Source organism: Bufo gargarizans, unplaced genomic scaffold (assembly GCF_014858855.1).
Source record: "Bufo gargarizans isolate SCDJY-AF-19 unplaced genomic scaffold, ASM1485885v1 fragScaff_scaffold_693_pilon, whole genome shotgun sequence".
NCBI lineage: Eukaryota > Metazoa > Chordata > Amphibia > Anura > Bufonidae > Bufo > Bufo gargarizans.
The window spans coordinates 72,165-144,253 of NW_025334167.1; the positions used below are offsets into that span (position 1 = coordinate 72,165).

Sequence of the window (72,089 nt, forward strand, 5' to 3'; positions counted from 1 at the left end):
CAGCAGGAGGAGCCGGACCGAGGTGAATTCCCAATGTGAAGGATCGGGAGACTGCGCTCCCCCCAGACCGGCCCGGGTCACTTCATGCAGCTCGTACCCCCCCCCCCCATATTTACTACACGTCACTAGTTTTTTGTTAATGAAATCTTTAATTAAAAAACAAAACAAATAAATAAATCCTGAACAGAAGCGTAAAAAGCGTCTGGGGAATAAAAGTTCATCCGAAAACCGGCAGCTTCATTCAGAGCGCGGCTCCGGCACATTATATCACGAGGAGTGTCCGTTATAAGACTTCCTGACGGGGGAGGGGAGGAGACAATGACTTGGTAAGTTTAATAAATCCTTTCTAATTCTTGGATTTGCAGGATTTTCAGGATTCTTCCCCTCGAGCACCGGGGCCACAGGTTGTACGACCCAGGAGGGCCCGCGGGACAAACACAGCCCTCCTGGTAAATTCCTGCGCGGTCCGGGCGACATCGGCGCCGCATGGATTTCTCAGCACAAAATCTCATCTAGAAAAACTCCTCGTTATTTTAGGGGAACATTAAAAATACAAACACCAGAAAGATCTATAAAACGCGACTTTACAAATGTACAAAGGACTACAGATCGTTGCATATAAATAGACATTTGGTGCGGCCGACGAGGCCATAAAAAAATCCCTGAATTACTAAGAACCTGAGACAGCGAGACGTACAGCAGAGACCCCCGAGACTGCTCCCAAGAGGGGCACAAATACTGTGGTCAACACGGGGACCAAGCAGCCCCCCAAATCTACACGCCATTATAATGACCCAAAACATGGAACCCAAATAACAGACGCCTCGTATCCGCCCGTCAACCTCACTGTCAATTTAGGACAATGTCGAGAACAAACATCTAAACACGAGGAAATACACAATTCATGGTGAGGCAGCAGAGGACACACCCGTGCAGCACAGAGAGGCAGCCTACTGTACAGCAGAGGACACACCCGTGCAGCACAGAGAGGCAGCCTACTGTACAGCAGAGGACACACCCGTGCAGCACAGAGAGGCATCCTACTGTACAGCAGAGGACACACCCGTGCAGCACAGAGAGGCATCCTACTGTACAGCAGAGGACACACCCGTGCAGCACAGAGAGGCAGCCTACTGTACAGCAGAGGACACACCCGTGCAGCACAGAGAGGCAGCCTACTGTACGGCAGAGGACTCACCCGTGCAGCACAGAGAGGCAGCCTACTGTACGGCAGAGGACACACCCGTGCAGCACAGAGAGGCAGCCTACTGTACGGCAGAGGACGCACCCGTGCAGCACAGAGAGGCAGCCTACTGTACGGCAGAGGACACACCCGTGCAGCACAGAGAGGCAGCCTACTGTACAGCAGAGGACGCACCCGTGCAGCACAGAGAGGCATCCTACTGTACAGCAGAGGACACACCCGTGCAGCACAGAGAGGCATCCTACTGTACAGCAGAGGACACACCCGTGCAGCACAGAGCGGCAGCCTACTGTACAGCAGAGGACACACCCGTGCAGCACAGAGAGGCAGCCTACTGTACGGCAGAGGACGCACCCGTGCAGCACAGAGAGGCAGCCTACTGTACAGCAGAGGACGCACCCGTGCAGCACAGAGAGGCAGCCTACTGTACCGCAGAGGACGCACCCATGCAGCAGAGACAGGCAGCCTACTGTACAGCAGAGGACACACCCATGCAGCAGAGAAAGGCAGCCTACTGTACGGCAGAGGACGCACCCGTGCAGCAGAGAAAGGCAGCCTACTGTACGGCAGAGGACGCACCCGTGCAGCAGAGAAGGGCAGCCTACTTTACGGCAGAGGACGCACCCGTGCAGCACAGAGAGGCAGCCTACTGTACGGCAGAGGAGGCACCCGTGCAGCACAGAGAGGCAGCCTACTGTACGGCAGAGGACACACCCGTGCAGCACAGAGAGGCAGCCTACTGTACAGCAGAGGACACACCCGTGCAGCACAGAGAGGCAGCCTACTGTACAGCAGAGGATGCACCCGTGCAGCAGAGAAAGGCAGTCTACTGTACAGCAGAGGACACACCCGTGCAGCACAGAGAGGCAGTCTACTGTACAGCAGAGGACACACCCATACAGCACAGGCAGTATACTGTACAGCAGAGGACACACCCGTGCAGCACAGAGAGGCAGCCTACTGTACAGCAGAGGACACACCCGTGCAGCACAGAGAGGCAGCCTACTGTACAGCAGTTGATTCTGACGCCCACATGTCCTGATCTTTATTATTTGATCGATGAGCAAAAGAAAAAAAAAAAAAATAAACACGCATAAATCCGCCGCACATTGTGGCTCCGCCCACAGAGAACATGGCGGCTCCTGACAGTTATTGCTTTTTTTTGTGAATGAAGCAGACATGTGATAACCAGCGCCGCCCCCACCTCATTACCCACAATGCACCACGAGGCGCCAGAACGCCCCAATAGCACCAGGCATGTAAGAGGTACCGGACTTTGGATATGGCATGAAACCCACGGATAACACCAGTCGCCCCAATCCACCCGTGTGCGGACCTCCCATATCCTTATCAAGGGGCCCGTCCAGGATCAATGAAGCTCAAGCGCCACATAGTGTGTAATGGTGAAGGATGTTAACAGATTGCAGTCAGTGAATGGAAACCTCTGCCTCATGACAAAACTTCAGTTTCATTAACCCTTTCCCATGATGGGACCTCTGACATCATATGGCGGTCTACAATCCCAGCTCTTGTAGCTCGCCGCCAGATCTATTCATATCTGATGGGATCATCCACAGGAAAACACAAACTGAGGAAATCGTATACTCCAGTCACACCGAAAGCTGTTATACAGCCTAGGAGTAACTAATGCACTGCAGCTCTAGTAGTGACTAGAGAACAAGACCCGCTGAAGATGAAGTAAAGCAAAGGATTTCATGTAAATGAGTATGAAAAGTATAAAAATAAAAAGGGGATGGGGGGCTTAAAACAGGGATGCATGGAGATCAGCGGCGAACAGCGTGGACGATCAGCGGGCGGTGGAGAACAGAAGGGGACGATCAGCGGGCGGGCGACGATCAGCGGGCGGGGGAGAACAGAAGGGGACGATCAGCGGGCGGGGGAGAACATAAGGGGACGAACAGCGGGCGGGGGACGATCAGCAGGCGGGGGACGATCAGCAGGCGGGGGACGATCAGCAGGCGGGGGACGATCAGCAGGCGGGGGAGAACAGAAGGGGACGATCAGCGGGCGGGGGACGATCAGCAGGCGGGGACGATCAGCAGGCGGGGGACGATCAGCAGGCGGGGGACGATCAGCAGGCGGGGGACGATCAGCAGGCGGGGGACGATCAGCAGGCGGGGGACGATCAGCAGGCGGGGGAGAACAGAAGGGGACGATCAGCGGGCGGGGGACGATCAGCGGGCGGTGAAGAACAGAAGGGGACGACCAGCGGGCGGGGGACGATCAGCGGGCGGGGGAGAACATAAGGGGACGACCAGCGGGCGGGGGACGATCAGCGGGCGGGGGACGATCAGCGGGCGGTGGAGAACAGAAGGGGACGATCAGCGGGCGGGCGACGATCAGCGGGCGGGGGAGAACATAAGGGGACGATCAGCAGGCGGGGGAGAACATAAGGGGACGACCAGCGGGCGGGGGAGAACATAAGGGGACGACCAGCGGGCGGATGAGAACATAAGGGGACGACCAGCGGGCGGGGGAGAACAGAAGGGGACGATCAGCGGGCGGGGGACAACAGAAGGGGACGACCAGCGGGCGGGGGACAACATAAGGGGACGATCAGCGGGCGGGGGAGAACATAAAGGGACGATCAGCGGGCGGGGGAGAACATAAAGGGACGATCAGCGGGCGGGGGAGAACATAAAGGGACGATCAGCGGGCGGGGGAGAACATAAAGGGACGATCAGCGGGCGGGGAGAACATAAGGGGACGATCAGCGGGCGGGGGACGATCAGCGTGCGGTGAAGAACAGAAGGGGACGATCAGCGGGCGCTGGAGAACAGAAGGGGACGATCAGCGGGCGGTGGAGAACAGAAGGGGACGATCAGCGGGCGTGGAGAACATAAGGGGACGACCAGCGGGCGGGGGAGAACAGAAGGCGACGACCAGCGGGCGGGGGAGAACAGAAGGGGACGACCAGCGGGCGGTGGAGAACAGAAGGGGACAACCAGCGGGCGGTGGAGAACAGAAGGGGACGACCAGCGGGCGGTGGAGAACAGAAGGGGACGACCAGCGGGCGGGGGAGAACAGAAGGGGACGACCAGCGGGCGGGGGAGAACAGAAGGGGACGACCAGCGGGCGGGGGACAACATAAGGGGACGACCAGCGGGCGGGGGACGATCAGCGGGCGGGGGAGAACATAAGGGGACGATCAGCGGGCGGGGGAGAACATAAAGGGGACGACCAGCGGGCGGGGGACGATCAGCGGGCGGGGGAGAACATAAAGGGGACGACCAGCGGGCGGGAAAGAACATAAGGGGACGACCAGCGGGCGGGGGAGAACAGAAGGGGACGACCAGCGGGCGGGGGAGAACAGAAGGGGACGAGCAGCGGGCGGGGGAGAACAGAAGGGGACGATCAGCGGGCGGGGGAGAACAGAAGGGGACGACCAGCGGGCGGGGGACGATCAGCGGGCAGGGGAGAACATCAGGGGAGAACATAAGGGGACGACCAGCGGGCGGGAAAGAACATAAGGGGACGACCAGCGGGCGGGAAAGAACATAAGGGGACGATCAGCGGGCGGGAAAGAACATAAGGGGACGACCAGCCGGCGGGGGAGAACATAAGGGGACGACCAGCGGGCGGGGGAGAACATAAGGGGACGACCAGCGGGCGGGGGACTTTTTGCTTCATATTTGAGGGCCCAACTACAAATATCTGAACGGACGCAGATTCACAGGAAGTGTCAGATAAAAGCACCAAGGGTCATAATAAATAATTCAGGAGTGTAAACCTATGGGTGGGGGGGGTCCCCCAACAAATGCGCGGGTAGGGGCTTACCTGTTGCTATGGTTATTTACGTATTCCCCCCAGACATGATAATGGCACGGAGTCCCGCCTGGCAGACGTAAACACCCGCCACCATCATTATAATTGGTCCTGTGTGGCCTCTGGCTGGGATCAATGGGAAGATAAGACCCCGGTGATCCTGGGACGAGGACGTCACCAGTGTAAAATGGAGGAGCACCAAAAAGTTACGATAAATACCACCCAACGCAACTTTGACAAACCTCACGTGACGAGCAGCCCCAGAGTGCAAAACGCAGAGACCCCCCCGCCCGCCCCTCCATGTGCCACCCCTATTATACCCTCCCTTACACATCTACAGTGGCTTTACCCCCCCCACCTAAAATGCTGCCCCCTGGACCCGTGTCCCGGTCTTTACAGCCACAAACAACGCGTCAGAGGTAGTTTGAAGCTACGGATCTTCCAGTATCCACCAGGCTGAGAGGGCGAAAACGTACGTACAAAGGCACAGGAACAAGAGCGGCGAAAACCAAGCCCCGGCGCTAATACATTTGGCATTGGAAATTCTATACATTGATGCCCCGCCCCCTCCAAAAAAATAAAAATAAAAACTGTAAACATCGAGGAGCTGCCATCCGGGTGGAGTCTTGTGCAAAACATAGGAATCTCTGTCCTTTAAGCTTAAAGTCACAAAACATATAAAATCTCTATAAAAGGTGCTGAACGCTATAATACACAAACGCTGCCGCCAGGAGAAAACTGGAGCCGCATGGAGTCCGCGGGGTGCAGGACGCTGCTCCCCAAATCTGTAGTGTTGGGTTTGTGAAGACCTCATGAATAAGGCTGGCCCTCCAAATGATACAGGGCGTGAATACTTTGACAACAGCATTAAAAAAATAAAATAAAAAAAGCACCAAGTAAAACAGCCTGCCAAAAGTCCTACACGGAATCCGTTTCTGGTCGCACCCCTGCAGTGGGGGTCCGGGGCGAGTGGGCCGCCATCAGCCGTTCCAGCCCATCAGGTGGCTGACCCTGGCCTTCTCCGTCATCTTCCTCACACGTCCTGACCTGGAGGTGCCGAGGTTTAAGGGGTCGTCGATCAGCAGGAGGCCTTCGGGCTCGTTGTCGGAGTCGTCGTCGTTGTACAGCACCGTCCTCCGGCCCTGGTTTCGGGTGTTGATCCGCGGCTTTTTCCGCTCTTGCTCGATGAAGTCGCTGTCGTCTCCTGCGTCGTCCTCACTGCGGTCCTCGCTCAGGTCCTCGTCTGACAAGTCGGCGTGCTTTAGAGCCGGACTGTGGGGAGGGTCCTTTTTGGAGGCTCCCCTCCCCCTGCCCCGACCTTTGCCTTTCTTGGTATCAGCACCTCTTAAGTGGTAACCCTTTGGTCGGCCCCGCCCCCTTCCACGCCCACGGCCCCTCCCCTTTCCTTTTGATTTGTGGTCAGTGGCAGGGCTACCTCGCTTCCTCTTCAGCTTTGTCCGTGATACTTTGGTGTAATCGTGGTCCCCGTCCACATAGTCCTGGTCAGATTTGGTGGAGGAGTCGGAGCTGCCCTCTGACTCGGACCCGCTCTTTGAACTGAGGCTTGACTGGGAGTGGCCACTTGTGGACGGGGATGGGGGCCGTTTACTGGTTTTCTCCTCCTCCTCCTCCACTTTCTCCTCGTCTTCTCCCTGGCCTTCATCTTCGGAGGAGCTCAGCAGCTTTCTCCTGGGTTTTGGGGCGTCATCGCCCTCGCCGTTTGTCAGGGGTCCATTAGTCAGTTCAGCTTTAAAGAAACAAAAACATCCGTGAGTGCGTCTGTGACATCAGAGGGGATCTGACCCCTGGGACCCCCGGGGAAGAGAAGAAGGGGCCCAAGGTGTCAGATACAAGAAAATCCCTGGATGAATCCTCTGGGGGGCACGGCCCCCGCTATGTACCTTTCACCGGGGAGGATGGGGCCTTGGAGCCGCCCGCTGCCTCCTCCTCCTCCTCCTCAGCGTCGCTCTTGTTCTGGGGGTTCGGTCTGGAAGACGTCGGCTGCTCCTCCATCTCCTCCGCTGAGACACGGCCGGGCTCCAGAGCGGAATCAGACACTAGGACACAAATCAGCACTGATGTGAACATACTGGCCGAGGCCTGGCACCCACCGGGCTCCGCATTTGTCATACCCAAGGAGAAGGGGCCGCCTGACGCTGATCACCTGGGAAATCAATCTACACGAGATGTGTAAACAGATCACCACATATACACAGGGGAGAGAGCACAGACTAGCGTGTGATAGGGCACGAGTGTATGACCAGCATGCCGCTACACGTCTAGGTATTAGGCGGCTTTCACACTGCCGTTTCTGGATCCGCCTGCGAGATCCGTTCAGGGCTCAGCGGCCCAAAACGGATCAGTTCAGCCCCAATGCATTCGGAATGGATAAGGATGCGCTCAGAATGCATCCGTTTGGCTCTATTCCGCTCCGCTTGCAGCGTTCTGGTGTCCGTCTGACGAAACTGAGCCAAACGGATCCGTCCCAACACACAATGTTACTCAATGGGGACGGATCCGTTTTTCACCGACACAATATCGTGCAATTGAAAACGGATTTGTCCCCCATTGACTTTCAATGTAAGTCAGGACGGATCCGTTTTGACTTACACTTTTTTTTTTTTTTTAATATAGTGCAAACGGATCCGTTCTGATACAAGCGTTTGCATTATCGGTGCGGATCCTTCTGTGCACATACACTGAACGCAGGTGTGAAAGTAGCCTTACCTGTATGGCATGTAATAGTGTGCTATATCTGTATTACCGGAGTGTAGTGTGCGCCATCTATACATACAGAACCTACAGGCGTGTGCAGGCATTAGGCCGCGTTCACACTTCCGTTATCTCCATCAGTGATTGGGCGCCACAACCAGTAGTGAAGCCTCCAGAGAGGAGCTGGGATGGAAGATCTGAACTCGGCCTTACCTGTGTGTATGACACGAGTATGTGGCGGTATTAACTGCATGTTACACGGATGCTATATTCATGCCCACGTGACCGCTCGGCTACGTGCACCCATGTACAACACGCTGACGCTGTTACATGTACACACATACGGATCATTAATGGGGTCTTACTTTCAAAGGTTGAGGAGGAGGAGGATGAGGACGAGGACGAGGAGGAGCTGCTCCGTAGACGTGGGAGGGGGGCGCTCTGCAGGACCCTCTGTGGAATCTTCCGTGGTTTCCCTTTCAGACTAGAAAACAAATAAATCTCAATCACAGAAAGGACGCAGCGAGGGGCTATCAGACAGTGAAGGAGGCGCTCGTACCTCGCGGCTCTGCTAGAGGCAGAAGAGCTGCTGCTGCTGCTGCTGCGGATCCTCTTCCTGTAGCGCTGCCTCCTCCGCTGCTGCAGCTGCATGGCGAGCTTGTAGTCAGAGATGATGTCCTTGATGTAGGTTTCACACAGAGCAGATAATCGAAGAGTCATGCTGTATATCTGCAGAGGGGGAACCGGCGGGAGTTAGGAAAGATGGCCGCTGCGGACAGTCACGTGGACGCCTGGTGAGGGGTCAAAGGGCAGCAGATACCAACAGCCCTCCCCACATCAATCCATATGTTCCATCGTGTACTCGACCGTCACACGGCGCCCCGCGCGCGGCTATGTCACACGGCGCCCCGCGCGCGGCTATGTCACACGGCGCCCCGCGCGCGGCTATGTCACACGGCGCCCCGCGCGCGGCTATGTCACACGGCGCCCCGCGCGCGGCTATGTCACACGGCGCCCCGCGCGCGGCTATGTCACACGGCGCCCCGCGCGCGGCTATGTCACACGGCGCCCCGCGCGCGGCTATGTCACACGGCGCCCCGCGCGCGGCTATGTCACACGGCGCCCCGCGCGCGGCTATGTCACACGGCGCCCCGCGCGCGGCTGTGTCACACGGCGCCCCGCGCGCGGCTGTGTCACACGGCGCCCCGCGCGCGGCTATGTCACACGGCGCCCCGTGCGCGGCTATGTCACACGGCGGCATACGTTGCAGATTCTGGATCTCACCCTGGATTTCTTGTTCGGGGTGTAAGCTTTGGAATTACTAAATATGAGCCGGACGTCCTGCCCGAATTCCAGTGGGTCGCTGTAGTCTCCCGCCTCCAGTTTGCCTTTGACCGTGCTGAAATCCATGGGATTTTCAATGATGTTTTGATAATCCTGAAACCACGAGGAGAAAATAAGTTACTGAACGCGGAGCGAAGGAGCCCCCGGCAGATACGACTCCGGCCGATCCCCCGACTCCCAGCTCTGACACAGCCGACACTTACAGGATATGAGACGCTGTTAACCGGCTGCCGGAAGGGCTCGGAGTCCTCTCGCTCGTAGATCAGGTCCAACAGTTCCTTGCAGTGGTCCTTCCAGGAATCTGGATTGGATCTCAGCAGATCCCTCTTAGTGCGGCGAGTGATCTAGTGGGAGACGCCATAATCAATACAGAGGCCGGTCTGACGATGGCGACTATTGTATGATGAGACATGTACTGACCAGAGGTTTACTCACTGCTCGCCCGGCGGAGGTCCCTGGAGCGTCCGATTCCATATCAGCCACTGCACTCTCCTGGACAAGATGTAGAGTGTGAGCTCACGTGTCCAAAGCTCAGAAACGTCAATGCTAAAAGCTTATGTCTCACCTCGGCCTCCTCCTCCTCATCGCTGACCTCCTCACACTTCACCTGGTTGTAAATCTCCAAGATGTCTGTGCAGATGTCATCTCTAGACAGGGAAGAGAAAGGTTGAGGGAGCGGCCGATCACGGGGCAGACGCTGCGGCGAGGCGAATGCGCAGCGCGCGTACCTGATGTATCGCAGCAGAACGTCCGTCACAATCTTGGCGGCCTTCACGATGGGAGAGTTTGGCTCGTTGAAGGTTCTGGCATTGTGTTCAATGTAACGCACTTCCCACATCAGCGCGGAGATTCTCCTGCGAGACGGAGGCAGAAACAGCGCAACGTGAGAAACCCTGCGACGCTCCACTGCTGGGTGATGACCAACGTGGCCGGGAGCTGCCACCCAACTGCCCCAAACTGCAGAATGAGCTGGTCTTAGGTTCATTCCTAGTCATCCCCATTTCCAGGATCACTGTTTGCTGTCAGTGAATGGGAACAAACTCATCTGCATTATAACAATACTACTACTCTGACCCCAAACCTGCCAGAACACCAGGTTTGTTACAATGTATCAGTGCAGGGAAGAGTGATCAACCTGGAGACACAGACAAGGTGAGATTGGTGCTGTCTACACTACAACAAACCCTCAGCAGCGAGAGGACCCCCCCCCCCCCCACCGTTTAACATTTCTGAATGTACATAAGTTACACAGGCTGGAAAAAACATCTCCATCATACTGTTGTTCACTGACAGCAAGCAGAGCTCTTGAAGATGGTGAGGAAATAGAGTGTATATATTCACCTGTAGAAGCGGCTCTCCAGCCTCTTCCTCACCGAGCTCAGGTCGGTTGGATAGGCCACCACAGTGCAGTACAGAGGATAGGCGCCGAGATCCACCGGAGCGCTGAACGGGCTGGCGAACTCTGACAACACAAATCATCATTAGCGCCACTGCAGGCGTCACGTGGCCGGCGGTCCTACACACAGAACATTACACGAGGACACGCACCGAGCGCGAGCAGCTGGTCTACCCCCGGGATCACCCGCTCACACACTTCATCTCTGCTCTTCACGCCCCACTCTCCTTCCTGGGGTTTATACTGGAGAGCGGTCAGCTCCTCCGCAGTGACGGGAACACCCGCGCCGACCTCGTCCGGGAGGGAAACTGCTGAGATAAGCAGATGTGATGTCAGAGAGACCTCCAACCAGCACCATACATATTATACAGACTACAACAACCATCAAGCACAGCAACTATAGACTACAACAACCATCAAGCACAGCAACTAGACTACAACAACCATCAAGCACAGCAACTATAGACTACAACAACCATCAAGCACAGCAACTATAGACTACAACAACCATCAAGCACAGCAACTAGACTACAACAACCATCAAGCACTGCAACTAGACTACAACAACCATCAAGCACAGCAACTATAGACTACAACAACCATCAAGCACTGGCGCACGACAGAGCACTTCAACTATTAACATACTGTGAGCATAGTCATGTACACCCCTCTGCTCGCCCCCCTACAGTCACGTACACCCCTCTCCTCGCCCCCCACCCCTACAGTCACGTACGCCCCTCTGCTCGCCCCCCACCCCTACAGTCACGTACGCCCCTCTGCTCGCCCCCCACCCCTACAGTCACGTACGCCCCTCTGCTCGCCCCCCTACAGTCATGTACGCCCCTCTGCTCGCCCCCCACCCCTACAGTCATGTACGCCCCTCTGCTCGCCCCCCACCCCTACAGTCATGTACACCCCTCTGCTCGCCCCCCTACAGTCATGTACACCCCTCTGCTCGCCCCCCACCCCTACAGTCATGTACACCCCTCTGCTCGCCCCCCCCTACAATCATGTACACCCCTCTGCTCGCCCCCCCTACAGTCATGTACACCCCTCTGCTCGCCCCCCTACAGTCATGTACACCCCTCTGCTCGCCCCCCACCCTACAGTCATGTACGCCCCTCTGCTCGCCCCCCACCCCTACAGTCATGTACGCCCCTCTGCTCGCCCCCCACCCCTACAGTCATGTACGCCCCTCTGCTCGCCCCCCACCCCTACAGTCATGTACGCCCCTCTGCTCGCCCCCCACCCTACGGTCATGTACGCCCCTCTGCTCGCCCCCCACCCCTACGGTCATGTACGCCCCTCTGCTCGCCCCCCACCCCTACGGTCATGTACGCCCCTCTGCTCGCCCCCACCCCTACGGTCCTGTACGCCCCTCTGCTCGCCCCCCACCCCTACGGTCATGTACGCCCCTCTGCTCGCCCCCCACCCCTACAGTCATGTACGCCCCTCTGCTCGCCCCCACACCCCTACAGTCATGTACGCCCCTCTGCTCGCCCCCCACCCCTACAGTCATGTACGCCCCTCTGCTCGCCCCCCACCCCTACAGTCATGTACGCCCCTCTGCTCGCCCCCCACCCCTACAGTCATGTACGCCCCTCTGCTCGCCCCCCACCCCTACGGTCATGTACGCCCCTCTGCTCGCCCCCCACCCCTACGGTCATGTACGCCCCTCTGCTCGCCCCCCACCCCTACGGTCATGTACGCCCCTCTGCTCGCCCCCCACCCCTACGGTCATGTACGCCCCTCTGCTCGCCCCCCACCCCTACGGTCATGTACGCCCCTCTGCTCGCCCCCCACCCCTACGGTCATGTACGCCCCTCTGCTCGCCCCCCACCCCTACGGTCATGTACGCCCCTCTGCTCGCCCCCCACCCCTACAGTCATGTACGCCCCTCTGCTCGCCCCCCACCCCTACAGTCATGTACGCCCCTCTGCTCGCCCCCCCCATCCCTACAATCATGTACACCCCTCTGCTCGCCCCCCCATCCCTACAATCATGTACGCCCCTCTGCTCGCCCCCCCATCCCTACAATCATGTACACCCCTCTGCTCGCCCCCCTACAGTCATGTACACCCCTCTGCTCGCCCCCCACCCCTACAATCATGTACGCCCCTCTGCTCGCCCCCCCATCCCTACAATCATGTACGCCCCTCTGCTCGCCCCCCTACAGTCACGTACACCCCTCTGCTCGCCCCCCACCCCTACAGTCACGTACACCCTCTGCTCGCCCCCCACCCCTACAATCATCTACACCCCTCTGCTCGCCCCCCCATCCCTACAATCATCTACACCCCTCTGCTCGCCCCCCCATCCCTACAATCACGTACGCCCCTCTGCTCGCCCCCCATCCCTACAATCACGTACGCCCCTCTGCTCGCCCCCCATCCCTACAATCACGTACGCCCCTCTGCTCGCCCCCATCCCTACAATCACGTACGCCGCTCTGCTCGCCCCCCATCCCTACAATCACGTACGCCCCTCTGCTCGCCCCCCATCCCTACAATCACGTACGCCCCTCTGCTCGCCCCCCATCCCTACAATCACGTACACCCCTCTGCTCGCCCCCCACCCCTACAGTCATGTACACCCCTCTGCTCGCCCCCCACCCCTACAATCATGTACGCCCCTCTGCTCGCCCCCCATCCCTACAGTCATGTACACCCCTCTGCTCGCCCCCCATCCCTACAATCACGTACGCCCCTCTGCTCGCCCCCCATCCCTACAATCACGTACACCCCTCTGCTCGCCCCCCACCCCTACAGTCATGTACACCCCTCTGCTCGCCCCCCACCCCTACAGTCATGTACACCCCTCTGCTCGCCCCCCACCCCTACAGTCATGTACACCCCCCATTCCTTGCTTATTGTATACTCCACATACTTTCTTCTGGGATCGGCTCCATGTCCCATGGGCTCATGTTTTCCCGTTCATTGTTGTCCCAGCTGGAAACAGAAGATGGCGACACTATAATCCCTGCACGGCTGGAGGTCCGCATTCAGAGCCTGCGGCTGCACTTACTGGACGCTGTAGCACTGGAACAGACTGTCGGGGTACTCCATCCGGAGGGGCTGCTGACTCTCCACAGTCCCAAACCACCAGGCGTCGTCGATGATGCTGCGGAAGCGATCTCCTGCAGAGCGAAGAACATCAGCACATGAACCCACAGACAGTGACGGGAAAGCATCGCCACCAAGACGCCGCATCACCCACCGATCTGCCAGTTCCGCTCCTTCGCTTCCTTATAGAACTGATGGAGGACGAGAAAGTCAATCACATCCGGCATATCGTGATACCTGGAGGAGACAGCAACGTCATATAATAGTCACGTAGCCACTGTATACCCCCCCCCGACCATTATATAGCCACTGTATACCACCCCGACCATTATATAGCCACTGTATACCACCCCCGACCATTATATAGCCACTGTATACCACCCCCAACCATTATATAGCCACTGTATACCACCCCCCCGACCATTATATAGCCACTGTATACCACCCCCGACCATTATATAGCCACTGTATACCACCCCCCCCGACCATTATATAGCCACTGTATACCACCCCCCGACCATTACATAGCCACTGTATACACCCCGACCATTACATAGCCACTGTATACCACCCCCCGACCATTATATAGCCACTGTATACCACCCCCCGACCATTACATAGCCACTGTATACCACCCCCCGACCATTACATAGCCACTGTATACCACCCCCCGACCATTACATAGCCACTGTATACCACCCCCCGACATTACATAGCCACTGTATACCACCCCCCGACCATTACATAGCCACTGTATACCACCCCCCGACCATTATATAGCCACTGTATACCACCCCCCGACCATTACATAGCCACTGTATACCACCCCCGACCATTACATAGCCACTGTATACCACCCCCCGACCATTACATAGCCACTGTATACCACCCCCCGACCATTACATAGCCACTGTATACCACCCCCCGACCATTACATAGCCACTGTATACCACCCCCCGACCATTATATAGCCACTGTATACCACCCCCCCCGACCATTACATAGCCACTGTATACAACCCCCGACCATTACATAGCCACCGTATACCACCCCCCCGACCATTATATAGCCACTGTATACCACCCCCCCGACCATTACATAGCCACTGTATACAACCCCCGACCATTACATAGCCACCGTATACCACCCCCCCGACCATTATATAGCCACTGTATACCACCCCCCCCGACCATTATATAGCCACTGTATACCACCCCCCCCGACCATTATATAGCCACTGTATACCACCACCCCGACAATTATATAGCCACTGTATACCTCCCCCGACCATTATATAGCCACTGTATACCACCCCCGACCATTACATAGCCACTGTATACCACCCCCGACCATTACATAGCCACTGTATACCACCCCCGACCATTATATAGCCACTGTATACCACCCCCGACCATTATATAGCCACTGTATACCACCCCGACCATTATATAGCCACTGTATACCACCCCGACAATTATATAGCCACCGTATACCACCCCCCGACCATTATATAGCCACCGTATACCACCCCCCGACCATTATATAGCCACCGTATACCACCCCCCGACCATTACATAGCCACCGTATACCACCCCGACCATTACATAGCCACTGTATACCACCCCCCGACCATTATATAGCCACTGTATACCACCCCCCGACCATTATATAGCCACTGTATACCACCCCCCGACCATTATATAGCCACTGTATACCACCCCCCGACCATTACATAGCCACTGTATACCACCCCCCGACCATTACATAGCCACTGTATACCACCCCCCGACCATTACATAGCCACTGTATACCACCCCCCGACCATTACATAGCCACTGTATACCACCCCCGACCATTATATAGCCACTGTATACCACCCCCCCGACCATTACATAGCCACTGTATACAACCCCCGACCATTATATAGCCACCGTATACCACCCCCCCGACCATTATATAGCCACTGTATACCACCCCCCCCGACCATTATATAGCCACTGTATACCACCACCCCGACAATTATATAGCCACTGTATACCACCCCCGACCATTACATAGCCACTGTATACCACACCCCGACCATTACATAGCCACTGTATACCACCCCCGACCATTATATAGCCACTGTATACCACCCCGACAATTATATAGCCACTGTATACCACCCCGACAATTATATAGCCACCGTATACCACCCCCCGACCATTATATAGCCACTGTATACCACCCCCGACCATTATATAGCCACTGTATACCACCCCCCGACCATTATATAGCCACTGTATACCACCCCCCGACCATTATATAGCCACTGTATACCACCCCCCGACCATTATATAGCCACTGTATAACCACCCCCGACCATTATATAGCCACTGTATACCACCCCCCGACCATTATATAGCCACCGTATACCACCCTCCCCGACCATTATATAGCCACCGTATACCACCTCCCCGACCATTATATAGCCACCGTATACCACCTCCCCGACCATTATATAGCCACCGTATACCACCTCCCCGACCATTATATAGCCACCGTATACCACCCCCGAGAAGAATATACCACCCCCCGAGAAGAATATACCACCCCCCAACCATTATATAGCCACTGTATACCATCCGCCGAGCATTATATAGCCATAATACACCATTTATCCCTCCACCCGAGCATTAAAGGGGTTTCCACACAAAGAACACTAATCTCCTCTCCATAAGACAGACATATGATCACTGAATGACGGGGGCCCCAACCGCTGGGGCCCCCGTGATCATATGAACAGAGGTCCTGGAGTCTCCAGTGTGTGTGACCATCACTCTCCGTTCTGGACACTGCTCGTTTAGCAGGAGCGCACGACATTATACTGATAGGTAATGCTGGAAACGCTCGTCAGAAACAGCCCTAAGGGAACAGAGCTGTAGGGTAAAGCATGGGGGAGTGCCACAGCTGCAGCTTGAGCCTCTGATGAGACAGGAGGGAGATTTTACACACCCTCAGACTTCAATAGACCATGCAGATAAGCTGGAGCCAGGGGCGAAGCAATACGGGGTGCAGAGGGAGGTAGGGGGCCCCAAAGACCCTTGTACCAGACACGATGACACCACTATTACAGCTATGTGCTTCCCTGCCCCTGGCCTCAAGGCACTGAGGGAGGGGGGTCCCCCAAGCTGAACTCTTGCACCAGGGCCCATGAGCCTTTGGCTATGCCCCTGGCTGGAGCCATTGAGCACTGCTGCTTCCTAATGAAGCAGAGCTGCAGTGTAAAGCATAAATAAGCAGAATGTACCAGTCTGATCCAGTCCTGTCCACACAGACGTTAGGTTCCACCATAAGCACCTAATATCTAGGGTCAGCTTTCCTGGCTCGGCTGCCCGATCCACTCTGCTATATCAGGGTCTCCTCCCCGCTGCGCCCCTGCACTGCGTCTACCGTGGCACCTATGTAGACTGATATAGCGGTATACTACTACTCTACACAATCACTGACCCCAGGAGCTGACAATCCAATCTCAGGACCCAGTGAATGTGGGAATCACGTCACTTACTTGACTGAGAACGACTCTCCGCTCAGCTGGCCGGACGTGGCGTCGAGGAAGGCGAGCTTCAGGCAGCAGAGGGTGGGGGGCCCCACCTCGTATTTAATGCCCACAACTTTCAACAACTCCTGTTCCTGAGAAGAAAAGGGGAGACGTGTTTATGGGGGACAGGCGCGGGCGGTGGTGGGGGAGGGGCAGTGACTACTCAGACATGCGAGAAGCTGGTGTAGTATATGGCGCAGCGATGGCGGTGCCGGGATCCCGTCAGGAAACCTTTAACCAAATCTGGAACAAGAGCGCCACCTGCTGGTCATAAAACACCGGGGGGGCGGAGGAGCCGCAGGATTGAAGGGGAATTCCAGATCTTAACTGAGCAGGATCTCTGCTTGCCGTCAGTGAACACATAAACATTCATCCCAGACACTGATCTAATGCATCCGGTCTGGGCAACACTCTGAACTGCCCGACTGCAGACATGTTACCTGCACTGGCACACTGTAACAACATCACAGTGGAGGGGTCCACGCTCAGGACCCCCAGAGCAGAACCCACTGTGTCCACGTATTACACTGACTGACGATCATCTCAATGGCCGCCATATGAATATCAAACTTCTACTGCTTCAACAGGGGCGAGCTGGCTGCACTACAAGGCTCAGCATGCCCCAGGAGGTGGAGAACAGTCTCGCCTACACCAACCAATCAGAGCGCAGCACACAGAGGTTGTGGCCCTCGGGGGTCACCCAGACCTTACCCTCAGCTCCGTCTTGTTCCACGGCTGTTTCTGCATGTTGACGCTGTAGATTTTCGCCTTCTTCACGGCGCGCACGTACGCTTCGTGTCCCTGCTTGAAATAGATGACCTGCGGGGAAGAGAGCAGCAGCCGCTGAGAGACGCATCATCACAGGAGGCGCGAGAGAACGGAAACGCCCCTGTACATGGAAAAGCTGGGTGACAACATGGCTGCCATAACCAGATGCACAGAAGTCACCCAGCTTTCCTGGAGTCCTGACCAGGCAGGTTACATGGTAGGACCGGAGCGGAGCCGACACCCGCATCCATACAATTCAGCTCAAACCTCCTGCTGGGAACACAGCCCTTTTCCAGCCACTCCCAGCAGGCTGCTGCAGACTGTAAGGGCATTCTGGGACTTTTAGTCCACCAAAGCAGAATCCTGAGCCAGACACTTAAAGGGGTCCTCTCACTTCAGTAAGTGGCATTTATCATGTAGAGAAAGTTACTACAAGGCGCTTCCTAATGTATTGTCATTATCCATGTTGCCTCCTTTGCTGGCTGGATTCATTTTTCTATCACATTATACACGGCTCGTTTCCATGGTTACAACCACCCTGCAATCCATCAGTGGTGGTCGTGCTTGCACACTATAGGAAAGCACTCCGGCCTCTCTGGTGGCCAGAACTGGACACAAGTCCGCGTGCGCAGCAGCACCCGTCTCGTCCACCTCGGATCTGCGCTGCAGCAGTGGTTGTAACCATGTATAACATGATGGAAAATTGGATCCAGCCAGCAAAGGAAGCAACATGGAGAATCCCAATACATTACGAAGGGCCTCGTAGTAACTTTCTCTACATGATAAATGCCATTTGCTGACATCAGACAACCCCTTTAAGGACGTCCAGTAACATCTAGTGTGGACAGATCCCATCTCCAGCCCTTGTGTATATGAGGACTATGGGACGGTCACTGCACCAGATCCCTCATCAATGGCAGCCGCATGGAGCGGACTGGACCAGGATCTCAGGCACTGCTAGGTGTAGAGCCAGTCATCTGTAACATAAGCCCCCAAATACCTCGTCTCCCATCTGAGGGACGAAAGGGGAGCGGCGTGGGATGGTGTCCAGGATCCACTGGGGCGGAATCCACTCCTCACTGGGATCGCCCTCCAACTCGTTCTGCTTCTATGGAGAGTCAAAAAAAAAAAAAAAAAAAAAAAAAAAAAAGCAATGAAGGAAATGATCGACAGCCTTTGGGGAGAGCCAAATTTTACTAGCCAATAGGGACTACAACCCTCACTATGCACATCTGCCCTCGGGAGCCTGGGAAAGCTGGGTGACCAGCACCGTGTCCGCTCCAGTGTCACCCAGATTTCCCAGCAGCAGACGACTGCTGAACCTCCTTCAGGACCCAGCCCGGCGAGTACCCAACTGTGAGAGCCCGTCTCCGCGTCTGCTTGCGTTTCCGCTGCCGCTCCTCCTCCTTGGCGGGATTCTCGTCCTCAGAGCTGCTGTACATCTTCCGTGTCGTCTGCCGCGTTTGTCTTTTCGGGGGCTGGAGGTTAATTCCAGCATCCGCCGTCCAGTCTGAATAGTCGCTGGAGGTGTCACTACAAGAGAGGAGGACGATGAAGACAACTCCCAGTGGGCGACGTCCTGCCCTTCCCCGCTATCCACACCAGGCTGACCCTGAAAACGACTCAGCCACAACGTCAGCATCCACACGACTGGGAAAGCTGGGTGCTAAGGCCCAGAGTGACACCCCGTCCTCCATAGGCCACAGCACCGGGCAGACGTGATCTGCAGGAGACTGGGAAAGCTGGGTGCTAACGCCCAGAGTGACACCCCGTCCTCCATAGGCCACAGCACCGGGCAGACGTGATCTGCAGGAGACTGGGAAAGCTGGGTGCTAACGCCCAGAGTGACACACCCCGTCCTCCATAGGCCACAGCACGGGGCAGACGTGATCTGCAGGAGACTGGGAAAGCTGGGTGCTAACGCCCAGAGTGACACACCCCGTCCTCCATAGGCCACAGCACCAGGCAGACGTGATCTGCAGGAGACTGGGAAAGCTGGGTGCTAACGCCCAGAGTGACACCCCGTCCTCCATAGGCCACAGCACTGGGCAGACGTGATCTGCAGGAGACTGGGAAAGCTGGGTGCTAACGCCCAGAGTGACACACCCCATCCTCCATAGGCCACAGCACTGGGCAGACGTGATCTGCAGGAGACTGGGAAAGCTGGGTGCTAACGCCCAGAGTGACACACCCCGTCCTCCATAGGCCACAGCACGGGGCAGACGTGATCTGCAGGAGACTGGGAAAGCTGGGTGCTAACGCCCAGAGTGACACACCCCGTCCTCCATAGGCCACAGCACGAGGCAGACGTGATCTGCAGGAGACTGGGAAAGCTGGGTGCTAAGGCCCAGAGTGACACCCCGTCCTCCATAGGCCACAGCACCAGGCAGACGTGATCTGCAGGAGACTGGGAAAGCTGGGTGCTAAGGCCCAGAGTGACACACCCCGTCCTCCATAGGCCACAGCACTGGGCAGACGTGATCTGCAGGAGACTGGGAAAGCTGGGTGCTAAGGCCCAGAGTGACACCCCATCCTCCATAGGCCACAGCACGGGGCAGACGTGATCTGCAGGAGACTGGGAAAGCTGGGTGCTAAGGCCCAGAGTGACACCCCGTCCTCCATAGGCCACAGCACCGGGCAGACGTGATCTGCAGGGGACTGGGAAAGCTGGGTGCTAACGCCCAGAGTGACACCCCGTCCTCCATAGGCCACAGCACGGGGCAGACGTGATCTGCAGGAGACTGGGAAAGCTGGGTGCTAAGGCCCAGAGTGACACACCCCGTCCTCCATAGGCCACAGCACGGGGCAGACGTGATCTGCAGGAGACTGGGAAAGCTGGGTGCTAAGGCCCAGAGTGACACCCCGTCCTCCATAAGCCACAGCACCGGGCAGACGTGATCTGCAGGAGACTGGGAAAGCTGGGTGCTAAGGCCCAGAGTGACACCCCGTCCTCCATAGGCCACAGCACCGGGCAGACTTGATCTGCAGGAGACTCGGAAAGCTGGGTGCTAACGCCCAGAGTGACACCCCGTCCTCCATAGGCCACAGCACCGGGCAGACGTGATCTGCAGGAGACTGGGAAAGCTGGGTGCTAAGGCCCAGAGTGACACCCCGTCCTCCATAGGCCACAGCACGGGGCAGACGTGATCTGCAGGAGACTGGGAAAGCTGGGTGCTAAGGCCCAGAGTGACACCCCGTCCTCCATAGGCCACAGCACCGGGCAGACGTGATCTGCAGGAGACTGGGAAAGCTGGGTGCTAAGGCCCAGAGTGACACCCCGTCCTCCATAGGCCACAGCACCGGGCAGACTTGATCTGCAGGAGACTGGGAAAGCTGGGTGCTAAGGCCCAGAGTGACACCCCGTCCTCCATAGGCCACAGCACCGGGCAGACGTGATCTGCAGGAGACTGGGAAAGCTGGGTGCTAAGGCCCAGAGTGACACCCCGTCCTCCATAGGCCACAGCACCGGGCAGACGTGATCTGCAGGAGACTGGGAAAGCTGGGTGCTAACGCCCAGAGTGACACCCCCGTCCTCCATAGGCCACAGCACCGGGCAGACGTTATCTGCAGGAGACTGGGAAAGCTGGGTGCTAACGCCCAGAGTGACACCCCGTCCTCCATAGGCCACAGCACCGGGCAGACGTGATCTGCAGGAGACTGGGAAAGCTGGGTGCTAAGGCCCAGAGTGACACACCCCGTCCTCCATAGGCCACAGCACCGGGCAGACGTGATCTGCAGGAGACTGGGAAAGCTGGGTGCTAACGCCCAGAGTGACACCCCGTCCTCCATAGGCCACAGCACTGGGCAGACGTTATCTGCAGGAGACTGGGAAAGCTGGGTGCTAACGCCCAGAGTGACACCCCGTCCTCCATAGGCCACAGCACCGGGCAGACGTGATCTGCAGGAGACTGGGAAAGCTGGGTGCTAACGCCCAGAGTGACACCCCGTCCTCCATAGGCCACAGCACCGGGCAGACGTGATCTGCAGGAGACTGGGAAAGCTGGGTGCTAACGCCCAGAGTGACACCCCGTCCTCCATAGGCCACAGCACCAGGCAGACGTGATCTGCAGGAGACTGGGAAAGCTGGGTGACAGCTGCAACATGTACTTAGGTGGCAATGTCAGGACGGGCACTTAATGGGGGTTATTTTAGGGGTCAACACTCTGGGGGTTACTCCAGTACAACACCCGTTACCAAAATATTGCTAAAGTTTTCACACCATCAGAAATATTCCCAGAATATTCCCATGACAAAAATCCAATGCTCAGGACAATCAGTAGAGGAGGGAATCCCCCCCCATCATCTCACACGGGGCGTCACTGATGGGAGTACCTGGAGGAGCTCTCGGTTTGCCATGGAGCAGCCACTTCACCATCGGACGCATCGCTGGACGGACGCGACTCCTCATCCTGCAAGTACAGACAAAACAACAGATCCGTGAGAAGGCGACGGCGTCTGTCAGCGACATGAGAAGTCCGGCAACAATCTAATGCACTGCCTCTCAATTCATTACAGCCTACAAGATCTCTGCTTGCTGCCAGAGAATGGAAACATTTGACAGTTGATGCACTGTGAAAGTAGCGTGGAATTTTAAAGGGGTTTTCCAAAATTTTTCTACTGATGGTCATCAGTATCTGATCGGTGGAGGGCCGCAGCCTTCTCATAGCTTTTCCGGGCCCAGTGACGACACGTTTATAGGCCACGTAGCCTAGTAGCAGCTCAACCCCATTAAAGTGAACGTTGCCGAGTGCGATACCAAGCACGGCCACTATACAATGTACGGCGCTGTGCTTGGCGAGCAGGGAAAAGGCTGCGGCACTCACAGGAGTACCAATGCCTTCTCAAACAGCTGATCAGCAGAGGTCCCGAGTGTCGGACCCCCACCGATCAGATACCGATGACCTAGGATAGGTCATCAACAGTAAAATGTCGGAAAACCTTTTTAACTTCTGAAGTTATCAGTGAATGAACTGTACAGCAAAAGGAAGCCGAGCGACTCATTGTACAGTGAGGACACAAATATACATGGCAGTGGACGCTGGCCCTTTAACCGCGCAGCATTCCCTCCATATCCAGTAGAGCAGATACCTCCGGAGAGCTATGAGAATCTTCCCCATTGGTTGTAGCAGCGCTGGTCTGAGAATCGTGCTCCATGTTGGATCGGGTCTGGTAAGTGTGCGGGCGCTTCTTCTGGACTCTCCGCAGTGGACGCCCACTACACACCTGATGTTCACTCTGAACGGAAGAGCACAGGAGACATGGTGAGCCAGACGCCCCCAATACCAGCAGATCCTAACCCCCTATCACCAGTACCTACCCTCTGTGCTGGGTGCAACGGCTTCCTCCTCTTCTCTGTGCTGTACAGATGTACCTCCATGTCACCCTTAGCAGATCGGCATTCCTCCAGCACCCTGCAATAAAGGAAACAGCAAACTAACCCCTGTGCACCACATACATCACTAATCCTGTATTATACTCCAGAGCTGCACTCACTATTCTGCTGCTGCAGTCACTGTGTACATACATTACTTATCCTGTACTGATCCTGAGTTACATCCTGTATTATACTCCAGAGCTGCACTCACTATTCTGCTGGTGCAGTCACTGTGTACATACATTACTTATCCTGTACTGATCCTGAGTTACATCCTGTATTATACTCCAGAGCTGCACTCACTATTCTGCTGGTGCAGTCACTGTGTACATATATTACTTATCCTGTACTGATCCTGAGTTACATCCTGTATTATACTCCAGAGCTGCACTCACTATTCTGCTGGTGCAGTCACTGTGTACATACATTACTTATCCTGTACTGATCCTGAGTTACATCCTGTATTATACCCCAGAGCTGCACTCACTATTCTGCTGGCGCAGTCACTGTGTACATACATTACTTATCCTGTACTGATCCTGAGTTACATCCTGTATTATACTCCAGAGCTGCACTCACTATTCTGCTGGTGCAGTCACTGTGTACATACATTACTTATCCTGTACTGATCCTGAGTTACATCCTGTATTATACTCCAGAGCTGCACTCACTATTCTGCTGGTGCAGTCACTGTGTACATACATTACTTATCCTGTACTGATCCTGAGCTACATCCTGTATTATACTCCAGAGCTGCACTCACTATTCTGCTGGTGCAGTCACTGTGTACATACATTACTTATCCTGTACTGATCCTGAGCTACATCCTGTATTATACTCCAGAGCTGCACTCACTATTCTGCTGGTGCAGTCACTGTGTACATACATTACTTATCCTGTACTGATCCTGAGTTACATCCTGTATTATACTCCAGAGCTGCACTCACTATTCTGCTGGTGCAGTCACTGTGTACATACATTACTTATCCTGTACTGATCCTGAGTTACATCCTGTATTATACTCCAGAGCTGCACTCACTATTCTGCTGGTGCAGTCACTGTGTACATACATTACTTATCCTGTACTGATCCTGAGTTACATCCTGTATTATACTCCAGAGCTGCACTCACTATTCTGCTGGTGCAGTCACTGTGCACATACATTACTTATCCTGTACTGATCCTGAGTTACATCCTGTATTACACTCCAGAGCTGCACTCACTATTCTGCTGGTGCAGTCACTGTGTACATACATTACTTATCCTGTACTGATCCTGAGTTACATCCTGTATTATACTCCAGAGCTGCACTCACTATTCTGCTGGTGCAGTCACTGTGTACATACATTACTTATCCTGTACTGATCCTGAGTTACATCCTGCATTATACTCCAGAGCTGCACTCACTATTCTGCTGGTGCAGTCACTGTGTTCATACATTACTTATCCTGTACTGATCCTGAGTTACATCCTGTATTATACTCCAGAGCTGCACTCACTATTCTGCTGGTGCAGTCACTGTGTACATACATTACTTATCCTGTACTGATCCTGAGCTACATCCTGTATTATACTCCAGAGCTGCACTCACTATTCTGCTGGTGCAGTCACTGTGTACATACATTACTTATCCTGTACTGATCCTGAGCTACATCCTGTATTATACTCCAGAGCTGCACTCACTATTCTGCTGGTGCAGTCACTGTGTACATACATTACTTATCCTGTACTGATCCTGAGTTACATCCTGTATTATACTCCAGAGCTGCACTCACTATTCTGCTGGTGCAGTCACTGTGTACATACATTACTTATCCTGTACTGATCCTGAGTTACATCCTGTATTATACTCCAGAGCTGCACTCACTATTCTGCTGGTGCAGTCACTGTGTACATACATTACTTATCCTGTACTGATCCTGAGTTACATCCTGTATTATACTCCAGAGCTGCACTCACTATTCTGCTGGTGCAGTCACTGTGTACATACATTACTTATCCTGTACTGATCCTGAGTTACATCATGCATTATGCTCCAGAGCTGCACTCACTATTCTGCTGGTAGTATTGCACACGCTAATCACCTGCTGACACCAGGATGCAGCTCATTCACCACCACCCTCCTCCTCCACGCGATAAGATCTCGCTCAGTCGCCATCTGGCTTCTCGGGGCATTGTCGTGCATTTGGCGGACTCCTTCGATCTGACCGCTCCGTCGCAGGCCAACATTAGGTGGAGATGACAGATCTTGACTCTGACTCCTGACAACTGGAAAAAAAACAAAAAAACAAGATGGTGAATTTGGGAGGTTGTGACACTGTGAATGCAACCAGCGGAAATAGGGTGAGAACCAAGTGTCAGTAAGGAGGCCACTAACAGGATGATGGGAGTGCTAGTCCAGCACTTCATGTGTCTCCTCACCATACTACATGATGACGTCACCATTGTGACAGGTGCACAGATCAGGGACTGGTCGTAGTGATGGGGGTAACTCCGGCAGGGCGGACAGGACACAGAGGTTGGACTCGGCCACATTTGGCGCAGGCGCTGGGAAGGCTCCTGCACATATTCCATCGAATCCACAGGCCGCTTAATGAAGAGATATCCCCCCTCGCCCTCCATGCACACAGACCGGCGGGGCCGGGTGCCGATACATAGGAGCGGGGGACTAAAAGGTCGCCACGCTGCCAACAGTGTATTACTACTGTGCCACAGGCTCAAACTAATAGAATGCCTGTCACTTTAAGAGTGATATAATGGACGACTATAGCCTGCATAACAGCACTGCCAACCACAACACCCCCGCCCCCCCCCCCCCCCCCCCCCCAAAAAAAATACTAAATAAAAACACATTAGCCCCGCAGTACGATGGAAGGGGAATCCACATCCAACATACGTCAGAGGAGTTATGTGCCAGGTCCACGTCACCCGTCTCTATGGAGCTTATTGGGGGGGGGTCTCTGTGTTGCTGCTTATGGGAGACGCTGAGGTGCGGGGCAGGGGCTCTATATGTGATCAGAGGGGGCAGCAGGACACTCACATCCACTGCTGACGGACAGCGCGAGGTCCCTGGGCGGGTCGTCCTCGGTCGGCCTATGGTCCTGCGACCTCTGCAGCTCTCGGATCAGACCGTCCAGGACGCTTTCCTCATGGTCGGCCGTCTGCTGCCCGATGACCTGCTCCACCACATCTCCGTTACCTGTGCAGGGAGACCGATCAGTATGTACATCCGCCTGCACCCCGAGAGGGGGGGCCTCCAGAATCACATGCAGTGGTCACACAGGTATCATCACATCATACGTGAGCAGCTCGCACACAAACCTCCATACTCAGGAGTCGCAATGAGGATCTGCCACAGTACTAAGCAAACCTCAGTGTGAACCCCAGAAGAGCGCAGCACCGTGTGAAAGGCTCAGGAATCACATGCAGTGGTCACACAGGTATCATCACATCATACGTGAGCAGCTCGCACACAAACCTCCATACTCAGGAGTCGCAATGAGGATCTGCCACAGAACTAAGCAAACCTCAGTGTGAACCCCAGAAGAGCGCAGCACCGTGTGAAAGGCTCAGGAATCACATGCAGTGGTCACACAGGTATCATCACATCATACGTGAGCAGCTCGCACACAAACCTCCATACTCAGGAGTCGCAATGAGGATCTGCCACAGAACTAAGCAAACCTCAGTGTGAACCCCAGAAGAGCGCAGCACCGTATGAAAGGCTCAGGAATCACATGCAGTGGTCACACAGGTATCATCACATCATACGTGAGCAGCTCGCTCACAAACTCCATACTCAGGAGTCGCAATGAGGATCTGCCACAGAACTAAGTGAACCCCAGAAGAGCGCAGCACCGTGTGAAAGGCTCAGGAATCACATGCAGTGGTCACACAGGTATCATCACATCATACGTGAGCAGCTCGCACACAAACCTCCATACTCAGGAGTCGCAATGAGGATCTGCCACAGAACTAAGTGAACCCCAGAAGAGCGCAGCACCGTGTGAAAGGCTCAGGAATCACATGCAGTGGTCACACAGGTATCACCACATCATATGTGAGCAGCTCGCACACAAACCTCCATACTCAGGAGTCGCAATGAGGATCTGCCACAGTACTAAGCAAACCTCAGTGTGAACCCCAGAAGAGCGCAGCACCGTGTGAAAGGCTCAGGAATCACATGCAGTGGTCACACAGGTATCATCACATCATACGTGAGCAGCTCGCACACAAACCTCCATACTCAGGAGTCGCAATGAGGATCTGCCACAGTACTAAGCAAACCTCAGTGTGAACCCCAGAAGAGCGCAGCACCGTGTGAAAGGCCCAGGCGAGCACAGACCATGAGGATGGTTACCATTGGATATGTATCCGAGCTGCGGGATCAGCTGCTCGTCTTTGCAGTTCTCCCTCCCTGGGACAAGGCGCTGGAAGCGCGTCGGGTGCGGATTTCCATCAACATCCACCAGAAAGGGCGGAGGCATGATGTGCGGGGCCTGCTGCGTCTGCTCATCCAGGACGTAGTTATTAGAGTCTCGAATCAGCGGCCGGAAGTCCGTGTGGAAGAACATCTGTTCAGGGATCTGCTCCAGACACAGACACCACAGTCAGCCGGGGGCACGAGAAGGGCGCCCCCCGACCACCTGCCGGGTCACCCCTCACTTACCTTCTCATAAGCTTTACTGCACCCAAAACCGAACAGCAGGAGGTGCCCGTGGGAGTCCGTGCAGGCGAAGTGCTGCCCGTCAGGCGAGAACTTGCAGTCAAACACGGCGCCATGTCCCTGACCTTCAATCTGAAACAGCAGAAACTGCAGGGATGAGGACAGTACACTGCCCTATTCACTGACAGTAAGCAGAGTGTGAGCAAACGCAAGTCAGTCACTGCCGCTCCCGCGGATTCTCACCATGTTAAAGTAATTCCGGATCTTAGTTCCTTTTTCCAGATCCCAGACAAAAATATTCCCATCGTGTCCGGCGGAGAGCAGGATCCGGGAGTCGAAGGGGTGCGCCTCCAGAACGAAGACCTCGTCATCGTGACCCTGCAGAGAGCAGCGACGACACCATTTACAAGACCTCTGCTGATTCCAGCTGAGGGCTTGTCACAGTGTTTCAGTACAGATCTGTGCTCCCCGTGTAGCTTACAGTGTGTGAGCAGGACTAGGCCACTGAAAGACGACAGTTACGCTTCTATTCACCGACAGCAAGCAAAGATCTTTAAAAAGGATATTCCGGTGATATTAAGTTATCCCAACCCACAGGATACAGGACAACTATTAGATCAGCGAGGGTCCTACCGCTCACGAGAACGGGGGCCCTGTACCGCTTTGAGCACCCTGAAGTGAATGGAGTGGCCAGTCAGTATGCGCGCAGCTGCTCCATTGAGTTCTATAGGCGTTGTGGAGACAGCGCGCAGTGTTGGACCCCCACCGATGTAACAGTTCTCCCCTCTGGGGCCCCGGCTCGCTACCCGCGCTCACCGATAAGATGTGGAGGAGCTGACCGCTGTGGGAATGCCACACTTTCAGCAGGAAGTTGTTGACGGCAGTGATGACGGTGGTGTCGGAGCGGTCCCAGGCCACCATGGTCACCTTCAGCTTGGTCCCTTTGTCCTCGGTGCTGGACACGTTGCTCCTGTGAAAGTACAGACTGATGACCTGAGGTCTCCACATCATCTGCAGGCTCTCGAGCAGCGGCGCCACTTACCCACTCATCCTGGTGCTCATGTCCAGCACAACCATCCTCCATTCCTGCTGCTGATACTGCCAGAGCCGCGCCGTGCCATCCCTGCTGCCGCTGACGAAGCTCAGGCTGCCGGAGAAGGGAGACCGGGTCATACGCGCTGAGCGGCGAAGAACATACACCCCCCCCCACATGTCAGACCGCTGTGATGTCACAGACGCCATCTACGCCGAGGATTTACATCAGACCGCTGTGATGTCACAGACGCCGTCTACTCCGAGGATTTACATCAGACCGCTGTGATGTCACAGACGCAGTCTACGCCGAGGATTTACATCAGACCGCTGTGATGTCACAGACGCCGTCTACACCGAGGAGTTACCTGAGACCGCTATGATGTCACAGACGCCGTCTACGCCGAGGATTTACATCAGATCGCTGTGATGTCACAGACGCCGTCTACGCCGAGGATTTACATCAGACCGCTGTGATGTCACAGACTCCGTCTACGCCAAGGATTTACATCAGACCGCTATGATGTCACAGACGCAGTCTACACCGAGGAGTTACATGAGACCGCTGTGATGTCACAGACGCCGTCTACGCCGAGGATTTACATCAGATCGCTGTGATGTCACAGACGCCGTCTACGCCGAGGATTTACATCAGACCGCTGTGATGTCACAGACGCCGTCTACGCCAAGGATTTACATCAGACCGCTGTGATGTCACAGACGCCGTCTACGCCGAGGATTTACATCAGACCGCTGTGATGTCACAGACGCCGTCTACGCCAAGGATTTACATCAGACCGCTGTGATGTCACAGACGCCGTCTACGCCAAGGATTTACATCAGACCGCTGTGATGTCACAGACGCCGTCTACGCCAAGGATTTACACCATGGAGCTCACGGATACGTGGCAGACACTTTCTATACTGAGGAGTTACACCATGGAGCTCACGGATACGTGGCAGACACTTTCTATACTGAGGAGTTACACCATGGAGCTCACGGATACGCCGCAGACACTTTCTATACTGAGGAGTTACACCATGGAGCTCACGGATACGTGGCAGACACTTTCTATACTGAGGAGTTACACCATGGAGCTCACGGATACGCCGCAGACACTTTCTATACTGAGGAGTTACACCATGGAGCTCACGGATACGTCGCAGACTCTTTCTATACTGCGGAGTTACACCATGGAGCTCACGGATACGTGGCAGACTCTTTCTATACTGAGGAGTTACACCATGGAGCTCACGGATACGCCGCAGACACTTTCTATACTGCGGAGTTACACCATGGAGCTCACGGATACGTCGCAGACTCTTTCTATACTGCGGAGTTACACCATGGAGCTCACGGATACGTGGCAGACACTTTCTATACTGAGGAGTTACACCATGGAGCTCACGGATACGTCGCAGACTCTTTCTATACTGCGGAGTTACACCATGGAGCTCACGGATACGTGGCAGACTCTTTCTATACTGAGGAGTTACACCATGGAGCTCACGGATACGCCGCAGACACTTTCTATACTGCGGAGTTACACCATGGAGCTCACGGATACGTCGCAGACTCTTTCTATACTGCGGAGTTACACCATGGAGCTCACGGATACGTGGCAGACACTTTCTATACTGAGGAGTTACACCATGGAGCTCACGGATACGTGGCAGACACTTTCTATACTGCGGAGTTACACCATGGAGCCCACGGATACGTGGCAGACACTTTCTATACTGAGGAGTTACACCATGGAGCTCACGGATACGTCGCAGACACTCACCGGTCTCCATTATTGCAGAACTGAACGGCAACCACCTTATCCTGAAACAAAGCAGAGGAGCGGTCAGGATGTGGACATATAGCTGAGGGCGCCCTCTGCCGCCTCAGCAGTTGCTGCCTAGCATCAGATGGCAGAGAAATACTTAAAAGTTAGCAAAGCTGCTGTCCCTCCACCATGCTTTACACTTCAGTATAGAATGGTAATTACTGGAAGTAGAGAAGGCTAAAAACTCTAGTGAGAAAGGGGAGATAATGAAGTAGATGTGGCACATACACTGACGGGAGGGGGCGCCAAGCAGAGAAGATTTAGGCGAACACTGATCTTACCACATGCGCCTCCAGCTCTGCGATCTTCTCCGGTTCTCCGGAGCCCAGGAAATACACTCTTATAACGTGATCCGTGCTGCCCGTAGCTATGAACATCCCACCTGGAGAGAAAAAAAAAAGAGGAGACGCTGAGCGGGTGACGCACCCAGGGGGTCATGAGCGGGCGCAGACAACCACTTATTTGAAGTGACTGGAGAGATGCATGATGGGAAGTACCTGAGCTGAAGGAAGAGCAGGAGATCTGGACGCCCGGCCTGGATCGCTCCATGAACTTCAGGGGCTGATCGCTGCTGAGACAGAATGATCCATTACACTTCTATCATGTGACGCGGGTCAGAGGTGGCACACAGGAGCAGTGCCTGGCAGCGGACAATGCCCTGGGCTGGGGGTCCGGGGAGATTTCTGCTGCTGCAGAGGTGGCACACAGGAGCAGTGCCTGGCAGCGGACAGTGCCCCAGCTGTGGCTCCAGGGAGATGTCTGCTGCTGCAGAGGTGGCACACAGGGGCAGTGCACTGCAGCGGACAATGTACTGGGCTGGGGCTCCATGGAGATTTCTGCTGCTGCAGAGGTGGCACACAGGGGCAGTGCACTGCAGCAGACAATGCCCTGGGCTGGGGGTCCGGGGAGATTTCTGCTGCTGCAGAGGTGGCACACAGGGGCAGTGCCCGGCAGTGGACAATGCCCCAGCTGTGGCTCCAGGGAGATTTCTGCTGCTGCAGAGGTGGCACACAGGAGCAGTGCCTGGCAGCGGACAATGCCCCGGCTGTGGCTCCAGGGAGATTTCGACTGCTGCAGAGGTGGCACACAGGAGCAGTGCCTGGCAGCGGACAATGCCCCGGCTGTGGCTCCAGGGAGATTTCGACTGCTGCAGAGGTGGCACACAGGGGCAGTGCACGGCAGCGGACAATGCCCCGGCTGTGGCTCCAGGGAGATTTCGACTGCTGCAGAGGTGGCACACAGGGGCAGTGCACGGCAGCGGACAATGTACTGGGCTGGGGCTCCAGGGAGATTTCTGCTGCTGCAGAGGTGGCACACAGGGGCAGTGCCCGGCAGCGGACAATGTACTGGGCTGGGGCTCCAGGGAGATTTCTGCTGCTGCAGAGGTGGCACACAGGGGCAGTGCCCGGCAGCGGACAATGTACTGGGCTGGGGCTCCAGGGAGATTTCTGCTGCTGCAGAGGTGGCACACAGGGGCAGTGCACGGCAGCGGACAATGTACTGGGCTGGGGCTCCAGGGAGATTTCTGCTGCTGCAGAGGTGGCACACAGGGGCAGTGCACTGCAGCGGACAATGTACTGGGCTGGGGCTCCAGGGAGATTTCTGCTGCTGCAGAGGTGGCACACAGGAGCAGTGCCTGGCAGCGGACAATGCCCCGGCTGTGGCTCCAGGGAGATTTCGACTGCTGCAGAGGTGGCACACAGGGGCAGTGCACGGCAGCGGACAATGCCCCGGCTGTGGCTCCAGGGAGATTTCGACTGCTGCAGAGGTGGCACACAGGGGCAGTGCACGGCAGCGGACAATGTACTGGGCTGGGGCTCCAGGGAGATTTCTGCTGCTGCAGAGGTGGCACACAGGGGCAGTGCCCGGCAGCGGACAATGTACTGGGCTGGGGCTCCAGGGAGATTTCTGCTGCTGCAGAGGTGGCACACAGGGGCAGTGCACTGCAGCGGACAATGTACTGGGCTGGGGCTCCATGGACATTTCTGCTGCTGCAGAGGTGGCACACAGGGGCAGTGCCCGGCAGCGGACAATGTCCCGGCTGTTGCTCCAGGGAGATTTCTGCTGCTGCAGAGGTGGCACACAGGGGCAGTGCACGGCAGCGGACAATGTCCCGGCTGTTGCTCCAGGGAGATTTCTGCTGCTGCAGAGGTGGCACACAGGAGCAGTGCCTGGCAGCGGACAATGCCCCAGCTGTGGCTCCAGGGAGATTTCTGCTGCTGCAGAGGTGGCACACAGGGGCAGTGCACAGCAGCGGACAATGTACTGGGCTGGGGCACCAGGGAGATTTCTGCTGCTGCAGAGGTGGCACACAGGGGCAGTGCACGGCAGCGGACAATGCCCCGGCTGGGGCTCCGGGGAGATTTCTGCTGCTGCAGAGGTGGCACACAGGGGCAGTGCCCAGCAGCAGACAATGCCCCGGCTGGGGCTCCAGGGAGATTTCTGCTGCTGCAGAGGTGGCACACAGGGGCAGTGCCCGGCAGCGGACAATGTCCCGGCTGTTGCTCCAGGGAGATTTCTGCTGCTGCAGAGGTGGCACACAGGGGCAGTGCACGGCAGCGGACAATGCCCCGGCTGGGGGTCCGGGGAGATTTCTGCTGCTGCAGAGGTGGCACACAGGAGCAGTGCCCGGCAGCGGACAATGTCCCGGCTGTGGCTCCATGGAGATTTCGACTGCTGCAGAGGTGGCACACAGGAGCAGTGCCTGGCAGCGGACAATGCCCCGGCTGGGGCTCCAGGGAGATTTCTGCTGCTGCAGAGGTGGCACACAGGGGCAGTGCACAGCAGCGGACAATGTACTGGGCTGGGGCACCAGGGAGATTTCTGCTGCTGCAGAGGTGGCACACAGGGGCAGTGCACGGCAGCGGACAATGCCCCGGCTGGGGCTCCGGGGAGATTTCTGCTGCTGCAGAGGTGGCACACAGGGGCAGTGCCCAGCAGCCGACAATGCCCCGGCTGGGGCTCCAGGGAGATTTCTGCTGCTGCAGAGGTGGCACACAGGGGCAGTGCCCGGCAGCGGACAATGTCCCGGCTGTTGCTCCAGGGAGATTTCTGCTGCTGCAGAGGTGGCACACAGGGGCAGTGCACGGCAGCGGACAATGCCCCGGCTGGGGGTCCGGGGAGATTTCTGCTGCTGCAGAGGTGGCACACAGGAGCAGTGCCCGGCAGCGGACAATGTCCCGGCTGTGGCTCCATGGAGATTTCGACTGCTGCAGAGGTGGCACACAGGAGCAGTGCCTGGCAGCGGACAATGCCCCGGCTGGGGCTCCAGGGAGATTTCTGCTGCTGCAGAGGTGGCACACAGGGGCAGTGCCCAGCAGCAGACAATGCCCCGGCTGGGGCTCCAGGGAGATTTCTGCTGCTGCAGAGGTGGCACACAGGGGCAGTGCCCAGCAGCAGACAATGCCCCGGCTGGGGCTCCAGGGAGATTTCTGCTGCTGCAGAGGTGGCACACAGGGGCAGTGCACGGCAGCGGACAATGTACTGGGCTGGGGCACCAGGGAGATTTCTGCTGCTGCAGAGGTGGCACACAGGGGCAGTGCACGGCAGCGGACAATGCCCCGGCTGGGGCTCCAGGGAGATTTCTGCTGCTGCAGAGGTGGCACACAGGGGCAGTGCACGGCAGCGGACAATGTCCCGGCTGTGGCTCCATGGAGATTTCTGCTGCTGCAGAGGTGGCACACAGGGGCAGTGCACGGCAGCGGACAATGTCCCGGCTGGGGCTCCAGGGAGATTTCTGCTGCTGCAGAGGTGGCACACAGGGGCAGTGCACGGCAGCGGACAATGTCCTGGCTGTGGCTCCATGGAGATTTCTGCTGCTGCAGAGGTGGCACACAGGGGCAGTGCACGGCAGCGGACAATGTCCTGGCTGTGGCTCCATGGAGATTTCTGCTGCTGCAGAGGTGGCACACAGGGGCCGTGCACGGCAGCGGACAATGCCCCGGCTGGGGCTCCGGGGAGATTTCTGCTGCTGCAGAGGTGGCACACAGGGGCAGTGCACGGCAGCGGACAATGCCCCGGCTGTGGCTCCAGCGAGATTTCTGCTGCTGCAGAGGTGGCACACAGGGGCAGTGCACGGCAGCGGACAATGCCCCGGCTGTGGCTCCAGGGAGATTTCGACTGCTGCAGAGGTGGCACACAGGGGCAGTGCACGGCAGCGGACAATGCCCCGGCTGTGGCTCCAGGGAGATTTCGACTGCTGCAGAGGTGGCACACAGGGGCAGTGCCCAGCAGCGGACAATGTCCCGGCTGGGGCTCCATGGAGATTTCTGCTGCTGCAGAGGTGGCACACAGGGGCAGTGCCCAGCAGCAGACAATGCCCCGGCTGGGGCTCCGGGGGAGATTTCTGCTGCACTAGCTCCAACAAGGTTAAAAGGTTTTCCCAGGATGGCAACTGATAACATAATAGGTGATAAAGTTCTGCTTGCTGGGACCCCCACTATCACCAGAACGGGGTCCCATGACCTGTTTGAATGGAGGCAGCAGTTAACCATGTGTGCCGCCACCTCATACAAACTATAGGCTGCATTCTACTACCCGTCAGCACCATGGGGCAGCAATGTGCAGGCATGACCGCAGCGCCACTCAGGTGGGCGTCCCGGCCCCCTGTGATAGGCGGTCATCACTAAAGCTGGGCTGCTGTGTAATTTCCTTTGGGGTTTCATTTTCATGATCTCTGCTTGCTATCAGTAAATGCTTCAAAGTTTATATCCCCGCTGACTAAATACTTCTCAAAGCTGAGGGTTCGTTTCCTTTGTATCCAGTCGACCTCCCCGAGGACCGACACAGTCATGCACAGTAACAGGACAGAGATCCTTGCTGCACCGACACATTGCAGCAAGCCCCCAGCGCGAGCAGGACTGGGTGGGGGTGCAGTTTGAGTCTATGGCTGCAAGATCCCACTCACTGACAGCAAGCACAGATGTTATAAAAGGTGAAGAATTGGGAAGGGGTATCAATTGGTTTTGTAATCTCTGGTACAATCACACTTGACATCGCACCAAGCTGCAGAGCGTCGCCCCGGTATGTACACCTTCCCCAGGCCCACTAGTGGACGGTAACGACGAGCCGCCATCTTACCTGAACGTCATGGAGTCCACGTTCCACTGCCAGAAGCAGATGGTCCCGTCAGCTCCCGTGGATGTGAGGTGTCGGGTTTTACCTTTAGTTGACGGACAAAACTGAAAAGAAACCCTAAGAATTAGAAATCCTGCGATCGGGAGATCGTCTCCGCAGCGGAAGGCGAAGTAAAGCAAGAAAAGCGGGCGGAGGCGCCGCTGTGCGCAGGGGGCGGGATGTTAATTTATACGGTGTATAAAGAGACACTCTGCTCATTCTGCCTGGAAGCCCCTGAGATGAAGGGAGATCTGGGGCACAATCGCTCCCTAATCCCAGGGAGTCCCAACAGGAAGTGACTGCGGCCGCTAATCCGCAAGTGTTCAGCCCGGGCGTGGAGACTTTCACAATAGCATCGGTGAGCCCATTAACAGTCACATAGGATGTAATGTCTCTGGAGGTTATATCAGCGCTGGAGCGTTATAAGAGGAGCGGCTGATATCAGTCACAGATGATGTAATGTCTCTGGAGGTTATATCAGTGCTGGAGCGTTATAAGAGGAGCGGCTGATATCAGTCACATATGATGTAATGTCTCTGGAGGTTATATCAGCACTGGAGCGTTATAAGGGGAGCGGCTGATATCAGTCACATATGATGTAATGTCTCTGGAGGTTATATCAGCGCTGGAGCGTTATAAGAGGAGCGGCTGATATCAATCAGAGCTGGAGCGTTATAAGAGGAGCGGCTGATATCAGTCACATGTGATGTAATGTCTCTGGAGGTTATATCAGAGCTGGAGCGTTATAAGAGGAGCGGCTGATATCAGTCACATGTGATGTAATGTCTCTGGAGGTCATATCAGTGCTGGGGCGTTATAAGAGGAGCGGCTGATATCAGTCACATATGATGTAATGTCTCTGGAGGTTATATCAGCGCTGGAGCGTTATAAGAGGAGCGGCTGATATCAGTCACATATGATGTAATGTCTGGAGGTTATATCAGCACTGGAGCGTTATAAGAGGAGCGGCTGATATCAGTCACATATGATGTAATGTCTCTGGAGGTTATATCAGCGCTGGAGCGTTATAAGAGGAGCGGCTGATATCAGTCACATATGATGTAATGTCTGGAGGTTATATCAGCACTGGAGCGTTATAAGAGGAGCGGCTGATATCAGTCACATATGATGTAATGTCTCTGGAGGTTATATCAGCGCTGGAGCGTTATAAGAGGAGCGGCTGATCTCGTTATAAGATGTAATCCCTGAGATTTGACGTGTTACCTGTATGGAAGTAATGGATGCCGTGTGACCCTGCAGCACGGCCACCGGGGCGCATGTCCGTAGACACCAGACCCGCACCACCTTGTCGCAGCTGCCAGCCGCTATCAGGGTGTTCTCATAGTTGACGGCCATGTCGGAGATCTCGGCGGAGTGACCACGCAGTGTGGAGAGGAGTCGCCCATCGTCCGTGGCCCAGATCTTCACTAAACAGTCATCAGAGCCCTGAAAGACAGAGGACAATGCAGAGGCCACGGAGCAGACGGTTACAGGGCGTCTCCAAGGTCTGCGCAAAACTCACCGTGAAGATCCGCCTCCCACTGCGGTCAAACGCCACGCAGTAGACCGACGACAGGTGACCCAGAATCCTCTTGTGCATTTTGATGTGCTGATAAGAAGAGCAGGGGAAGAAGTACTGGAAGCGGGTGCAGCCGGTCAGCGCCCGGGAGGCGGCCACTCTTACTGGAAACGAAACCCCAGAAACCGATCAGCCAATCAGGTCGCTGCACTTACTCTTCACAGCTGAGGGTCTGGTACACTATGGTGTCTAAATAGGTGCCTCAATTCACTGAGCACAAGGAATGTGCATAAGTCTCCCCTAAGGGCCGCTGCACACGGCAGTGAGTGTATTGGGGTCCCCAAATCATGGATTTAACTTCTGTAGAAATGTGGGCAAAATGGACAATAATCGGACACGTTCCATCGTTTTTGCGGGGCCGAGGAACGAATACACGGATGCAGACAGCACGCTGCAGTGAATGGATCGGATGAGGACCAAGCAGGGTCGTGTGCATGAGCCCTAATCAGCAGCAGGGGATTGGTCACTGCACTGAGCCGCCCGTCCTCCAGGGGGCGCACACCCCATTTATCCCCCTCTGACACTCCGCCCATCCCTGGATCACCTACACCGACGGCGAGGTAACTTACCAATACTGAGCGGCCTCCCGTAGTTGGCGGGCAGTTCTGGGGGCCGGCCCCGGTGTAGAGCCGCGTATCCTGATGGTTTCCATGACGAATTCTTAAATTCTGTGGGAACGCAACACAGCAACGTCAGAAATAATCAGATCTGACCCCTTCCCCCCCTCACCCTCCGCCCCCAGCTACCCCCTCCGCCCCCAACCTCCGCCCCGAGCTGCCCCCTCCGCCCCCACCCTCTGTCCCGAGCTACCCCCTCCGCCCCCACCCTCTGTCCCGAGCTACCTCCTCCGCCCCGAGCTACCCCCTCCGCCCCACCCCCTCCACTACCACTCTCCTCCTACAGTCCTGAACTACCCTAATCTGTCCCTCCACCCCGAACTCCCCCCCCCCTATTATTGCCCCTCCGCCCCCACCCTCTGTCCCGAGCTACCCCCTCCGCCTCCTGTCCCGAGCTACCCCCTCCGTCCCCAGCTACACCCTCCACTACCACTCTCCTCCTACAGTCCTGAACTACCCTAATCTGTCCCTCCACCCCGAACTCCCCCCCCCTATTATTGCCCCTCCGCCCCCACCCTCTGTCCCGATCTACCCCCTCCGCCCCGAGCTACCCCCTCCGTCCCCAGCTACACCCTCCACTACCACTCTCCTCCTACAGTCCTGAACTACCCTAATCTGTCCCTCCACCCCGAACTCCCCCCCCCCTATTATTGCCCCTCCGCCCCCACCCTCTGTCCCGAGCTACCCCCTCCGCCTCCGCCCTCTGTCCCGAGCTACCCCCTCCGCCTCCGCCCCGAGCTACCCCCTCCGTCCCGAGCTACACCCTCCGCCCCACCCCCTCCACTACCACTCTCCTCCTACAGTCCTTAACTACCCTAATCTGTCCCTCCACCCCGAACTCCCCCCCCCCTATTATTGCCCCTCAGCCCCCCACGTTACCTTTTGCTCTTCGTAGGAGGGACTGCTTCCCCACCCCCAGCAGGCTGCGCACCCCGGGGACGCTCTGCGGGATCTCCTGCTCTAGGATGGGTCCAATGCGCTCACAGATCTTCAGCAGGTAGTCAGAAGGAATATGAGAGTTGTCAGCCACCTGGAGGTGATGAGAGCCAGAACATTACAGCACTGACAGAAAGCGAGGCTACTGGGGGGGGGGGGCACATATTTATCTCCACAAAAGCAAGTCATGTGACTGCTGCACCACAAAGGGGGAGGGGCTTGTTCACCAGCAGTAATAGTGTCGTCCCGTATATTGGGGGGGTGTTAAGGGAACTCATCCCCAGAGATGCAGTCTGTGTGCTTTACTTTGGAAAACTTCTGCTTGCTGTCAATGAATTCTGAGACTTTATAATACGTGTATTGAGTCCATCAGTTGTATGAGGTCAGGACTGGAATGCTGATAATAAATGTTTCCATTCACTGGCAGCCATCAGAGATTCTGAAAATGGTTAGATACATCACAGGTTAGGGTACTTTCACACTAGTGGCAGGACAAGTCCGTCAGGCTGTTCACCCTGTCGGATCCGTCCTGCCGCTATTTCGCCGTGCCGCCGCTCCGTCCCCATTTTAGTCCAGCGGCCTTTTGCCGTGATATGCCAGGGATCCGCCCCCATCTCCATTATAGTCAATGGAGACGGAGCAGCGGTCCGGTGAAATAGCGGAAGGACGGATCCGACAGGGTGAACAGCCTGACGGACTTGTCCTGCCACTAGTGTGAAAGTACCCCAAGATACAGCCCGGCACAGGGAGACCCCCCCCCACCGCAGGTTAGATACAGCCCGGCACAGGGAGACCCCCCCCACCGCAGGTTAGATACAGCCCGGCACAGGGAGACCCCCTCACCGCAGGTTAGATACAGCCCGGCACAGGGAGACCCCCTCACCGCAGGTTAGATACAGCCCGGCACAGGGAGACCCCCCCCACCGCGGGTTAGATACAGCCCGGCACAGGGAGACCCCCCCCACCGCGGGTTAGATACAGCCCGGCACAGGGAGACCCCCCCCACCGCAGGTTAGATACAGCCCGGCACAGGGAGACCCCCTCACCGCAGGTTAGATACAGCCCGGCACAGGGAGACCCCCCCACCGCAGGTTAGATACAGCCCGGCACAGGGAGACCCCCTCACCGCAGGTTAGATACAGCCCGGCACAGGGAGACCCCCCCCCACCGCAGGTTAGATACAGCCCGGCACAGGGAGACCCCCCCCCCCCCACCGCAGGTTAGATACAGCCCGGCACAGGGAGACCCCCCCACCGCAGGTTAGATACAGCCCGGCACAGGGAGACCCCCTCACCGCAGGTTAGATACAGCCCGGCACAGGGAGACCCCCCCCCCACCGCAGGTTAGATACAGCCCGGCACAGGGAGACCCCCCCCACCGCAGGTTAGATACAGCCCGGCACAGGGAGACCCCCCCCCCCACCTCAGGTTAGATACAGCCCGGCACAGGGAGACCCCCCCCCCCACCGCAGGTTAGATACAGCCCGGCACAGGGAGACCCCCCCCCACCGCAGGTTAGATACAGCCCGGCACAGGGAGACCCCCCCCCACCGCAGGTTAGATACAGCCCGGCACAGGGAGACCCCCTCACCGCAGGTTAGATACAGCCCGGCACAGGGAGACCCCCCCCCACCGCAGGTTAGATACAGCCCGGCACAGGGAGACCCCCCCCCCACCGCAGGTTAGATACAGCCCGGCACAGGGAGACCCCCCCCCACCGCAGGTTAGATACAGCCCGGCACAGGGAGACCCCCCCCTCACCGCAGGTTAGATACAGCCCGGCACAGGGAGACCCCCCCTCACCGCAGGTTAGATACAGCCCGGCACAGGGAGACCCCCCCTCACCGCAGGTTAGATACAGCCCGGCACAGGGAGACCCCCCCCACCGCAGGTTAGATACAGCCCGGCACAGGGAGACCCCCTCACCGCAGGTTAGATACAGCCCGGCACAGGGAGACCCCCACCGCAGGTTAGATACAGCATCCATGTTCTGGGCTGTATCTTAAGAAATTGAGACGGTGACAACTCTGGAACGATGGCCTCTGCAGGAACGTAGCAAGTTGTCAGTGACAGGACGATCTCTATAGCGCTCCCATATTGCCCGCTGCACCGTCCCCGGTACACAGCCCCGCTGCACGCCACAGTTATAATGACCTCACATACACAGCGGCGCCCCTCTATCTCCAGGACAGCGCCCCCCAATCACAGCAGCAAACTGATGCCATTCCAAAAGTCTTCACACCCTGATGGCTGACCGACCGGACGCCCCCGCTTCTTCATGTTGTCAGCCAGAGATTCACAGGGCGTCTGTCTGCAGCCCGGGCGGTGACAATCCAGGAGACGGGCCGCGTCACCCGCCATTGCTGCCTGGCCTTATTCTACCGGGGGGGTGACCACCGCAACCCTAAACGAATCTAACTGATAACATGGGGGTCCCCCAAGGGACGTCGCCCACCCGCCACGCAGAGGGCCCCCCTGAGGGACGTCGCCCACCCGCCACGCAGAGGGCCCCCCTGAGGGACGTCGCCCACCCGCCACGCAGAGGGCCCCCCTGAGGGACGTCGCCCACCCGCCACGCAGAGGGGCCCCCCTGAGGGACGTCGCCCACCCGCCACGCAGAGGGGCCCCCCTGAGGGACGTCGCCCACCCGCCACGCAGAGGGGCCCCCCTGAGGGATGTTGTCCCATCCTCCCCCCATTACTGCAGGACTTTCTCTGAACCCTTCTTATCACAGTATTATTATTATTATAAACACAATGTGCCAGGGCCGCCCGGATATGACCGGGGCCGCCGGTTCCGTTGCCCCCTCCCGGTTGTGCCGGTGTTCCGCAGCCTCAGCACGGTCCGGGGCATTATGAGGGGCCGACCAATAAGAGGCCCCGTCTCATGCCGGCCAGATGTAAGCGGCTCCGCTATTGGTCCGGATGGCGGTGACGTCACTCCTTGGCGCTGCCCTCACATGAACCCCGGTTTTCACAATGGACACTCTCGCTAAGTGACCCCGACACCCGGTGACCCCCCCGCCGCTCACCAGGTCCGGGTACGTCCTGCGGTGCCGGCTCCCCTGCCAGTCCAGGCGCTCCGGTATCAGCTGCGAAGAGAAGGGACACGGTGAGACCGGAGGGGACCCCAAAACCGGCTCCCCCCCCCCCCCCCCCCCCCCAACCACCCGCGGAGACGTTCCGTTACCTGATGCTCCTCCAACTCCTCCGCCAGCGCCTGCAACACAAACACACGGCCGTTACCGGGGCGACTTACCGGGAAGCGGGTGTCATGGGGACGGGGGTGAAGTGACCCGGAACCGGGTGTCGTGTAGGAGCGGGTGGAGGGGCCCGTCGGGGGGGCTGATGGAATAGGGCGAGGAGTCCCGGGGGGGGAGATGTCTGCAATAATCGGGCGGTCGATGAGGTGACCCGGATCGGTTCACCGGAAAAATCCGGGCGTAGGAAGAGGTGACCCGGATCGGGTGACACAGGAGATGATGGGTGACATGGAATGATAGGGTGAGGTTTCCTGGATACGAGAGCGGGGAGAGGTGGTGACCCGGACCGGGTGTTGTGTGGATCAGCCGGGGTGACCCGGGCTCGGGTGAGGTGCCCGGTGACCCGGTCCAGGTGATGATAAGCCGGTGGCCCGGTGATGTGGGGCCGGTTCGGGTGAAGTTTATTTTTTTACATTTTTTTTTTATTTATTTTTTTCGGGGGGGGGGGGGGGTGATATCGGGTGAGGTGACCCGATTGGGGCGTTATCCGGTCTCACCTGAGCCGATCTCCGGCACGGTCCCGACTGCAGAAAGCGGGCGATCAGGAAGTACAGCTCTGCGGGAGACAGCGGAGGTTAATGACACCGGGCGGCAGCGGGGCCCCGCAGCCGCCCCCTCCCGCCTGTGCCCGGTACTTACCGGTCTCCATGGCGCCTGCTGCTCCGGGCTCTGCGGCCATCACGGTGCCGGGGAGCCCATCGGGGACTCAGCGCATCGCTCTCCCCGGGTACACGGAGCCCCCTCCGGCCTGACACTGAGCACACAGCACGGTCCAGCGCTCCTCCGGCGGCCAGGGGGCGCTATGTACACCCGCAGCGGCGCCCTGCACCACCACACCGCGGCCGCTGCGCTCCTCCGCGGACAGGTGGCGCTGTGCAGCACAGGGAGCCGAGTGAGCGCCATCATAGACTGACCGTACTCCGGCCAGAGGGGCGCTGTGTGTGCGTGCGCACGGAGCTCTATGGTAAAGGGACAGGACGTTGCGTGGAGCGCATGGTGGAACGCACAGATGTCAACACCTTCCAGACTGGCAGCTGCAGGCGGACAACAAGCCCCAGGAGGTTGTGACAATGAGCCGTAAACACATCTCCCGGCATGCCCCACGCTGGTCAGTGTCTCCCAGCAGGGCATAGTGTGCGCTTCACTGAGCCCCTGTGTATAACGCAGCAGAGCTGGATATGTGAATGCCCCCCCTCGGAGTCTAGTAATGGTGGCCCAGCCTTTGGATCAGTGGGTTCTGGTTCTGGATCCACGTGGTGGCGCTCTCGCTATGAGGCGGCCGCAGCTCAACCACTTCTTGGCGTTTATTAGTCACACGTTTTCCTGAAGAGAAGTCTGGGGGAAAAAAACACCAATGAGGCGAAAACTGCCCGGAAACGGCGTTACGCGAAGTTCTGTAATTGTACGCGGCCCTGGTGTCACCTCTGAACCAGCGCCCGCTGCACCCAGAATACCCCGGCCAAAACATTGAGGGGACCCTGAACTTTCCAAATGAAATCCGCGGCTGCGGATCTGACAAAGTTTCCGCGTTTGTTGCAGATGTTTCCGGCGTATGATGGGGGTTTCTGTGCGGGTGACGTCTCCGTGGAAGTGAATGGAGACCTTCAGCTGCAGGAGACCTTGTCTGCCTTCAGTTCCGCTGTGGAATTAATATTCGTGGCGGTGACACTTCCTCCCGGAGGCTGACATGTTGCAGACAGTTCGGCCACGTCTGAGGCCACCGTGAGACCTCTCACACCTGCATCGGGGATTTCTGACTGACCGCTCCTGAAGCAGATAATAGCCGCTGCGCCTGGCCGATCCTCTGTGCATTTACCGGGTGGCCGGCGGATCTCTGCCGGATCCTCGAGGTCAATGGAATCCAGTGGGACGGCAGCGGTATCCAGCAATGCCAGATCCTCCTGCTGTCCGCTCCCTCAGTGGGGTCGTTTTTCAGCTACTTTAAGACGGAGGCGCCAGAGCACGGCCGGGTACTACCACACACCGGGCAGCTGGCGCCCAGTCCGGTTCACATAACCAGTTTGATGATGACTCCACATCTATGGAATCCCTTTACTGTTGGTAAAGCTTTGACCCTCGTCGTTCAGTCGGTGCCACCTGTGAGCTCGGGTACAGGCAGTAGGTGGCCGTCCTGGGAGGCCCATACGTTTGGATGATCCTGACATGTTGGATGGTCGGACTCCTGTACTCGTCCCACTGACTTATCCAAGAAGTGGTTTGGACATTGTTTATCTCAGAACTGAGCCTCCAGCGGTTGAGCCCCCTGTTCAGACTGCGCTTGTACAGTCCACGTAAGGCGATGGGCACAGCTTGGTAGATGGGAACTTCTATGTAACATGAAGCTGTTTTTGGCCACTGCTTTTTTAAATGTCCTGCAAATAAACGACTCCTCATTTCAATCTTCTAATATTCGGTGTGAATTTGAGGTTTAACAGGTTACAATTGATATCCTTAATAAACGGTATTAACTCCAACTGTAATCATCCCAAATTCACAAAATATTGTCAGAATATCGACTCCAGGGCACCAGGCCCACACCAGTCCGTAACTGGGGGCAGACCTGGTGCCGTCATGGGCACCAGGCTCACACCAGTCCGTAACTGGGGGCAGACCTGGTGCTGTCACGGGCACCAGGCCCACACCAGTCTGTAACTGGGGGCAGACCTGGTGCCGTCACGGGCACCAGGCCCACAACAGTCTGTAACTGGCAGCAGACCTGGTGCTGTCACGGGCACCAGGCTCACACCAGTCCATAACTGGGGGCAGACCTGGTGCTGTCACGGGCACCAGGCTCCCACCAGTCTGTAACTGGGGGCAGACCTGGTGCTGTCACAGGCACCAGGCTCACACCAGTCCGTAACTGGGGGCAGACCTGGTGCTGTCACGGGCACCAGGCTCACACCAGTCTGTAACTGGGGGCAGACCTGGTGCTGTCACGGGCACCAGGCCCACACCAGTCTGTAACTGGGGGCAGACCTGGTGCCGTCACGGGCACCAGGCCCACACCAGTCTGTAACTGGCAGCAGACCTGGTGCTGTCACGGGCACCAGGCTCACACCAGTCCGTAACTGGGGGCAGACCTGGTGCCGTCACGGGCACCAGGCTCACACCAGTCCGTAACTGGGGGCAGACCTGGTGCCGTCACGGGCACCAGGCTCACACCAGTCCGTAACTGGGGGCAGACCTGGTGCCGTCACGGGCACCAGGCTCACACCAGTCCGTAACTGGGGGCAGACCTGGTGCCGTCACGGTCGTCTGCAGATAATATTTGTAGTCAAAATAAAAATAGTTGAGATACAAAAAGAATCCCCTTGTAATGTTCTAGTCCTACAGACCCCTAGAACGCAGGGCAAGCAATAACTACCAGGCAAGGACCGACACGAATAGGTTATTACAGAGATCAGACATGGCGGGAAACTGGAGCAGCAGGTGAGTGACCAGTGGCCGGTAATACCACTGGGCCAGGTGCATCGGAAGGACTTGGGGCCAAACCCAGAGGGCAGTGTTCTTCACGGAGCCCCTGGTGGCGGGGATGAACTTACTGCTCGCACCTCCAGGATGGTCCCGGTGCACTTGGCCACTTACCCGCAGAGATTGATGGTGCAAGCACCAGTGGTACACACAGACGAGGACCGGAGCCCAGGCACACAAACTGCAACCCAAACAACTGCACAGGGCACAGTTCAGACAACAGGAACCGGAACACAAGCCGATGCCTGGACCCCATGGAGGTCACAGGCAGAGCTGTATACAGACTAGATGTCCTCCCCCCGGAGAACCCACAAGCCAGTGTCGTACACACAATCCATGGGGCCCCGGTGCAAAACTGATCCATGGGGCCCCCTCCCAGTAGTAATGCCAGATTATGTGCCCCTTCACAGTATTTATGCCCGGTTATGTGCCCCCTCAAAGTAGATATGCCCAGATATGTGCCCCCTCAATTACGTGTCCCCTCACGATAGTAATGCCAGATTATATGCCCCTCACAGTAGTAATGCCAGATTATGTGCCCCTCACAGTAGTTATGGCAGATTATGTGCCCCCCTCACAGTAGTTATGCCAGATTAGGTGCCCCTTCAAATTAGGTATGGCAGATTAGGTGCCCCTCAGTAGAGATGCCCACTTTTGTGCCCCCTCACTCTAGGGGTTGTGATCGGTGATGAGAGTGAACGCCCGGCCATAAAGGTAAGGTGTGAGCTTTTTGAGTGCCCACACCAAGGCCAAACACTCTTTTTCAATGGTGGCATAGCTGACCTCCCTTGGCAACAGCTTCCGACTCAGGTATGCCACCGGGTGCTCGCCTCCATCCTCCTTGATCTGGCTTAGTACTGCCCCCAGTCCAAACATTGAAACGTCTGTGTGGACAATAAATCTTTTGTTAGGATCTGGGGTAACCAACACCGGAGCGTTAACCAGAGCAGTCTTTAGTGCTTGGAAAGCCACCTCGCATTCCGGGGACCACAGGACTTGTCGGAGTAGCTTCTTTTTGGTCAAGTCGGTCAGGGATTTGGCCAGGGTGCTATAGTCGGGTACAAAGCGTCTGTAATAGCCGGCTGTGCCTAAGAAAGCCATGACTTGTGTCTTGGTGTGGGGAGTGGGCCAATTGGCAACGGCCTCGATCTTAGCCGGCTCCGGCCGTTGCTTACCACATCCTACTCGGTGGCCCAAATATTGTACCTCCGCCATACCCAAGTGACATTTGTCGGGTTTCAGGGTCAGCCCGGCCCCCCTGATCCTATCTAATACTACCCCTATGTGCTCTAGGTGCGCTTCCCAGGTATCGCTGTGGATGGCGATGTCATCCAGGTAAGCGCATGCAAAGCTCTGGAGACCCCCAAGTAACTGATCCACCATCCGTTGGAAGGTGGCCGGGGCGTTCTTCATCCCGAACGGCATAACCCGGAATTGGTATAGGCCGAACGGGGTGATGAAGGCCGACTTGGGTATGGCATCTTCTGCTAGGGGAATCTGCCAATATCCCTTGCATAGGTCTATTGTGGTCAGATACTTCCCTGCAGAGATACGGTCAAGCAGCTCGTCCATCCGTGGCATCGGATAGGCGTCCGTAACTGTCTTGTCGTTGAGGCGCCGGTAATCTACACAGAAGCGGGTTGTCCCATCCTTCTTTGGCACTAAGACTACCGGCGAGGCCCAAGGACTTTCTGAGGGCTCGATTACGCCTAGCCGAAGCATCTCATCTATTTCCTTCCGCATCCCTTCCCGGACTGCTTCGGGGATACGGTAAGGGGGCTGTCTCAGGGGTGCTGTCCTGGAGTCTCTACCTTGTGTATGGCTAGGAGTGTGTATCCAGGCTCCTGAGAGAATGTGGCCTGTTTTGTTTCTAGTAAGCGGACAGCTTGAGCCCGCTCTTGCGGCTCCAGCTGTTCACCTAGCTGGACTTTCTTTATCTGGGTCATCCCTTCGTTACTGCCCAATAGGTTGGGAAGGGGTAGGGTCTCTGTGTCTTCTCCTGCTGGTGCACAGATAGCGGCTACCTCCTCTGCCCGTTCCTGATAGGCCTTAAGCATGTTGATGTGAAAGGTTCGTTTCACATCTTCATCCTCGCAGCTGGCTATCGTGTAGGTCGTGTCACATATCTGTCCTATAACTTTATAGGGGCCCTGCCAGGCGGCCTGGAGCTTGTCTGTTCGGACCGGTCTTAATACCATGACCTTTTGGCCTATCTGAAAGCTCCGGTGCCTAGCCCGTCGGTCATACCATACCTTCTGGCGCTGCTGGGCCGCCCGGAGGTTCTCTCGCACTGTCTGGGCTAATTCCTCCATGCGGTCCCTCAGCTCCAGGACATAAGGTACAACCGGGGTCCCCTCAATCTCTGTCTGCCCCTCCCAGTGATCCTTGATGAGATCTAAGGGCCCCCTCACCCGCCTACCATAGAGAAGTTCGAAGGGTGAGAATCCGGTCGATTCCTGCGGCACCTCTCGGTAGGCAAAGAGAAGGTGTGGCAGGAATCGTTCACCAAACCTTGTATGCCCCCGTGAATTTGCTTTAGCGTTCCGTTGAAGCGCTCGCACAGGCCGTTAGTCTGGGGATGGTATGGGGAGCTAGTCAGGGATTTAACTCCACAGGTTTTCCATATCTGCTGGGTTACCTCGGCCGTGAATTGGGTACCTTGGTCGGACAGAACCTCCTTGGGAAAGCCTACTCGGGAAAATACTTTAACTAGGGCCTCTGCTACGGTCTCAGCCTGTATGTTAGAGAGAGCTACCGCTTCGGGGTAACGGGTGGCGTAGTCTACTATGGTGAGTATATACCGCTTGCCGGAACGGCTAGGTTGGGCCAGGGGCCCTATAATGTCCACGGCTACCCTTGTGAACGGTTCTTCAATAATGGGCATGGAAACTAGTTTAGCCTTTGGGTGGTCTCCCTTTTTACCTATACGTTGGCATACCTCGCACGTTTGACAATACGCCCTGACGTCGTCGGATACCCCAGGCCAGAAGAAGTTCTGGGTTACCCGATACCCTGTCTTGCGTATTCCCAAATGGCCTGCCAAGGGTACGTCGTGCCCAATCCTCAATAACTCCTGCCGGTATTTCCGGGGAACTACCAGCTGGCGTTTTTGCTTAGGCCCTGGTGCATTACCCCGGGTCTCGGTGAGCCTGTACAAGCGGCCGTTCTCCCAGATAAATTGCTCCTTCTCTAATCCCCCTTGGCCCCTCCTGGCTTTCTCTCGATACTTTCTGAGGGAAGGGTCTCCGGTCACCTCCCGCCCAAAGTCCTCTGGGGTGTCCCAGGGTAGGGGTTCTACAGTCAAGGGTAGGTTGGGTTGGCTTACCTGGGTCTCAGTAGGAAGTGGATGGCTCTCGGCAGCGCGACTTTGTGCTCTGGTGGTTACTGCGTGGGCCTCCTGAGCGGGGGTAGAGGCGAACGCCGAAGTCAGGGGGCCAATGTCGTTGCCCAAGATGACTTCAGAAGGTAAGTCTTTCATGACGCCCACATGAACATTGCCAGTTCCCGCCCCCCAGTCTAGGTGTACCTGTGCAGTAGGGATACGGTATACTGCCCCCCTGCCACTCTCACAGCAATTGATTTCCCCGGTTTCTCTGATGCCTTAATAAGGTGTCTTTGTACCAACGTGATGGTTGCCCCACTGTCTCTCAATCCCCGGGCGGTTTTTCCATTAACCATGACCAGCTGACAATGGTGTTTCCTGTTGTCCGTAATAACAGATTGTACCATGAGGGCTTCGTAGAGGGTGCCCAATGGTTCTTCCTGACCCAGTTCCTGGGGATCCCAAGCCGAGTCTACACAATGGGCTGCTGCTGGGGGGGCGGTACCCAGGTCGAGACCAATTTGACCTGGTGTTGTTGTCCATGGGGCAATTCTGCTTGTAGTGACCCAGCTGTTTGCACCGGAAGCAGCATTGTTCATTGCCCTCCTGGCGTGGATAGGGAGGGCTAGATGTCACCGGTCTGTTAGGAGGTTGGTATCTAGCGGCGGGTGGGTATGAGGGCACCGTTGGTCGTGGAGGTTGTACCCGTGGTGTGACCGGGTTAGTCTTGCGAGTATCCGCATATTCATCCGCCAACTTAGCGGCCTCTGGTAGAGTCATGGGCCGGCGATCTCTCACCCAGTCTTTGACATCCGTCTGGATGTGATCGTAAAATTGTTCCAGGAGCATTAGTTGCAAAATGTCCTCTGCGGTGGTGGCCTGGCTGCTGTTGACCCAGTTAGAGGCCGACAGGGATAACTGGCATGCCCATTCCACGTAAGAGTCTTTCGTGGTTTTGCGTGAGTCCCTGAATTTTTGTCGGTAGGACTCCGGGGTTACTGCATAACGAGCCAGGAGCACTTCTTTAACCCTGGCGTAGCTATGGATCTCCTGCTCTGGCACGGTCCGGAAAGCATCAGAAGCTTTGCCTGACAGTTTGCCTGACAATATTGAGACCCACTCTCCTCTATCTATTCGGTGCAGGTTACATTGTCGCTCAAAATCTGCCAGGTAATTATCAATTTCACTGTCTTTTTCATCAAAAGCTTTAAAAGCGCTAAACGGAATCTTCCTTGTGTCTGCTGTGCTGTCCTCACTGTTTGGAGAATGTGCGGCTGCTTGTTGGACTGCTGCCAGTTTTACCTGTAGCTCTGCGTCTCTTATTTGTTTAGCCTCCTCCGCTAACAGGTTCATCACTTTCAGCACCACATCCGCCGTTGGGTTCGGACCGAACCATGCTAGCTTCTCTCTCATTGCCTTGCTGGCTGGTGATTCCTCCTCCTGAATCACTGGTGTCCCCATCTCTTGTACTGCTGGCGTTGCTGCAACCAAGTTCTCCTGGTCTAGCTCCATTAATTCTGCTATAATGACCCGCTTGGTTTTGTTGCTAGCAATCCTTCCATGGACTTCTAGTAGTTTTTTCAGTGTATTTCTTTTAAGCAGGGTGTACCAGCCTTCCATCCACTGTTCCCAGTGTCTGCTTGGAATCCTGGTGTAAAGGAAAGTAGAAGGGAAAATCCCGCTGCTGCCAACCAGTTGTGACGGTAGTAGAAAATATCCCCGTCAAGCATTCCCTTCTTCCCATGAAAGAAAATCACCCAATATTCCACGAGTAGGAATATCCCTGGAATCGCCGAATAATCCACACATGAGTCAAAACTTATTGCTGGAAACACGAGACTCTTTTACTGGCGCACAGAACTCACAATTTATGCAGCATAAAACTCCTCCTCTGGGCCCGGCTAGACAATGGAGTGGTAACAATACACACAGCTCAATTGTCTGCTGGCCAGAACATTTACAACTTTTAACACTTTTCAGAAAAGTACTTTCCATCCCACATACAAACATAATTTCAACCTCCCTGTACCTGAATACATTCATTCTTGACATTTGGAACCAAACAATATAGACCTTAAAATAGCAGGGAGAGAATTAAACTGAAGCATATAGGCAATTGCATCAAAGTCCTTCACACTTACCTTCTTCCCTGATGACTGGAGGCAGATTGCCGGGCTTTCAGGTCTCCTCCCACAGGCAGCAGCGCGATGTGGGGCCAGCAGGGGGAGCTCCTGAGCTCTGAAGATCAGTGAAGCAGAGAGGTTTCCCGGCTCCACTATAGAAACTATAGGAGGTCAGCGTTCTACACGTGCCTCTGCAGCCGTGACATCCCTCCAGCCTTCCGGCTCAGACTTGATAAAGGGGACCCTAGCACCCCGAAACGCGTTGTCTTACGAATAAATGGAATACTGCTGAAATCAAAAACATTGTCTTCGACCGGTTGTTTCGTGCGCCCTCTGTGGTCCACACGCTCTACCTAAGGTCTAGCGTACTCTTCTTCTTCCACTATAGAAACGGAACTGCCTGGCCGGGCGTGAGTGAGTGCGCTCCCCCCCCCCTTATTATACATGTAATGGAGGCATGGAGCGCTCTGATGGGGCCCGAAATTACCACTGTAATTCATGCTGGGCCCCATCAGAGTGCTCCACAGGCGAGCGGGCCCGGTCGCAACTGCGACCCCTGTATGTACGCCAGTGCCAGAAGCCCTCTCACCGAAGGCATAGACTCGGACTAGCAGATGTCTGTTCTCCGTGTGGAGTTAGTCCATGGGAGATCAGACAGATCTGCACACAAGACCTAGAACCAGACTAGCAGATGTCTGTTCTCCATGTGGAGTTAGTCCATGGGAGATCAGACAGAGCTGCACACAAGACCTAGAACCGGACTAGCAGATGTCTGTTCTCCGTGTGGAGTTAGTCCATGGGAGATCAGACAGATCTGCACACAAGACCTAGAACCAGACTAGCAGATGTCTGTTCTCCATGTGGAGTTAGTCCATGGGAGATCAGACAGAGCTGCACACAAGACCTAGAACCGGACTAGCAGATGTCTGTTCTCCATGTGGAGTTAGTCCATGGGAGATCAGACAGAGCTGCACACAAGACCTAGAACCGGACTAGCAGATGCCTGTTCTCCATGTGGAGTTAGTCCATGGGAGATCAGACAGATCTGCACACAAGACCTAGAACCGGACTAGCAGATGTCTGTTCTCCATGTGGAGTTAGTCCATGGGAGATCAGACAGAGCTGCACACAAGACCTAGAACCGGACTAGCAGATGTCTGTTCTCCATGTGGAGTTAGTCCATGGGAGATCAGACAGATCTGCACACAAGACCTAGAACCAGACTAGCAGATGTCTGTTCTCCTTGTGGAGTTAGTCCATGGGAGATCAGACAGAGCTGCACACAAGACCTAGAACCGGACTAGCAGATGTCTGTTCTCCATGTGGAGTTAGTCCATGGGAGATCAGACAGAGCTGCACACAAGACCTAGAACCGGACTAGCAGATGTCTGTTCTCCATGTGGAGTTAGTCCATGGGAGATCAGACAGAGCTGCACACAAGACCTAGAACCGGACTAGCAGATGTCTGTTCTCCGTGTGGAGTTAGTCCATGGGTGAACAGACAGAGCTGCACACAAGACCTAGAACCGGACTAGCAGATGTCTGTTCTCTGTGTGGAGTTAGTCCATAGGAGATCAGACAGCTGTACATAAGACCTAGAACTGGACTGGCAGATGTCTTCTCCATGTGGAGTTAGTCCATGGGTGATCGGACAGAGCTGCACACAAGACCTAGAACTGGACTAGCAGATGTCTGTTCTCCATGTGGAGTTAGTCCATGGGTGATCAGACAGAGCTGCACACAAGACCTAGAACCGGACTAGCAGATGCCTGTTCTCCATGTGGAGTTAGTCCATGGGTGAACAGACAGAGCTGCACACAAGACCTAGAACCGGACTAGCAGATGCCTGTTCTCCGTGTGGAGTTAGTCCATGGGTGAACAGACAGCTGCACACAAGACCTAGAACCGGACTAGCAGATGTCTGTTCTCTGTGTGGCGTTAGTCCATAGGAGATCAGACAGCTGTACATAAGACCTAGAACTGGACTAGCAGATGTCTGTTCTCCATGTGGAGTTAGTCCATGGGTGATCAGACAGAGCTGCACACAAGACCTAGAACTGGAATAGCAGATGTCTGTTCTCCATGTGTAGTTAGTCCATGGTTGAACAGACAGAGCTGCACACAAGACCTAGAACCGGACTAGCAGATGCCTGTTCTCCATGTGGAGTTAGTCCATGGGAGATCAGACAGCTGTACATAAGACCTAGAACTGGACTAGCAGATATCTGTTCTCCATGTGGAGTTAGTCCATGGGTGAACAGACAGAGCTGCACACAAGACCTAGAACCGGACTAGCAGATGTCTGTTCTCCATGTGGAGTTAGTCCATGGGTGATCGGACAGAGCTGCACACAAGACCTAGAACCGGACTAGCAGATGTCTGTTCTCCATGTGGAGTTAGTCCATGGGTGAACAGACAGAGCTGCACACAAGACCTAGAACCGGACTAGCAGATGCCTGTTCTCCATGTGGAGTTAGTCCATGGGTGATCGGACAGAGCTGCACACAAGACCCAGAACCGGACTAGCAGATGCCTGTTCTCCATGTGGAGTTAGTCCATGGGTGATCGGACAGAGCTGCACACAAGACCTAGAACCGGACCAGCAGAAGTCTGTTCTCCATGTCGAGTTAGTCCATGGGTGATCAGACAGAGCTGCACACAAGACCTAGAACCGGACTAGCAGATGTCAGTTCTCCATGTGGAGTTAGTCCATGGGTGAACAGACAGAGCTGCACACAAGACCTAGAACCGGACTAGCAGATGTCTGCTCTCCATGTGGAGTTAGTCCATGGGAGATCAGACAGCTGTACATAAGACCTAGAACCGGACTAGCAGATGTCTGTTCTCCATGTGGAGTTAGTCCATGGGTGATCAGACAGAGCTGCAGACAAGACCTAGAACCGGACTAGAAGATGTCTGTTCTCCATGTGGGGTTAGTCCATGGGTGATCAGACAGAGCTGCACACAAGACCTAGAACCAGACTAGCAGATGTCTGTTCTCCATGTGGAAGTCCATGGTTGAACAGACAGCTGCACACAAGACCTAGAACCGGACTAGCAGATGCCTGTTCTCCATGTGGAGTTAGTCCATGGGAGATCAGACAGCTGTACAGAAGACCCAGAACCGGACTAGCAGATGTCTGTTCTCCATGTGGAGTTAGTCCATGGGTGAACAGACAGAGCTGCACACAAGACCTAGAACCGGACTAGCAGATGTCTGTTCTCCGTGTGGAGTTAGTCCATGGGTGAACAGACAGCTGCACACAAGACCTAGAACCGGACTAGCAGATGTCTGTTCTCCGTGTGGAGTTAGTCCATGGGTGAACAGACAGATCTGTATACAAGACCTAGAACTGGACTAGCAGATGTCTGCTCTCCATGTGGAGTTAGTCCATGGGTGAACAGACAGATCTGTATACAAGACCTAGAACCGGACTAGCAGATGTCTGTTCTCCGTGTGGAGTTAGTCCATGGGTAAACAGACAGGGCTGCACACAAGATCTAGAACCGGACTAGCAGATGTATGTTCTCCATGTGGAGTTAGTCCATGGGTGATCAGACAGCTGTACATAAGACCTAGAACTGGACTAGCAGAAGTCGGTTCTCCGTGTGGAGTTAGTCCATGGGTGAACAGACAGCTGCACACAAGACCTAGAACCGGACTAGCAGATGCCTGTTCTCCATGTGGAGTTAGTCCATGGGTGATCGGACAGAGCTGCACACAAGACCTAGAACTGGACTAGCAGATGTCTGTTCTCCATGTGGAGTTAGTCCATGGGTGAACAGACAGAGCTGTACAAAAGACCTAGAACCGGACTAGCAGATGTCTGTTCTCCGTGTGGAGTTAGTCCATGGGTGAACAGACAGCTGCACACAAGACCTAGAACCGGACTAGCAGATGTCTGTTCTCCGTGTGGAGTTAGTCCATGGGTGAACAGACAGCTGCACACAAGACCTAGAACCGGAGTAGCAGATGCCTGTTCTCCATGTGGAGTTAGTCCATGGGTGATCGGACAGAGCTGCACACAAGACCTAGAACCGGACCAGCAGAAGTCTGTTCTTCATGTCGAGTTAGTCCATGGGTGATCAGACAGAGCTGCACACAAGACCTAGAACCGGACTAGCAGATGTCAGTTCTCCATGTGGAGTTAGTCCATGGGTGAACAGACAGAGCTGCACACAAGACCTAGAACCGGACTAGCAGATGTCTGCTCTCCATGTGGAGTTAGTGCATGGGAGATCAGACAGCTGTACATAAGACCTAGAACCGGACAAGCAGATGTCTGTTCTCCATGTGGAGTTAGTCCATGGGTGATCAGACAGAGCTGCAGACAAGACCTAGAACCGGACTAGAAGATGTCTGTTCTCCATGTGGAGTTAGTCCATGGGTGATCAGACAGAGCTGCACACAAGACCTAGAACCAGACTAGCAGATGTCTGTTCTCCATGTGGAAGTCCATGGTTGAACAGACAGCTGCACACAAGACCTAGAACCGGACTAGCAGATGCCTGTTCTTCATGTGGAGTTAGTCCATGGGAGATCAGACAGCTGTACAGAAGACCCAGAACCGGACTAGCAGATGTCTGTTCTCCATGTGGAGTTAGTCCATGGGTGAACAGACAGAGCTGCACACAAGACCTAGAACCGGACTAGCAGATGTCTGTTCTCCGTGTGGAGTTAGTCCATGGGTGAACAGACAGCTGCACACAAGACCTAGAACCGGACTAGCAGATGTCTGTTCTCCGTGTGGAGTTAGTCCATGGGTGAACAGACAGATCTGTATACAAGACCTAGAACTGGACTAGCAGATGTCTGCTCTCCATGTGGAGTTAGTCCATGGGTGAACAGACAGATCTGTATACAAGACCTAGAACCGGACTAGCAGATGTCTGTTCTCCGTGTGGAGTTAGTCCATGGGTGAACAGACAGGGCTGCACACAAGATCTAGAACCGGACTAGCAGATGTATGTTCTCCATGTGGAGTTAGTCCATGGGTGATCAGACAGCTGTACATAAGACCTAGAACCGGACTAGCAGAAGTCGGTTCTCCGTGTGGAGTTAGTCCATGGGTGAACAGAAAGCTGCACACAAGACCTAGAACCGGACTAGCAGATGCCTGTTCTCCATGTGGAGTTAGTCCATGGGTGATCGGACAGAGCTGCACACAAGACCTAGAACCGGACTAGCAGATGTCTGTTCTCCATGTGGAGTTAGTCCATGGGAGATCAGACAGAGCTGCACACAAGACCCAGAACCGGACTAGCAGATGTCTGTTCTCCATGTGGAGTTAGTCCATGGGTGAACAGACAGAGCTGCACACAAGACCTAGAACCGGACTAGCAGATGTCTGTTCTCCATGTGGAGTTAGTCCATGGGTGAACAGACAGAGCTGCACACAAGACCTAGAACTGGACTAGCAGATGTCTGTTCTCCGTGTGGAGTTAGTCCATGGGTGAACAGACAGAGCTGCACACAAGACCTAGAACTGGACTAGCAGATGTCTGTTCTCCATGTGGAGTTAGTCCATGGGTGAACAGACAGCTGCACACAAGACCTAGAACCGGACTAGCAGATGTCTGTTCTCCATGTGGAGTTAGTCCATGGGTGATCGGACAGAGCTGCACACAAGACCTAGAACCGGACTAGCAGATGTCAGTTCTCCATGTGGAGTTAGTCCATGGGTGAACAGACAGAGCTGTACACAAGACCTAGAACCGGACTAGCAGATGTCTGCTCTCCATGTGGAGTTAGTCCATGGGTGAAAAGACAGCTGCACACAAGACCTAGAACCGGACTAGCAGATGTCTGTTCTCCGTGTGGAGTTAGTCCTTGGGTGAACAGACAGATCTGTATACAAGACCTAGAACCGGACTAGCAGATGTCTGTTCTCCGTGTGGTGTTAGTCCATGGGTGAACAGCCAGAGCTGCACACAAGATCTAGAACCGGACTAGCAGATGTATGTTATGTAACGGATCACCTGGCACCCCGACTGAGTACCTCCGTTTACGGATGCGCCTAGCGTTTTCCTGAGGCTTCCAAGCACTCTGGCAGACACCACAATCACCGAACCAGCATATAAATCCTCTCCCAGCAATGAATGCTGTAGGCAGTTGAATAGGAACCATACAAATAGGTTTTCACTCCTAGCAGTCACACTGGGACAGCATGCAATAAATCCTCCCCCAAGAATGAGACGACACTTCACCTTGAGGTTTAAAACAGGAACTCCCTTTATTTTAACACAAGCATTGATTTATACATATCTTCCAACAAGGTACCACCCACAGGCTCTGCAAAACAGCCAATCATATGTATCTACAGTATTTAAACCTTCCCAGCAATTGTACACAAAATCCCCTTCCCTCTGTCTGTAACGCAATAAACAAAACACAATGAGCCTTGTCTGAGATGTAATTAACCAACACAATAGCATTGTCTTAGACGCAATCCACAAAATACAATTATCAAACGTAATGGACTAACTTGAACCCTGGCATACACAGATACAATGTAACAGAACACATAATAACATACATAGTATTTAAGACAGCCTGAATGCAATCTGCTACACAGTCTTAAAGGGGCATTGCTCCTAAAAGTCAGACATGTCCACGGATGGCCATTAAAGGGCCAGTAGCAGCAATATAAAATAGCACATGCCCAAATATTGCATTCAAACGTACCAAATCACCAGGGGCCATAGTCAGTAGGTAGGAGGCGGCCAGCCAGTCCTCTCCAATGCCCAGTGGCGAGGCGGGTTCCGCCACATTTCTCCCCTTTCCCATTGAGACTATCCAGACTCCAGACCTCCAGGCGGTCTGGGGCTCTGATAGTCAGCCGGCCTTTCTCCAAGGGTGTAGTTGTCCCTATGGCCCCCTGCCACTTGTGCCCAGTTGTAGATCCATGACTTGGGGGGAAGGTAACCAGGATGCCCTCTCCCCTGGTTGAACAAAGCTGTTGCTGGGGGGAAGGGGTAACAGGCTCCTCTCTCTGCGACACCCTCCCTTGTTGTAGGGGAAAACAGACTGCCTCTCCTTCCAATACATTGTCCTGTTGTTGTGGACCAGGACAGACTGTCCATATCTCCAGTGGTGCAGGTACAGAGACTACGGTCCCATCTGCACTGTTGTGGGGCTTGCTGTCTCCCCTTGGTGTGCTAGGCAAACCGCTGGGGCTACTTGGGGAACAGCGGCCAGCGGTGTTCTGCACTGATGCCAGCACTTCTGCTGGGGCGAGGGGGGTACAAGCCAGCCCTGTAACAAGGGGGTCGGTGGAGCAGAGGCTAGCGGCTCTCTGCCCTGATGCCAGCTCTTCTGCTGGAGGGACTGTAGTACAGTCCTGCTGGGTAGTAAGGGGACAAGTAGGGCAGAGGTCAGCGGCGCTCTGCCCAGATGCCAGCTCTTCTACTGGGAGGGGGCCAGAGGGGGCTAACGACTCCTCTACTGACCCCAGTACCTGGTTTGGAGTTGGCTGTGGAGGGGAGGGGTTCCTTACCTCCTCCTCCTGGTACTGCTGCTGGAGTTGGAGATCTGGGCCGGCTGCCCAGTATCCCTGTAGGGCCGGTAGAGAGATCTCGGTCCCATCTCCACCTGCCATCTGTGGGTCTTCCCAGGACCAGTCTGTGAGGTCCCTCAACATTTGCGAGTAAGGACCACCTGCGTCCACACCTGGCAACTCCGGCTGCTGCTGAGGGTCTGGGCCAGCTGCCCAGCATCCCGGTGGAGAGACCTCGGTCCCGTCTCCACCTGCCTGTTGTGGTTCCTCACAGGACCAGTCTATGAGGACCCCTACTTCGGGTTCCTCTGGCCACCTCAAGGGGAAACAGCTTACCTCCTCGGATGCAACCTCTGCTCGGCTGCTGTAACACTCCTTCTGCTGGGCAATTTCTCTCTCTTTCGCCAGTCGGAATTCTCGTTCCATCCTTGCGTGTCGCTTGGCTGTGACCTGGTTCCAGATGGCCTGGCATATATCCATGGACACATTATCTCCATACTGGTCCACTCGCTGCCTCACCTCGGCCAGCCAGTCATCTTCAGAGCCTTCCATACTTGTCTGCTCCAAGTCGCTGGATACCTCTGCTCCCAGGGGCGCTGCACGAGTGCTAGCGTTTGCCCTCAATTTGTAACTCCACACGTTACCGGTGTCTCTGAGCTGCTTCTCCTCGCACTAGGACGCCATCCCACTGCTGCCACCAATGTAACGGATCACCTGGCACCCCGACTGAGTACCTCCGTTTACGGATGCGCCTAGCGTTTTCCTGAGGCTTCCAAGCACTCTGGCAGACACCACAATCACCGAACCAGCATATAAATCCTCTCCCAGCAATGAATGCTGTAGGCAGTTGAATAGGAACCATACAAATAGGTTTTCACTCCTAGCAGTCACACTGGGACAGCATGCAATAAATCCTCCCCCAAGAATGAGACGACACTTCACCTTGAGGTTTAAAACAGGAACTCCCTTTATTTTAACACAAGCATTGATTTATACACATCTTCCAACAAGGTACCACCCACAGCCAATCATATGTATCTACAGTATTTAAACCTTCCCAGCAATTGTACACAAAACCCCCTTCCCTCTGTCTGTAACGCAATAAACAAAACACAATGAGCATTGTCTGAGATGTAATTACCAACACAATAGCATTGTCTCAGACGCAATCCACAAAATACAATTATCAAACGTAATGGACTAACTTGAACCCTGGCATACACAGATACAATGTAACAGAACACATAATAACATACATAGTATTTAAGACAGCCTGAATGCAATCTGCTACACAGTCTTAAAGGGGCATTGCTCCTAAAAGTCAGACATGTCCACGGATGGCCATTAAAGGGCCAGTAGCAGCAATATAAAATAGCACATGCCCAAATATTGCATTCAAACGTACCAAATCACCAGGGGCCATAGTCAGTAGGTAGGAGGCGGCCAGCCAGTCCTCTCCAATGCCCAGTGGCGAGGCGGGTTCCGCCACATTCTCCATGTGGAGTTAGTCCATGGGTGATCAGACAGCTGTACATAAGACCTAGAACCGGACTAGCAGAAGTCGGTTCTCCGTGTGGAGTTAGTCCATGGGTGAACAGACAGAGCTGCACACAAGACCTAGAACCGGACTAGCAGATGCCTGTTCTCCGTGTGGAGTTAGTCCATGGGTGAACAGACAGAGCTGCACACAAGACCTAGAACTGGACTAGCAGATGTCTGTTCTCCGTGTGGAGTTAGTCCATGGGTGAACAGACAGAGCTGCACACAAGACCTAGGAAACGGACTAGCAGATGTCTGTTCTCCGTGTGGAGTTAGTCCATGGGTGATCGGACAGAGCTGCACACAAGACCTAGAACCGGACTAGCAGATGTCTGTTCTCCATGTGGAGTTAGTCCATGGGAGATCAGACAGAGCTGCACACAAGACCTAGAACCGGACTAGCAGATGTCTGTTCTCCGTGTGGAGTTAGTCCATGGGTGAACAGACAGAGCTGCACACAAGACCTAGAACCAGACTAGCAGATGTCTGTTCTCCGTGTGGAGTTAGTCCATGGGTGAACAGACAGAGCTGCACACAAGACCTAGAACTGGACTAGCAGATGTCTGTTCTCCGTGTGGAGTTAGTCCATGGGTGAACAGACAGAGCTGCACACAAGACCTAGAACTGGACTAGCAGATGTCTGTTCTCCATGTGGAGTTAGTCCATGGGTGAACAGACAGAGCTGTACACAAGACCTAGAACCGGACTAGCAGATGTCTGTTCTCCGTGTGGAGTTAGTCCATGGGTGAACAGACAGCTGCACACAAGACCTAGAACCGGACTAGCAGATGTCTGTTCTCCGTGTGGAGTTAGTCCATGGGTGAACAGACAGATCTGTATACAAGACCTAGAACCGGACTAGCAGATGTCTGCTCTCCATGTGGAGTTAGTCTATGGGTGAACAGACAGATCTGTATACAAGACCTAGAACCGGACTAGCAGATGTCTGTTCTCCGTGTGGAGTTAGTCCATGGGTGAACAGACAGATCTGTATACAAGACCTAGAACCGGACTAGCAGATGTCTGTTCTCCATGTGGAGTTAGTCCATGGGTGAACAGACAGCTGCACACAAGACCTAGAACCGGACTAGCAGATGCCTGTTCTCCGTGTGGAGTTAGTCCATGGGTGAACAGACAGCTGTACATAAGACCTAGAACCGGACTAGCAGAAGTCGGTTCTCCGTGTGGAGTTAGTCCATGGGTGAACAGACAGAGCTGCACACAAGACCTAGAACCGGACTAGCAGATGCCTGTTCTCCGTGTGGAGTTAGTCCATGGGTGAACAGACAGAGCTGCACACAAGACCTAGAACTGGACTAGCAGATGTCTGTTCTCCGTGTGGAGTTAGTCCATGGGTGAACAGACAGAGCTGCACACAAGACCTAGAACTGGACTAGCAGATGTCTGTTCTCCGTGTGGAGTTAGTCCATGGGTGATCGGACAGAGCTGCACACAAGACCTAGAACCGGACTAGCAGATGTCTGTTCTCCATGTGGAGTTAGTCCATGGGAGATCAGACAGAGCTGCACACAAGACCTAGAACCGGACTAGCAGATGTCTGTTCTCCATGTGGAGTTAGTCCATGGGTGAACAGACAGAGCTGCACACAAGACCTAGAACCAGACTAGCAGATGTCTGTTCTCCGTGTGGAGTTAGTCCATGGGTGAACAGACAGAGCTGCACACAAGACCTAGAACTGGACTAGCAGATGTCTGTTCTCCGTGTGGAGTTAGTCCATGGGTGAACAGACAGAGCTGCACACAAGACCTAGAACTGGACTAGCAGATGTCTGTTCTCCATGTGGAGTTAGTCCATGGGTGAACAGACAGAGCTGTACACAAGACCTAGAACCGGACTAGCAGATGTCTGTTCTCCGTGTGGAGTTAGTCCATGGGTGAACAGACAGCTGCACACAAGACCTAGAACCGGACTAGCAGATGTCTGTTCTCCGTGTGGAGTTAGTCCATGGGTGAACAGACAGAGCTGTATACAAGACCTAGAACCGGACTAGCAGATGTCTGCTCTCCATGTGGAGTTAGTCTATGGGTGAACAGACAGATCTGTATACAAGACCTAGAACCGGACTAGCAGATGTCTGTTCTCCGTGTGGAGTTAGTCCATGGGTGAACAGACAGATCTGTATACAAGACCTAGAACCGGACTAGCAGATGTCTGTTCTCCATGTGGAGTTAGTCCATGGGTGAACAGACAGCTGCACACAAGACCTAGAACCGGACTAGCAGATGCCTGTTCTCCGTGTGGAGTTAGTCCATGGGTGAACAGACAGCTGCACACAAGACCTAGAACTGGACAAGCAGATGTCTGTTCTCCATGTGGAGTTAGTCCATGGGTGAACAGACAGAGCTGTACACAAGACCTAGAACCGGACTAGCAGATGTCTGTTCTCCGTGTGGAGTTAGTCCATGGGTGAACAGACAGCTGCACACAAGACCTAGAACCGGACTAGCAGATGTCTGTTCTCTGTGTGGAGTTAGTCCATGGGTGAACAGACAGATCTGTATACAAGACCTAGAACCGGACTAGCAGATGTTTGCTCTCCATGTGGAGTTAGTCTATGGGTGAACAGACAGATCTGTATACAAGACCTAGAACCGGACTAGCAGATGTCTGTTCTCCGTGTGGAGTTAGTCCATGGGTGAACAGACAGATCTGTATACAAGACCTAGAACCGGACTAGCAGATGTCTGTTCTCCATGTGGAGTTAGTCCATGGGTGAACAGACAGCTGCACACAAGACCTAGAACCGGACTAGCAGATGCCTGTTCTCCGTGTGGAGTTAGTCCATGGGTGAACAGACAGCTGCACACAAGACCTAGAACCGGACTAGCAGATGTCTGTTCTCTGTGTGGAGTTAGTCCATAGGAGATCAGACAGCTGTACATAAGACTTAGAACTGGACTAGCAGATGTCTGTTCTCCATGTGGAGTTAGTCCATGGGTGATCAGACAGAGCTGCACACAAGACCTAGAACTGGAATAGCAGATGTCTGTTCTCCATGTGTAGTTAGTCCATGGTTGAACAGACAGAGCTGCACACAAGACCTAGAACCGGACTAGCAGATGCCTGTTCTCCATGTGGAGTTAGTCCATGGGAGATCAGACAGCTGTACATAAGACCTAGAACTGGACTAGCAGATATCTGTTCTCCATGTGGAGTTAGTCCATGGGTGAACAGACAGAGCTGCACACAAGACCTAGAACCGGACTAGCAGATGTCTGTTCTCCATGTGGAGTTAGTCCATGGGTGATCGGACAGAGCTGCACACAAGACCTAGAACCGGACTAGCAGATGTCTGTTCTCCATGTGGAGTTAGTCCATGGGTGAACAGACAGAGCTGCACACAAGACCTAGAACCGGACTAGCAGATGCCTGTTCTCCATGTGGAGTTAGTCCATGGGTGATCGGACAGAGCTGCACACAAGACCCAGAACCGGACTAGCAGATGCCTGTTCTCCATGTGGAGTTAGTCCATGGGTGATCGGACAGAGCTGCACACAAGACCTAGAACCGGACCAGCAGAAGTCTGTTCTCCATGTCGAGTTAGTCCATGGGTGATCAGACAGAGCTGCACACAAGACCTAGAACCGGACTAGCAGATGTCAGTTCTCCATGTGGAGTTAGTCCATGGGTGAACAGACAGAGCTGCACACAAGACCTAGAACCGGACTAGCAGATGTCTGCTCTCCATGTGGAGTTAGTCCATGGGAGATCAGACAGCTGTACATAAGACCTAGAACCGGACTAGCAGATGTCTGTTCTCCATGTGGAGTTAGTCCATGGGTGATCAGACAGAGCTGCAGACAAGACCTAGAACCGGACTAGAAGATGTCTGTTCTCCATGTGGGGTTAGTCCATGGGTGATCAGACAGAGCTGCACACAAGACCTAGAACCAGACTAGCAGATGTCTGTTCTCCATGTGGAAGTCCATGGTTGAACAGACAGCTGCACACAAGACCTAGAACCGGACTAGCAGATGCCTGTTCTCCATGTGGAGTTAGTCCATGGGAGATCAAACAGCTGTACAGAAGACCCAGAACCGGACTAGCAGATGTCTGTTCTCCATGTGGAGTTAGTCCATGGGTGAACAGACAGAGCTGCACACAAGACCTAGAACCGGACTAGCAGATGTCTGTTCTCCGTGTGGAGTTAGTCCATGGAAGAACAGACAGCTGCACACAAGACCTAGAACCGGACTAGCAGATGTCTGTTCTCCGTGTGGAGTTAGTCCATGGGTGAACAGACAGATCTGTATACAAGACCTAGAACTGGACTAGCAGATGTCTGCTCTCCATGTGGAGTTAGTCCATGGGTGAACAGACAGATCTGTATACAAGACCTAGAACCGGACTAGCAGATGTCTGTTCTCCGTGTGGAGTTAGTCCATGGGTGAACAGACAGGGCTGCACACAAGATCTAGAACCGGACTAGCAGATGTATGTTCTCCATGTGGAGTTAGTCCATGGGTGATCAGACAGCTGTACATAAGACCTAGAACCGGACTAGCAGAAGTCGGTTCTCCGTGTGGAGTTAGTCCATGGGTGAACAGACAGCTGCACACAAGACCTAGAACCGGACTAGCAGATGCCTGTTCTCCATGTGGAGTTAGTCCATGGGTGATCGGACAGAGCTGCACACAAGACCTAGAACTGGACTAGCAGATGTCTGTTCTCCGTGTGGAGTTAGTCCATGGGTGAACAGACAAAGCTGCACACAAGACCTAGAACTGGACTAGCAGATGTCTGTTCTCCATGTGGAGTTAGTCCATGGGTGAACAGACAGAGCTGTACACAAGACCTAGAACCGGACTAGCAGATGTCTGTTCTCCGTGTGGAGTTAGTCCATGGGTGAACAGACAGCTGCACACAAGACCTAGAACCGGACTAGCAGATGTCTGTTCTCCATGTGGAGTTAGTCCATGGGTGAACAGACAGCTGCACACAAGACCTAGAACCGGAGTAGCAGATGCCTGTTCTCCATGTGGAGTTAGTCCATGGGTGATCGGACAGAGCTGCACACAAGACCCAGAACCGGACTAGCAGATGCCTGTTCTCCATGTGGAGTTAGTCCATGGGTGATCGGACAGAGCTGCACACAAGACCTAAAACCGGACCAGCAGAAGTCTGTTCTCCATGTCGAGTTAGTCCATGGGTGATCAGACAGAGCTGCACACAAGACCTAGAACCGGACTAGCAGATGTCTGCTCTCCATGTGGAGTTAGTCCATGGGAGATCAGACAGCTGTACATAAGACCTAGAACCGGACTAGCAGATGTCTGTTCTCCATGTGGAGTTAGTCCATGGGTGATCAGACAGAGCTGCAGACAAGACCTAGAACCGGACTAGAAGATGTCTGTTCTCCATGTGGAGTTAGTCCATGGGTGATCAGACAGAGCTGCACACAAGACCTAGAACCAGACTAGCAGATGTCTGTTCTCCATGTGGAAGTCCATGGTTGAACAGACAGCTGCACACAAGACCTAGAACCGGACTAGCAGATGCCTGTTCTTCATGTGGAGTTAGTCCATGGGAGATCAGACAGCTGTACAGAAGACCCAGAACCGGACTAGCAGATGTCTGTTCTCCATGTGGAGTTAGTCCATGGGTGAACAGACAGAGCTGCACACAAGACCTAGAACCGGACTAGCAGATGTCTGTTCTCCGTGTGGAGTTAGTCCATGGGTGAACAGACAGCTGCACACAAGACCTAGAACCGGACTAGCAGATGTCTGTTCTCCGTGTGGAGTTAGTCCATGGGTGAACAGACAGATCTGTATACAAGACCTAGAACTGGACTAGCAGATGTCTGCTCTCCATGTGGAGTTAGTCCATGGGTGAACAGACAGATCTGTATACAAGACCTAGAACCGGACTAGCAGATGTCTGTTCTCCGTGTGGAGTTAGTCCATGGGTGAACAGACAGGGCTGCACACAAGATCTAGAACCGGACTAGCAGATGTATGTTCTCCATGTGGAGTTAGTCCATGGGTGATCAGACAGCTGTACATAAGACCTAGAACCGGACTAGCAGAAGTCGGTTCTCCGTGTGGAGTTAGTCCATGGGTGAACAGAAAGCTGCACACAAGACCTAGAACCGGACTAGCAGATGCCTGTTCTCCATGTGGAGTTAGTCCATGGGTGATCGGACAGAGCTGCACACAAGACCTAGAACCGGATTAGCAGATGTCTGTTCTCCATGTGGAGTTAGTCCATGGGAGATCAGACAGAGCTGCACACAAGACCCAGAACCGGACTAGCAGATGTCTGTTCTCCATGTGGAGTTAGTCCATGGGTGAACAGACAGAGCTGCACACAAGACCTAGAACCAGACTAGCAGATGTCTGTTCTCCGTGTGGAGTTAGTCCATGGGTGAACAGACAGAGCTGCACACAAGACCTAGAACCGGACTAGCAGATGCCTGTTCTTCATGTGGAGTTAGTCCATGGGAGATCAGACAGCTGTACAGAAGACCCAGAACCGGACTAGCAGATGTCTGTTCTCCATGTGGAGTTAGTCCATGGGTGAACAGACAGAGCTGCACACAAGACCTAGAACCGGACTAGCAGATGTCTGTTCTCCGTGTGGAGTTAGTCCATGGGTGAACAGACAGCTGCACACAAGACCTAGAACCGGACTAGCAGATGTCTGTTCTCCGTGTGGAGTTAGTCCATGGGTGAACAGACAGATCTGTATACAAGACCTAAAACTGGACTAGCAGATGTCTGCTCTCCATGTGGAGTTAGTCCATGGGTGAACAGACAGATCTGTATACAAGACCTAGAACCGGACTAGCAGATGTCTGTTCTCCGTGTGGAGTTAGTCCATGGGTGAACAGACAGGGCTGCACACAAGATCTAGAACCGGACTAGCAGATGTATGTTCTCCATGTGGAGTTAGTCCATGGGTGATCAGACAGCTGTACATAAGACCTAGAACCGGACTAGCAGAAGTCGGTTCTCCGTGTGGAGTTAGTCCATGGGTGAACAGAAACCTGCACACAAGACCTAGAACCGGACTAGCAGATGCCTGTTCTCCATGTGGAGTTAGTCCATGGGTGATCGGACAGAGCTGCACACAAGACCTAGAACCGGACTAGCAGATGTCTGTTCTCCATGTGGAGTTAGTCCATGGGAGATCAGACAGAGCTGCACACAAGACCCAGAACCGGACTAGCAGATGTCAGTTCTCCATGTGGAGTTAGTCCATGGGTGAACAGACAGAGCTGCACACAAGACCTAGAACCAGACTAGCAGATGTCTGTTCTCCGTGTGGAGTTAGTCCATGGGTGAACAGACAGATCTGCACACAAGACCTAGAACTGGACTAGCAGATGTCTGTTCTCCGTGTGGAGTTAGTCCATGGGTGAACAGACAGAGCTGCACACAAGACCTAGAACTGGACTAGCAGATGTCTGTTCTCCATGTGGAGTTAGTCCATGGGTGAACAGACAGCTGCACACAAGACCTAGAACCGGACTAGCAGATGTCTGTTCTCCATGTGGAGTTAGTCCATGGGTGATCGGACAGAGCTGCACACAAGACCTAGAACCGGACTAGCAGATGTCAGTTCTCCATGTGGAGTTAGTCCATGGGTGAACAGACAGAGCTGTACACAAGACCTAGAACCGGACTAGCAGATGTCTGCTCTCCATGTGGAGTTAGTCCATGGGTGATCAGACAGCTGCACACAAGACCTAGAACCAGACTAGCAGATGTCTGTTCTCCGTGTGGAGTTAGTCCATGGGTGAACAGACAGATCTGTATACAAGACCTAGAACCGGACTAGCAGATGTCTGTTCTCCGTGTGGAGTTAGTCCTTGGGTGAACAGACAGATCTGTATACAAGACCTAGAACCGGACTAGCAGATGTCTGTTCTCCTTGTGGTGTTAGTCCATGGGTGAACAGCCAGAGCTGCACACAAGATCTAGAACCGGACTAGCAGATGTATGTTCTCCATGTGGAGTTAGTCCATGGGTGATCAGACAGCTGTACATAAGACCTAGAACCGGACTAGCAGAAGTCGGTTCTCCGTGTGGAGTTAGTCCATGGGTGAACAGACAGCTGCACACAAGACCTAGAACCGGACTAGCAGATGCCTGTTCTCCATGTGGAGTTAGTCCATGGGTGATCGGACAGAGCTGCACACAAGACCTAGAACCGGACTAGCAGATGTCTGTTCTCCATGTGGAGTTAGTCCATGGGTGAACAGACAGAGCTGTACACAAGACCTAGAACCGGACTAGCAGATGTCTGTTCTCCGTGTGGAGTTAGTCCATGGGTGAACAGACAGCTGCACACAAGACCTAGAACCGGACTAGCAGATGTCTGTTCTCCGTGTGGAGTTAGTCCATGGGTGAACAGACAGATCTGTATACAAGAACTAGAACCGGACTAGCAGATGTCTGCTCTCCATGTGGAGTTAGTCCATGGGTGAACAGACAGATCTGTATACAAGACCTAGAACCGGACTAGCAGATGTCTGTTCTCCGTGTGGAGGTTGTCCATGGGTGAACAGACAGATCTGTATACAAGACCTAGAACCGGACTAGCAGATGTCTGTTATCCATGTGGAGTTAGTCCATGGGTGAACAGACAGCTGCACACAAGACCTAGAACCGGACTAGCAGATGTCTGTTCTCCATGTGGAGTTAGTCCATGGGTGATCGGACAGAGCTGCACACAAGACCTAGAACCGGACTAGCAGATGTCTGTTCTCCATGTGGAGTTAGTCCATGGGTGATCGGACAGAGCTGCACACAAGACCTAGAACCGGACTAGCAGATGTCAGTTCTCCATGTGGAGTTAGTCCATGGGTGAACAGACAGAGCTGTACACAAGACCTAGAACCGGATTAGCAGATGTCTGCTCCCCATGTGGAGTTAGTCCATGGGTGAACAGACAGCTGCACACAAGACCTAGAACCGGACTAGCAGATGTCTGTTCTCCGTGTGGAGTTAGTCCATGGGTGAACAGACAGATCTGTATACAAGACCTAGAACCGGACTAGCAGATGTCTGTTCTCCGTGTGGAGTTAGTCCATGGGTGAACAGACAGAGCTGCACACAAGACCTAGAACCGGACTAGCAGATGTATGTTCTCCATGTGGAGTTAGTCCATGGGTGATCAGACAGCTGTACATAAGACCTAGAACCGGACTAGCAGATGTCTGTTCTCCGTGTGGAGTTAGTCCATGGGTGATCAGACAGAGCTGCACACAAGACCTAGAACCGGACTAGCAGATGCCTGTTCTCCATGTGGAGTTAGTCCATGGGTGATCAGACAGCTGTACATAAGACCTAGAACCGGACTAGCAGATGTCTGCTCTCCATGTGGAGTTAGTCCATGGGTGAACAGACAGAGCTGTACACAAGACCTAAAACCGGATTAGCAGATGTCTGCTCTCCATGTGGAGTTAGTCCATGGGTGAACAGACAGCTGCACACAAGACCTAGAACCGGACTAGCAGATGTCTGTTCTCCGTGTGGAGTTAGTCCATGGGTGAACAGACAGATCTGTATACAAGACCTAGAACCGGACTAGCAGATGTCTGTTCTCCGTGTGGAGTTAGTCCATGGGTGAACAGACAGAGCTGCACACAAGACCTAGAACCGGACTAGCAGATGTATGTTCTCCATGTGGAGTTAGTCCATGGGTGATCAGACAGCTGTACATAAGACCTAGAACCGGACTAGCAGATGTCTGTTCTCCGTGTGGAGTTAGTCCATGGGTGATCAGACAGAGCTGCACACAAGACCTAGAACCGGACTAGCAGATGCCTGTTCTCCATGTGGTTAGTCCATGGGTGATTAGACAGCTGTACATAAGACCTAGAACCGGACTAGCAGATGTCTGCTCTCCATGTGGAGTTAGTCTATGGGTGAACAGACAGCTGCACACAAGACCTAGAACCGGACTAGCAGATGTCTGTTCTCCGTGTGGAGTTAGTCCATGGGTGAACAGACAGATCTGTATACAAGACCTAGAACCGGACTAGCAGATGTCTGTTCTCCGTGTGGAGTTAGTCCATGGGTGAACAGACAGATCTGTATACAAGAACTAGAACCGGACTAGCAGATGTCTGTTCTCCGTGTGGAGTTAGTCCTTGGGTGAACAGACAGCTGCACACAAGACCTAGAACCGGACTAGCAGATGTCTGTTCTCCGTGTGGAGTTAGTCCATGGGTGAACAGACAGATCTGTATACAAGACCTAGAACCGGACTAGCAGATGTCTGTTTTCCGTGTGGAGTTAGTCCATGGGTGAACAGACAGAGCTGCACACAAGACCATGAACCGGACTAGCAGATGTATGTTCTCCATGTGGAGTTAGTCCATGGGTGATCAGACAGCTGTACATAAGACCTAGAACCGGACTAGCAGATGTCTGTTCTCCGTGTGGAGTTAGTCCATGGGTGATCAGACAGAGCTGCACACAAGACCTAGAACCGGACTAGCAGATGCCTGTTCTCCATGTGGTTAGTCCATGGGTGATTAGACAGCTGTACATAAGACCTAGAACCGGACTAGCAGATGTCTGCTCTCCATGTGGAGTTAGTCTATGGGTGAACAGACAGCTGCACACAAGACCTAGAACCGGACTAGCAGATGTCTGTTCTCCGTGTGGAGTTAGTCCATGGGTGAACAGACAGATCTGTATACAAGACCTAGAACCGGACTAGCAGATGTCTGTTCTCCGTGTGGAGTTAGTCCATGGGTGAACAGACAGATCTGTATACAAGATCTAGAACCGGACTAGCAGATGTCTGTTCTCCGTGTGGAGTTAGTCCTTGGGTGAACAGACAGCTGCACACAAGACCTAGAACCGGACTAGCAGATGTCTGTTCTCCGTGTGGAGTTAGTCCATGGGTGAACAGACAGAGCTGCACACAAGACCTAGAACCGGACTAGCAGATGTCTGTTCTCCGTGTGGAGTTAGTCCATGGGTGAACAGACAGAGCTGCACACAAGACCTAGAACCGGACTAGCAGATGTATGTTCTCCGTGTGGAGTTAGTCCATAGGTGATCAGACAGCTGTACATAAGACCTAGAACCGGACTAGCAGATGTCTGTTCTCCGTGTGTAGTTAGTCCATGGGTGAAAAGACAGAGCTGCACACAAGATCTAGAACCGGACTAGCAGATGTCAGTTCTCCATGTGGAGTTAGTCCATGGGTGATCAGACAGCTGCACACAAGACCTAGAACCGGACTAGCAGATGTCTGTTCTCCATGTGGAGTTAGTCCATGGGTGATCAGACAGAGCTGCACACAAGACCTAGAACCGGACAAGGTGTCCTTGATGTCTCACTAGGAGACCACACAGACGGCAGATGGAATATCCCAGGCCAGGTGTATACAGCAGCTCACAGGTATAATAGCGCAGGGTGAGGAGGTCCTCTGGCACCGAGCAGACACACCCAGACCATTAACCCCACCAGAACCGAAACATCAGGGAGGGGAGCATGCAAGCACAAGGAGCAGTTCACACACAGGTCATAGCCACCATCCTACACGGAATCCACCGCAGCCGGTACACCAGAGATCTACTAAGGCAAGTACGGCAGCCGGCGACACCGTGACCGACACCGCGACAACCCTGCAATGTTAACTGGACTTGTTTGTCTTCTTGTTGCTGTAATGCCCGGCTGTGGTTCATACAGGTATAGAGGAGCTGGTATCCGTAGTCGCGGGACGTTGTGCCTCTGACCTAGGCCCCTTGTACACAAACGTATTTTATTTCCGTGTCTTTTCCGGGGGTTTTTTGCGGCCCGTATGCAGAACCATTCATTTCAATGGGTCCGCAGAAAATCGGAAGTTACTCCGTGTGCATTCCATTTCCGTATGGCCGCATTTCTGTTC

The 72,089-nt window shown here is 54.7% G+C and overlaps 1 protein-coding gene across 2 annotated transcripts; it reads right to left on the bottom strand.

Annotated features, from left to right (window-relative positions):
* Window positions 1–4,694: 4,694 nt before the first annotated feature.
* On the bottom strand, window positions 4,695–43,046 carry LOC122922760 (bromodomain and WD repeat-containing protein 3-like). Of its 2 annotated transcripts, none has more exons than XM_044273480.1 (40): window positions 42,904–43,046; window positions 42,762–42,820; window positions 42,192–42,221; window positions 42,034–42,093; window positions 38,947–39,097; window positions 38,020–38,118; window positions 37,394–37,554; window positions 37,096–37,317; window positions 35,836–35,936; window positions 31,254–31,324; window positions 31,038–31,138; window positions 30,712–30,752; window positions 28,935–29,039; window positions 28,709–28,862; window positions 28,136–28,270; window positions 27,896–28,024; window positions 27,587–27,812; window positions 26,267–26,425; window positions 25,311–25,494; window positions 23,170–23,263; window positions 22,941–23,087; window positions 22,185–22,261; window positions 19,208–19,385; window positions 18,853–18,960; window positions 17,796–17,903; window positions 17,052–17,176; window positions 13,659–13,741; window positions 13,467–13,578; window positions 13,329–13,390; window positions 10,595–10,750; window positions 10,388–10,508; window positions 9,775–9,900; window positions 9,612–9,693; window positions 9,467–9,538; window positions 9,250–9,390; window positions 8,987–9,139; window positions 8,262–8,431; window positions 8,068–8,186; window positions 6,892–7,047; window positions 4,695–6,737 (listed from the first exon to the last, which is right to left on the bottom strand). In XM_044273480.1, exons 1-40 carry the CDS (start codon window positions 42,941–42,943, stop codon window positions 5,971–5,973), a joined length of 5,385 nt encoding a protein of 1,794 aa, XP_044129415.1. In that variant the 5' UTR covers window positions 42,944–43,046; the 3' UTR covers window positions 4,695–5,970. The 2 variants fall into 2 exon arrangements, with proteins under 2 accessions (XP_044129415.1, XP_044129414.1); XM_044273479.1 differs by having other exon boundaries at window positions 4,696–6,737; window positions 10,595–10,753.
* Window positions 43,047–72,089: the final 29,043 nt, after the last annotated feature.

Excerpts from the sequence above, each read along its gene's own strand:
- LOC122922760 (XM_044273479.1), bottom strand. The coding sequence starts at position 42,943 with ATGGCCGCAGAGCCCGGAGCAGCAGGCGCCATGGAGACCG. Across the intron at positions 42,222-42,761 it reads CGTGCCGGAGATCGGCTCAG|GCGCTGGCGGAGGAGTTGGA; the intron begins GTGAGACCGGAT and ends TTTGTGTTGCAG. Across the intron at positions 9,901-10,387 it reads CTGGAGAGCCGCTTCTACAG|GAGAATCTCCGCGCTGATGT; the intron begins GTGAATATATAC and ends TCCGTCTCGCAG.